The sequence below is a fragment of the Onychostoma macrolepis genome, chromosome 22 (genome assembly GCF_012432095.1).
Source record: "Onychostoma macrolepis isolate SWU-2019 chromosome 22, ASM1243209v1, whole genome shotgun sequence".
NCBI lineage: Eukaryota > Metazoa > Chordata > Actinopteri > Cypriniformes > Cyprinidae > Onychostoma > Onychostoma macrolepis.
Window position 1 is genome coordinate 6,546,318 of NC_081176.1, and position 60,948 is coordinate 6,607,265.

At 35.3% G+C, this 60,948-nt stretch overlaps 3 protein-coding genes across 13 annotated transcripts; all 3 read left to right on the forward strand.

Annotated features, from left to right (window-relative positions):
* The first annotated feature begins 18,357 nt into the window (after window positions 1–18,357).
* On the forward strand, window positions 18,358–23,163 carry LOC131530710 (SLAM family member 9-like). 2 transcript variants are annotated; one of them, XM_058761139.1, is made up of 5 exons: window positions 18,358–18,430; window positions 18,986–19,082; window positions 19,343–19,414; window positions 21,134–21,418; window positions 22,753–23,163. In XM_058761139.1, exons 3-5 carry the CDS (start codon window positions 19,366–19,368, stop codon window positions 23,076–23,078), a joined length of 660 nt encoding a protein of 219 aa, XP_058617122.1. In that variant the 5' UTR covers window positions 18,358–18,430; window positions 18,986–19,082; window positions 19,343–19,365; the 3' UTR covers window positions 23,079–23,163. The 2 variants fall into 2 exon arrangements, with proteins under 2 accessions (XP_058617122.1, XP_058617121.1); XM_058761138.1 differs by lacking the exon at window positions 18,358–18,430 and having other exon boundaries at window positions 18,625–19,086.
* A 3,298-nt stretch (window positions 23,164–26,461) lies between these two features.
* LOC131531221 (uncharacterized) lies at window positions 26,462–29,616 on the forward strand. The gene is made up of 8 exons (XM_058761848.1): window positions 26,462–26,968; window positions 27,603–27,929; window positions 28,124–28,407; window positions 28,526–28,645; window positions 28,758–28,796; window positions 28,927–28,971; window positions 29,061–29,102; window positions 29,445–29,616. The coding sequence occupies exons 1-5, from the start codon at window positions 26,881–26,883 to the stop codon at window positions 28,788–28,790; spliced, it is 852 nt and encodes a 283-aa protein (XP_058617831.1). The 5' UTR covers window positions 26,462–26,880; the 3' UTR covers window positions 28,791–28,796; window positions 28,927–28,971; window positions 29,061–29,102; window positions 29,445–29,616.
* Window positions 29,617–30,253: 637 nt separating this feature from the next.
* Window positions 30,254–60,541, forward strand: LOC131531219 (SLAM family member 5-like). 10 transcript variants are annotated; one of them, XR_009268604.1, is made up of 16 exons: window positions 30,254–30,866; window positions 30,991–31,771; window positions 32,163–32,504; window positions 32,602–32,895; window positions 32,974–33,096; window positions 33,217–33,252; window positions 33,891–33,935; window positions 34,018–34,059; window positions 34,144–34,176; window positions 36,468–36,506; window positions 38,669–39,015; window positions 39,266–39,344; window positions 53,135–53,175; window positions 54,400–54,726; window positions 60,074–60,239; window positions 60,372–60,541. XR_009268604.1 is itself a non-coding variant. In XM_058761846.1 (13 exons), exons 2-12 carry the CDS (start codon window positions 31,729–31,731, stop codon window positions 39,335–39,337), a joined length of 1,416 nt encoding a protein of 471 aa, XP_058617829.1. In that variant the 5' UTR covers window positions 30,254–30,866; window positions 30,991–31,728; the 3' UTR covers window positions 39,338–39,344; window positions 53,135–54,391. The 10 variants fall into 10 exon arrangements, 3 of the variants coding, with proteins under 3 accessions (XP_058617829.1, XP_058617828.1, XP_058617830.1); XR_009268603.1 differs by having other exon boundaries at window positions 60,074–60,541; XR_009268601.1 differs by lacking the exons at window positions 60,074–60,239; window positions 60,372–60,541 and adding an exon at window positions 54,855–55,140 and having other exon boundaries at window positions 53,135–54,156.
* The last annotated feature ends 407 nt before the right edge of the window (window positions 60,542–60,948 follow it).

Sequence of the window (60,948 nt, forward strand, 5' to 3'; positions counted from 1 at the left end):
TATTTTGTTTTGATAGCTTTTTTCAGATGCACTTTTACAAAATTTGAGTGAACTGTCAAATCGCCCCCTTGGAATTATAAGGTTCTATCTGAATTCTGAGCAGTTTTAAGAAAATTAGTTTCAAAGTTTTTGCATTCCATAGACGTCTGTAGATAGAACCCTTTTTGTTAAACAAAAAAAAAAAAGGCCCAAAATGTACACAGCTTACAAAAGAAACATCACATAATGTAAATAAGTTGTCACAGAATAAGAATATGTGAATAACTCCATTTTGACAAAAATGTCAGAGAGAACCTTATAATTCCAAGTCAACGAAATGTTTGTTCACTGAAAAAAATAAAATAATAATAATAATTATTATTATCTTAATGTTTTATATTTTATGAATGCCCTCTAATGGCATGCAGCCCATAATAATTTTGAGTCTTCTGCAATCATATTTTTTACTTAACATCAGTTTCTGCAATTAAAAAAAGTATTTTCTTTCACTCTGCTTACTACGGAGCCCGGGAAGTCACCTGTAGGAGAAAAAAAAAACAACAATCCGTGCCGACAGTTTTGCAATCCATTCCCTCAGTTTATAAACCGTACCACGATTTCTTAAACTGTTCCCTCGGTTTAACAAATCGTGCCCACGGATTAATAAACTGTACCCACGAATTTCCAATCCGTGCGCTCAGATTTTGTAAACCGTACCCTCGGTTTTTGAATCCGTGCGCACGCTTTCGCAAATCCATTCCCACGGGTTTGTAAACTGTACTCACGGATTTGTGGCCCCGCCCCCCAGTCTGGGCCGGCAGATTCAACCAGGCCACCTATTTAGGTGCGGGATGCATATTGTGTTTAAACTATATTTTACAAAATGGAGAATTTCCTGAACTTTCTAATAAACGATAGAGAGTTGGATGACGCCACTCTGTCAGTGTTTCGAGAGGAGAAGGTAAAAAGCAAAACAAAACAAATAATGTACAGGTTATGTTGTCATTATTTGCTCTCTGGCTGAATGCAATGTTATAATAGGCCTAGTTATTTCATAATAACATTAGCCAGTGAAGCCTTACCTGCATAAGCCAATCTGACAACATGAAACAAACTTAGGTTGTCACTTTTCCAGTGAGGAAACATAAACGTATGCAGTATATTTCTTAATGCCATTTGATTAAAGATCATCTCCATCTCAGTATAAGACAGTTCAACTTCACATATAGTAAATACATTAATAAAAATGTTTTGGTGGCAAAAAATATAGGAAGCTTGAAAAGCAGGAATCAAAGTGAAACTGCAGCATCTGTTGGTCATAAAATACAAATAAATAGGCTAATGAAAGGGGTAATAAAATTAATAATAATTCATAATTAGTCCAAAAAATTAAATTCTGTCACAATTTACTCAAGTGAACTATCCATTTAATGAAATAAAGAAAGCTTTTGCAGGCAGATTGTCTTTTACGTTTTTTCCTCTTTTATTTTAGATTGATTGCTATGCAGTCAATAGTATGTCAGATGAGCAACTACTGACATACGTCCCCAGATTTGGAAACCGGATAGCAATAAGGCAGTACTGCAGAAGAGAAGTAGCTGCATTAGAAGGAAATACAGTATCTAAAGCCACAGAAATACAGTATCTAAAGCCACAGAAAACCTCATGGCAAAATTGAAAGGAAAGCGGGACAGAAAGAGGAAGTATTGTGATAATCGTTCAGAAAAACTGAGTGGAAACACAAATGCCCAAAAAACTGAAAAAAAAAAAAAAAGAAAAACGAGGTGGTGGAACCAGACACTTAAAGGCTTTAAAGAGTGCTACCATGGCAGAACTTTTGGAGTGTGGCAAGGAGCTGTTCTTAATATCTGTCAATGACTGTCATGTAGAAACTGAAATGGTCCTACCTACACTGTCAGAAAAAGGGTACGGTTGGGGTCCGTTTTTGAACACTTAGGGTACAAATGGTGAAGTTGTACCCTCAATGGGTCACAGTTGCACCTTAGGGTACTCATATGTACCATTTAGGGGTAAAAAAGGTACAAATATGTTTCCAACTGTCAGAGGGTCCATGTTTGGACCATTTAATCCCAAAAATAAAGGTACAATCACTTGTGTGACAAAAGGAGTAAGCCAAAGTGTATGAAACGGTCACCCAAAATAGATTAAACATAGCAAGATAATCATTTTCATGAGTTGTTGGTTATTTGGAAGAGATGCACAACATAACCAAATATATTTAAGAGCCCACATACGTACATCTTTACTGACTAGTAATCAAGATAATAACTTTTAAACATAAAGCGAATGTATTAAAGTATGCCTGTCTTTTTAATTGTTATTTTAAACAATCCTGTGAAAAATGTGAGAATGTAATAGTTTTGAATGTTATGTTTTGAATAAATGTGATAAACAACATTCTGGGCTTTTTAAGGGCGGGGGTCTGATTAAACAACTCCACAAACAGCATCAACAGCTTCACTCATTACTAACCAGACTGACGTTATTTTATGTCTGCAGAGTCTCTTATTGAGAATTAACAGAGGTTTAGATGTTGATGTTTTATTGGTCAAGAAAAGAAAAATAAATAAATAGCACGATGCCACCATAATTGTGGTCAGTGTTTGCTTTAGTTTGTCTCTCGACCCCTTTGTTTTATTTTATTTTTTTAGTAATTTCAAATAATTTCTTTCTAAGCAGTTGCAATATTGTTTTACAGCAAACATTTGAGCATTGCTGAATCAAACCTAGAAGTACTAGATTTAACTTGTTTTCTGCTTATGACTTGTTTGAATGAACATCATGAAATGTCTGACATTCTGTCATCACCAAACTGAAAAAAAAAAAAAGTTATATTAAAGGGGTGGTTTACTGCGATTTCACTTTTGTCATTTTAAATAGTGTGTAATGTTGCTGTTGGTGCATGAACAGTATCTGCAAAGTTGCTGCGCTGAAAGTTCAACATAAGCGGAGATGTCTTTTAAAAATCAGGAAGTTTAATGCCTACAAAAACGACTCATACGGGACTACAATGAGATACTTCCTGGGTTGCATACGTAAAAAACCCATCAACCCCTCCCTCCGGAACATGCCAAAAAGGGGGCAAGGCCATGTTCTGCGGCTTTGTCAAAGAGGAAGAGTTATAGTGGAGAGTTGTAGCCATGCCGTCGAAACGGTGTTATTCTCACCCAGCTGTCAGGTCTTCTGTGTTCAGGCTTCCTACGGACGCTGTAGTTCGTCAACAATGGTTAAAATTTATGTTTGATTATGTTCCTGACAATTACAATCTTAATTTAGCTCTCTGTGCTGCGCATTTTACGGAAGACAGCTTCCAGAATCTACACGAGTTCAGAGCCGGATTCACACAGAAACTATTACTAAAACATGGAGCAGTTCCAACTTTAAAACCAGAGGCACTTTGTTGGGCCACAACCTGTAAGTAAGATTTCATAATTTTAAATGTATTTGCATGTATAATTTCAGACGTAATGTTTTAGTTTTATCAAGGTCGTAAACAAATGCCAACGCTGGCTTTAGTAGCCAGTTAGTTAAATACTATTTCGTGTGTCTATGACAAACGTGTACAAACATTTTTGACCCGAATTTGTAATTATGTACTAATTTTGTAAATGTATTTTCCATGTATACTTTATGACGTAATTTTTCGATTTGATCAAGAACGTAAACACAAGCCAACGCTGTTTGGTTATAGTAGCCAGTTAGTTCGATGCTATTTTGTGTGTATAAGACAAACGTGTACTAACTTCAAAAAATGATATGTAATCACAACAGCAAACTTCATTCAGAAACGTTTGTAAAAGCCGTGCTTGCGGAAGTTCTGCTTGACTCTCTTCATTACCGCTTTCTGGGTCTGATTCTGGCTCAAACTGATACGGCAATATTGACACCATTATTTACATTTGACCGCAGCACATGCAGCTGTCGCCCGTGAAGGTGATGGGCGTGAAGTTTCCTGACAATGTGCAGTACGCAGTTTAGCCAATCACAACACACCGGCCCAACTAACCAATCTGAGCTTATTGCCTGTTTCTGAGGGAGTGGTTTCATAGAATCAGGAAGTCAATCGGTCGTTCAAATGACAGAGGAGACAGCGGCTTACAATAAAGGTGAAATATATGAAAAACAAAGCATTTTTTAACAAACGAAACGCAAAGACATGCTATATTGCACCCCATAAACACAATCAAGCAAAGAAAAAAAACAGTAAACCACCCCTTTAAACAAATGTCACCATAATGTTTCAATATTTTAAACAAATAAATAATAATAAATTTAAAAAAAAACCTGCGTAGGCTCAAGCTTTTAGACATGAACACTTATCATACGATTCTCAACAGTGGTGAAAAAAAGAAGAAGTCATACTTCAGTGCTTGATGGGTTTTTTTTGGTGCTACCCAGCGTGCATTGCAGCATGAAGCATTTTGTTGATTGTCACCATTGTTGAGATTCATATGCTGGTTCTTGATGTCTCTCTGCATGTGTGTGTCTAGCTAGTACAAGAGTTCAAATATGTATATACATAACATAGGTTTAAAATTTATCCACCATTTATCCAGGTATTAGAGCAACTCTTTGCTTGCATGCTCTAGCTCTACAGGATTGGTAGTGCAAAACCTGAACATATAAACAACAACAGAGAAAAAAAAGTTATTTTGAATTTAATCAGGCCAGCTGACGATGAACATCTCATCATATAAAACAGCTAAAATCTCCCCACTGTACAGCATTGATTTCTCTGCTTTACAACACCACAATCATTGCTACAAAGAGAGATCTAATTTAGTTTTGTGGGTCACCATTGCGGTGGAGAGTAGAGCCTGTGCTTCAGTCAATGATGAGCCACAAACACTGATGTTCTGCTGCTTTATTTAAAGACAGTAACTGTAGAGTTGCTGATACAGTGATGATCTCTTTGTTAAGTGATTTACCACATGCATGTGTGTTATAGCTGATGATAAACTGCAACAATTTGAGTTAAAGTCATGTTTTTAGTAACTTTACTGTTACAAATTAAGTGTTTGCAGTTTTATATTAAGAAATGTTCCTTCTTAGTAGAATCAAATGAAATAAGTTTACCAAATGTTTACACACCATCATAACAATTTTACAGCATGCAAGAGTTTGCTGTATTTTTACAGTACACTTGTAATTATTGATTTGCAGTACTCTTGTAAATTTACAGTCTTACTGGCAACCAAAATTGCCAGTAAGTTACTGTAAATTTTACAGCAATTTTTTACAGTGTACACCTAAACCTACCCCTTACAGGAAACTTTGTGCTATTTCAGATTTTCAATACACTCCATTCTGTGTGATTTATAAGCGTTTTGAAAAGTCAGGACATGGGGTAATGTCCTGAAAAGTCACCTTCTCCTTGTAATACCTGTCATACCCTTGTCATTATACAAATTTATGTCCTCATTTGTCACAAAAACGTGCGCACACACACACACACACACACACACACACACACAAGCATAATCAAGGTATGTGTTACCTATAGCTAAATTTGCCAAAGAAAAATATGAGTTTTATTATGTAAAACAAAGTTTTAATGTAGTTCTATTCCATTCTTTAAATTAAGTGATTATCTTACAGGCCAATCTGATGGAGAAGAACATATTGGGCTAACTGGTGAGAGACTATTTAATATGACTCTTGTGCTTATATGTGTTTGATGTGGCTTTATTCTGTCCACTGGGACAACAAACATCTTTACAAAGAACTCTAAAGTTAAAACATTAAAGGGCTTCGTTGAATTATATTATTATTAAGGTGTAAATGGGAACGCTGGGGATGTCGATTGACCAAACAGTGGTAAGATAATGTATTACTGAATCTCTGTTTGTGTTCATATTAGTCTGCATACAAGACATTGTTATTGGTGGGGTTTTTTTGTTGTTGTTGTTGATGTTGTTTTACTTTTTTTTCAGCAGGTTCAGAAATACCTGATCAGGAGAAACATTCACAAAACAGTAAGTTACTGTACAACTAATCAATTTTAAGATTCCCAACTGGCTTAGTTCGGCTTAGGGATGCTGATTTACAATGCTATTGCAGCTCAAAAAACACAAAAACACAACAGCAGCAAAACCTGAGGTAAATCAATGGATAGTCAATGCAACTAGATAACTTAACCTCTTAACTGTCACCGTCCACCCTGTGGGACGCCTACCTTTACTTCACTATTTTACAATTAAATCCTAATCTAATCATGACAAACTATATATCGTTGGAAAGGTCTAAGACTCCTAAATAGGTATTTTACCACTTTTTCTGTTAAAAAATTATGTAGGAAAAGTAATAGATTAATTTATGACCAGAGGTGTCAAATCCAGGGTCAGAAAGTAAAAGTCCTGCCATGTGTTTATTCCACCCATGAACTCAGCATGTCATTACTTTATACAAGTCATTCCTTTCAAGTCACAAGCAAGTTTCGAGTCAAATCCCAAGACCTCAACGAGTTGAGGTAATTAAGAGATAATTGAGAGACTAATTAAATGTTGATTGTGCATTAGTGATGAACACCTGCTGTTACTGAGAATCACAGAGGATCAGATGTTGATGTTTTATTGGTTAAAATGATGCCACCATCATGGAGATCAGTGTTTGCTTTAGTTGGGCTCTTGACCCTTTTAGTAACTGAGAATGGATTGCTTTTAAGCAATTGCAATATTGCTTCACAACAAACATTTGCACATTGCTGGATTAAAAGCTTGAGGAAGCAGATGAGCTTACACTTTTGGCTTTTATGTCACTTGAATGAACATCATGAAGGTGTCTCTCTTTGGTTTATTTACTGATGTTCAGCTGTTACAGAACTGCAGGAATTTACTATTAAACAAATGCCATCGTAATATTAAATATTGGAAAAATTAAGAATTATGTTGCTCAGGCTTTTAGACATGAACACTTATCATACGATCCTCAACAGTGGTGACAATAATTATTCATACTGTGGTGTTACCCAGCATGCATTGCAGCATGAAGCATTTTGTTGATTGTCACCATTGTTGAGATTCATACGCTAGTTCTTGATGTCTGTGTGTGTCTGAGTAGGACTGGAGTTTAAATATTTAAATGCATTAGATTTAAAATTCTTTCTCTATAACTACTACAGCAGTAAATTCATTGCGTACTGTGGTTTCACAGAGTTGTTTATTCAAAAGCAGAACATAAATTAAAAAAATGAAAAGTGTTGTATGTGTATATATATACACACAGTATATTGGATGCAAACAGGTAAGCACCTGATGATTACCTCATCATATGAAAACAACAAACAGTTGCTCACTGAACAGCACTGATCTCTCCGCTTTACAACAGCACATGCATTGCTACAGAGAGATCTAACACAGGAGTCAAGGGTCAAGAGCCCAACTAAAGCAAACACTGATCTCCATGATGGTGGCATCATTTTAACCAATAAAACATCAACATCTGATCCTCTGTGATTCACAGTAACAGCAGGTGTTCATCACTAATGCACAATCATCATTTAATTAGTCTCTCAATTATCTCTTAATTACCTCAACTCGTTGAGGTCTTGGGATTTGACTCGAAACTTGCTTGTGACTTGAAAGGAATGAGTTGGTTCCTCCTCTGGTGAAATCAGCTGCTGAGTTCATGGGTGGAATAAACACATGGCAGGACTTTTACTTTCTGACCCTGGATTTGACACCTCTGTTTATGACAAGAGTGCACCTGAAAAAAATCTACATCATGACATGAATTCTGACCTTTGTCACAGAAAGTCTTCTTAGTTGCCTTTTTCTCTATCACGAATTAGAAATCATAAGAAATTATTTACCAGTAGAAAACTTAAAATTTCAAAATTCATCCTTTGAAACCCATTTTAAAATCAGACATTGCATTACCATGTAAATGGTACATTAAAATCATGTTACAAAATATTTTCATTCATGAATTATAAAAATTAAGTTTGGATAGTGCACTATAATGTCTCTGTTCAAAACTGTGGGTGACAGTTAAGGGGTTAAAGACCTTAAAATACTTTAACCCCTTAACTGTCACCCACAGTTTTGAACAGAGACATTATAGTGCACTATCCAAACTTAATTTTTTATAATTCATGAATGAAAATATTTTGTAACATGATTTTAATGTACCATTTACATGGTAATGCAATGTCTGATTTTAAAATGGGTTTCAAAGGATGAATTTTGAAATTTTAAGTTTTCTACTGATAAATAATTTCTTATGATTTCTAATTCGTGATAGAGAAAAAGGCAACTAAGAAGACTTTCTGTGACAAAGGTCAGAATTCATGTCATGATGTAGATTTTTTTCAGGTGCACTCTTGTCATAAACAGAGGTGTCAAATCCAGGGTCAGAAAGTAAAAGTCCTGCCATGTGTTTATTCCACCCATGAACTCAGCAGCTGATTTCACCAGAGGAGGAACCAACTCATTCCTTTCAAGTCACAAGCAAGTTTCGAGTCAAATCCCAAGACCTCAACGAGTTGAGGTAATTAAGAGATAATTGAGAGACTAATTAAATGATGATTGTGCATTAGTGATGAACACCTGCTGTTACTGTGAATCACAGAGGATCAGATGTTGATGTTTTATTGGTTAAAATGATGCCACCATCATGTAGATCAGTGTTTGCTTTAGTTGGGCTCTTGACCCTTGACTCCTGTGTTAGATCTCTCTGTAGCAATGCATGTGCTGTTGTAAAGCGGAGAGATCAGTGCTGTGCAGTGAGCAACTGTTAGTTGTTTTCATATGATGAGGTAATCATCAGGTGCTTACCTGTTTGCATCCAATATACTGTGTGTGTATATATATACACATACAACATTTTTTAAATTTATGTTCTGCTTTTGAATAAACAACTCTGTGAAACCACAGTACGCAATGAATTTACTGCTGTAGTAGTTATAGAGAAAGAATTTTAAATCTAATGCATTTAAATATTTAAACTCCAGTCCTACTCAGACACACACACAGACATCAAGAACCAGCGTATGAATCTCAACAATGGTGACAATCAACAAAATGCTTCATGCTGCAATGCATGCTGGGTAACACCACAGTATGAATAATTATTGTCACCACTGTTGAGGATCGTATGATAAGTGTTCATGTCTAAAAGCCTGAGCAATATAATTCTTAATTTTTTCCAATATTTAATATTACGATGGCATTTGTTTAATAGTAAATTCCTGCAGTTCTGTAACAGCTGAACGTCAGTAAATAAACCAAAGAGAGACACCTTCATGATGTTCATTCAAGTGACATAAAAGCCAAAAGTGTAAGCTCATCTGCTTCCTCAAGCTTTTAATTCAGCAATGTGCAAATGTTTGTTGTGAAACAATATTGCAATTGCTTAAAAGCAATCCATTCTCAGTTACTAAAAGGGTCAAGAGCCCAACTAAAGCAAACACTGATCTACATGATGGTGGCATCATTTTAACCAATAAAACATCAACATCTGATCCTCTGTAATTCTCAATAACAGCAGGTGTTCATCACTAATGCACAATCAACATTTAATTAGTCTCTCAATTATCTCTTAATTACCTCAACTCGTTGAGGTCTTGGGATTTGACTCGAAACTTGCTTGTGACTTGAAAGGAATGAGTTGGTTCCTCCTCTGGTGAAATCAGCTGCTGAGTTCATGGGTGGAATAAACACATGGCAGGACTTTTACTTTCTGACCCTGGATTTGACACCTCTGGTCATAAATTAATCTATTACTTTTCCTACATAATTTTTAACAGAAAAGTGGTAAAATACCTATTTAGGAGTCTTAGACCTTTCCAACGATATATAGTTTGTCATGATTAGATTAGGATTTAATTGTAAAATAGTGAAGTAAATGTAGGCGTCCCACAGGGTGGACGGTGACAGTTAAGAGGTTAAGAAGGTTGTGGAAGGTCTGTTGGAGGAAAAACAAATTATCAAAATTATCCAGAATTTTGAATTTCTGAAAAAAACTATTTTTTTTAATTCCCCTAAAACCAATGGTTGAAATTGTACAAAAATTAGCAAATGTATTGTTATTTTGTCAACTGTTTCTAAGCCGATGATTTTGGCCTACATTATTCAAGCTGCAGAGTTCAAACTATATCCAGGAGCATCCGCTGGATCTATCAAATTTAGTCGCAATGACCGAAATTGGGAAAATGAGTAGAAAAGAGGTTTGTTGAAAAAGACTTGATAAATTTAATCTCTGTCTTTTTTCCAGGTGATTTTATTGAGAAAGATGGTGGGAGAATCTGTCACATACACGCTGAGGTCACAAAAATCTAATTATATTTCAATCTTTTACGTTCGCATTTTCCCTGCATTGTGTCCCTTATGCAGAGTGAGAGAAAGGAGAAACTTCCCAGATAGCACACGTACGTCTGCAAGATGTCTGTTAAAGATCTGTTGATCTGGAAAGCATCTGCTGTCTATAAACGTCTGACAGACGTCTGTAAGATGTCAGTTTTACATACACTCCAAATCATAAACATCTTAAAGACATCTAATAGACGTCTATTTGACATCTAAAAGGAGACGTCCTATAGACGTATTGCAGATGAGCAAACAGCCTAAAAAATGCATCTTGCAGATGTAAATGCAGACATCAAATAGACGTCTCAGAGATGTACGTGTGCTATCAGGGTTCATTCTCGCCACAAAACACAAAATAACATAAACTAACGTGTTTATAATTAAGACAATTCATTAAAATAATATGGTAAGAAACACCAGTTTACAAAACCAAGCATGCAGCAAAACGAGCTGTTTTGTACAGTTAAAAATTGCTGAAAGCGGATGAGACATGATGGAAGCCAGACCCATTAAATTTACCGAATTTGGCTTCTGGATAATAGAGACATTGCTGCTGAACACTATTGAGAGACGCACAGAGGTAATTCTCTCTCTCTCTCTCTCTCTCTCTCTCTCTGTCATTACTTAGTTATTAACTGTATTCCCAGCTAACACACGACGTAACTGTTACGTAACGTACTGGTAATTTTTGGTAATTTCATGACTTACCAATAGGCAACGTAACCACGACGTCGTATGCACGTAATGCCATTACCATCTCATTACCAACTGGCAACGTCATCAGTATGTCCTTCTAACGTAACAGGATAACCGACGTCCCAGATAGGTCCTCTAATCGTAATATATTGGTAACTTCATGACTTACTGGCAACGTAACTGCAACGTCGTATGCACGTCATTTCATTACCATATTTTTTGTACATTCTTTATGCTCTCTGATTACCATAATGCTATTTAAAAAGTGTGATTAAACTTCAGACACAAGATAAAAATACATAAAACAAAGTTAAAAAATTGTTCCTCATGATACAATATGTGTACGAAAAAATATATTCCTATGCCTTAGTTTTTAATGAATGTTTTTTCAATGTTGTTTCTACACCACGTTTACCATTTCTAAAGCTATATTATATTATATTATATTATATTATATTATATTATATTATATTATATTATATTATATTATATTATATTATATTATTTACGTAAAATTCTGCATGACTTCTACGTGCTTTAATGGGCGGCGCTGAACTGGAGCGGAGGAAGTCACCATGGAAACGGGCGGCAACTCAACTGTCAATCAGCAACTTCGTCTTTCACTGTTGTTTTACTAATTTCAGGTACGTTTAGTCTCTAAAATTACACAAATAGTACATAAAAGCGTTCCTGACACTTTCTTTCACGTAAATGATACGCTTCCGTTGAATATTTACTTTACAGAAATGGTTTAGTGTCTTCGGAAAAAGTCCGTTAGCATCTCAACCGTAAGCTAACATTAACTATAAGAGGTAACTATAGACTTGAGCTCTTGTTTATGAAAGTTTGGGCTTTTAATGTAATCTTATGTGTAGATGAGCGTTTTTTATATAAAGTTTTTGCTGGCAGTTTGTCAACGGATGAATGGAAGTTAGCTAATTAATTCAACCTAAAAGTATGCACTGTACAGTTAATCGGATACATCACTTACATGGAGCGTGAAAATGTGCTGAAACTGAAAACAGGTTTTGATCTTTCATGGTAAACACATATTGATATCACTTGTTCTGTGATTTCAGAAGCGTCAGAAAAAACCCTCTATGACACAGGAGAAGTTCCTGATTTTAACATTTCTGAAGGGAGCTGCTGACAGAGAAATAGAAAACACAGGTGATCTGATATCGCCTATATCACATCTGTATATGCATCTGTAATTTTCTTTTGCAAAATTAAAATTATATATATATATATATATATATATATATATGTGTGTGTGTGTGTGTGTGTGTGTGTGTGTGCAGCGTGCGTGTGTTTGTTTGCTTGTTAGTTATTTTAAAAGGGCTTTGATGTCCAAACATAAGTAACACTGTAAGAGCATTACTAAATAAGTAAACCTAAAAATGTACATTCTGTTATTAAATTGTACATTCTGTAAATTATTATTTTTCTTTTCTGCATTTCACCTCTGCTATATTTTAAATAAACCTGGCATTGTGACAGATTGTTCATGTTCCTAGATTCTTCCATGCTGACGGCCGTGCACAAGAGTTAGAGCGTATCTCCTGTCGAAGAACATCTCTAGACATTATGAACCTTTTGTCTAGTAAGTAATACCTCAAATATACACTACCTAAAGTTTAAGGGTCAGATTTGTCATGTATTAGTATTTTTTGCTCACCACTGCTGCATTTATTTGATTAAAATACAGTAAAACAGTAATATTGTAAAATTACCATTTTTTAATAACAATTTCCTATCTCAGTATGTTTTAAAAAGTGATCAAAGCTGAATCTACAGTCTTCAGTGTCACATGATCCTTCAGAAATCATGCTTTGCGAAAACAAGAATAAATTACATTTTACAATATATTCATATAGAAAACAGTTATTTTAAATAATAATATTTCACAACATTACTGTTTTTATTTATTATCAAATAAATGCAGTTTTCTTGGTGAACATAAGAGACTTATTTCAAAAACATAAACTGAACACAAACTTTAATAACACAAGGATTTGAATATTAATTCATTTATTCTAATAAAATGCAAGAAGCTCTTAAAAATATTAACGTAAATAGTCATTTTTTCCTCTGGTGATTTGTATTGTATACCCATAATGCAATGCACAGTGCCGTAGATTCCCATTCTCTATCTCCAAGCTTTGCGCTCTCACACCGTGTCTACAATGGATGCGACAAAGTGACTGTTAAAAATCATTTGAACTTTTTGTCAGTACGTCATAAATAGAACGAGGCACCAGATTACTGTGAGGGATTTGTTGTGTTGCACCACACTGCATGCAGTGTAGACAACATCATATAATAATAGGTTCTATTGTATTTTGTTGCGCCGTCCGGTGTAGACACGGTGTTAGAAATCTTATTAAATATCGTTACATATGATGTATGTATGATGCCATCCATAATTGATAGAAAGTTTCTATTTCAGAGACTGAAAATCATTAATAAACCAAAAGGTAATTATAACTTATTTCAAGAATAAGAATAACAAGAATAAATAAAAATGCATCTGTGACTTAATATTGCTTCTTATTTTTCAGTGAAAGTTGAAAGTTCTCATTAAACACATTGTTTCTTCTCATCTTTGTGCATTTTCAGATGTTGTGCATATTTATGAATCAAAATTTTTAACTTTATCTTTGTTTAACTTTTTAACATCAAATTAACATATTAATTGGTTGTCTTCTTTCTCTTTTTTTAGTTTGGTTTAGCTCCAACCCCAGTTAAGCAGACCTGAACAGCTGATCAAGGAAACTCTGCAGAACGTTTGCTCAAACGAGTAGCGCGGTTTCACTAGCTTTTGTTTCGCTTGATGTTTCTCATATGCCACAGAAATAGCAGCGCTTATGAGGTGGGGCAACATAGTGGTCATGCTAGTGTGATTGCTCACAAAATTTAGTCGCACCGGCAGAAAAAAACGGTCACAAAATGCAACCATTTGGTTGCAGTCTAGAGCCCTGTATAGGAAGTGACCAAAAACTGTGTTGAAAATTCTAGAAAATTGTTCTTATCCTGTGAGTCTCCACTCTTTTGTGCCCTGAGGTGGAAATGCCCAAACAGTAGGGAAAACTCGTGTGTACTTTTACATTTTGGACAACCATTGTTTTTTTATTATTATTATTTTACATTTACATTTTGGTTATTGTTTTCTTTCTCACTTGAGATGCTGGTGAAAAACCCGCCAGGCTAAAGCATTCAAAGTGGAAACTTCTGTTGTGGCTCAGTAATCCAGGATTGTGACGGTGGAAAGAGCAGAAGAACCAGAAGATCAGAGATCAGGCAGAGATCTACTGGTGCGCCTGAGGGAACCGATTTACCTAATGTCTTAGTTAAACCAAAAATTCTCATCACTCACCTCCATGCCGTTCCAAACCTGTAAGACTTTTGTTCATCTTTGAAACATAAATGTATATCTGTTTAATGAAATCTGAGAAATTTCTGCCCCTCCATTTCACAGTTTATGCAACTACCACTTTCAAGCCTCAGAAAGGTAATAAATACATCATTAAAGTAAACCCATGTGACTCCAGTTGTTTAACCTCAATTTATGAAGTGATGTGAATGTTTTGTGTGCACAAAAACATTGCATTTTATTTACAAAATAACATGTTCACGAGAGCACCATGATGCATCATTGATGCGTTGGCGTGAGAGCTGGCCATCTCATGGTGCTTTTGTGAAAATGCTTTGGAGATACATAATTTGTGAATAAAGACATACTATTTTGTTATTGCTGTTTTTGCGTACACATGGCATCTGTTGTGTTCTGCACAAAAGGTTTTATGGGTTTGGAGCGAGATGAGGGTAAGTAATTAATGACAGAATTTACATTTTTGGGTGAAATATGTTCTAATGTGGTTATAATTGGTCATTGTTCTGTTTTATAAACATTTTCAATATTTTAAAGATTTATTGTTTTGAAAAATGATGTTTATACAGTCTACTTTAAGTACTTTTGTTGGTAACACTTTACAATAAGGTGTCATGTGTTAACATTAGTTAATGTATTAACTAACATGAACAAACAATGAACAATGCATTTATTACACTATTAATCTTTGTTAATGTTAGTTAATGAAACTACAGTTGTTCATTGTTTATTCATGTTAGTTCACAGTGCAGTAATGTTAACAAACACAACTTGTGATTTTAATAATGCATCAGTAAATGCTGAAATTAACATTAACTAAGATTAACAAATGCTGTAGAAGTAATGTTCATTCTTAGTTCATGTTTACTAATGTTGTTAAATAATGTTAACTAATGAACCTTGTTGTAAAGTGTTACCCTTTTGTTAATATCAATACCTCTGTGATTATGGTATCTTTCCTTAATTATCTGAAATGTCTGCTAGCAAATATTATGCTAGCATATCTGTTTATAATGATGCTGAGCACGGAACATCCTGAATGCTTTCATTCATATTTCGCTGTATATCCTATGTTTTTATTAATAATTTGGGTGTATTTTACTGTTCATATTTGTGTGTTTTCAAAATAAATGAACTGAATTCATTTTGAGTCTATTCATCATTCACAGCTGTTGAAAAGCCTTTAAATTAGTTTGGGCATATGAGGACTTGCTGGTGATGCTGGTCTACCAGCATGGTCTTGGTCAGCTGGTCACCAGCATCTCACCAGCATCCCATGCTGGTCACCAGCATACCAGCACCAAAACACAACATATGCTGGTCTATGCTGGTTTTTCCAGCAGGGTTGTAACTTTGTAGATCGTTTTATGCCCAAACATACACACTGACTAAAATTCAAAACGTGAAAAAGCATAATAGGACCCCTTTAACGCTGTTACATTAAGTATTAAAACAAGTCCAGGAACGCTTATAATAACTAGATCTGGCAACATGGCGGAGCGGAGGCTGCACTTGCGCCAAGCTTGTTCACTCCTGCATTTTGCAGCTGCAGCAGCCACATGAATTTATTCAGCGACATGATTTTAAATCATTTTTCAAATTTTACTTCTGAACATGAAACATTTACGGAGGTCTGGACCTCATAGCTGGTTATGGGCCTGGATATGTAAAGTGAATGAGTGTAAACCAGCCTATATGAAATGAGCGCAAATCAATAGCCTTGTTGGGGTCTATGCGCCTCTCTCAGAAATCAGAGCTTTTCGAAATCCAACTGTAAAAACGCATTACATTAGCCCTTTTTGTGAATGGCATTACATTTAATTACAAGACGAAGAAAAGCGATGTTTGATCGAAGGCTTTTGAAGGGTCCAAATGATTCGTTGCACTCTGTTGATAAAAAACACAGACTTAAATGTTCACAGACTCCCGCAACACATGATCTAAGTTACTTCAAGTTCAAGCGAGCTTTATTGTCATTCTGCTATGAGTATAGGCTACTGAACACTTTCTTTCTATTTCTATTATTTTTTTTTCTAGTGCTCTTCTTTCAGATCGTGGATGCTTTTCTCTCGTCAAATTTGTACACAAAGTTTCACTAGAAAATAAGAAAAGTTATTTTTTTATTTTTTGATACAATTTTTCATTGAAGATATTTACAAAGTTATAATTTTAATAAAAAATAATAATTTAGTTATACAAGGCGTTTTTGTTAAATGAATACTACAAATCGAACAGATTTGCATTTAAAATAGTATTTTCATGTAATTTGACGAACTTCCGGTTTAACCACGCCCACTTCCGGATCTATCCGATTACAGATAAAAATTATTTTGAGATTGTCACAGATACAGATACAAATAATGACTCCGCTGCACACCCCTACTATTTATACACTTATACATCTAGCACACATACTTAGCCTACATTTCAATTGCACATAATATACCTGTACATACAATTGTCAATTTGTATATTGTTATCCCTTATTTACTTGTGGTTTTTTTTTAACCCTACATCGCCCCTCGAGTAGGGTTTACGTTTAAGGTCCTTGGGGTCAGATAGACCCCAAACTTTTACAGTGCGATTGCATAAGGAAATATACATTTTTTTATATGACAAACTATATATCATTTTCTTTATTTACTTCTCAACTATACATTTATGCTGCATTTTTGTGGATATTTGATAGTTTTTTACCTATTTACGGCACAATTATTCAACTACGCCATAAATTGGCTTATGAAAAATTAATTTTTTATTAAAAAATCACTTAAATTATGACCTAAATTAAAAATAAATGGTTTCTAGATATTGGCCCATGTGTTAGGGATAGAATACTGCCATCTGCAGGTTAGAATAAAAACTTTAGGAATTACAGTTAAAGAAAGAGTGCAATGACCACATATATACAGCAGAGGTCCATAGGGACTCATTCATTTTCAGTTCGGTTTCAAGTCAATTTTTCTTCATGTTTCAGCTTCTCCTTGCAACTTTATGATATATATTTTGTGAAAATATATTTAAAAATTCTAAAATATATTAAAAAAATCCATATTTTTGTCAAAGGTTAGAATTTGTTGTTATTGTCTGGTGTCTTTTGAATGGTCTGCTTTTGCGAATTATGTTACATAAATTTGCAGAAATGTCTCTCTCTCTCTCTCTCTCTCTCTCTCTCTCTGTGTGTGTGTGTGTGTCACATTGTTATGCATTTATGTTCTGTGCATTTTATTTGCCAAAATCTAAAAAATGCACTGGACACCTATGTCACACCTGTGTGTCTCTCTCTGTGTGTGTGTGTGTGTGAGTGTGAGAGAGTGAGTGAACACGCTTGTTCCATGTTGCATTTGTGCTCTAGTACCAGTCCTTCATTTATGAGTGGAAATTTTCAGATTTATGCCAAATTTGTTGATTTTATATGCCAATTTCTATAAAAATGCACTCAATTGCAGTCACACACACGTGTGTGTTTGTGTGTGTGTGTGTGTGTTGCGTATGAGATAGAATGTTCGTTCCAATTTGCATTTGTGCTCTAGATCCAGGCCTTTATAAAAATGTAAAACTTTTCAGATTTATACTGGGTTTACTACTTTTTTTTTTTGACAAATGAAACAAAAAAAATATTTTTTTTCACTTTTACCATTCATTTTCAATGTGGGGTCAATCTGACCTCAAGGACCTTAAACGGTAAATTTCAAGTCCAGTTTTTTTGTGTGTGTTTAGATAGATTATTTAGGAAAAGTCACAGAGTCTCATGCCCCTGAGATGAAGGGAACATTTTTAAAAAATAAAGGAAAATTCCATTGGAGTCAGATAGACCCCAAGGACCGATTAAGGGTTAATTATCTTTTTGTTTTTGTTCTGTTACTGTCATTCTGTTGCACTTTGGAAGCTTCTGTCACGAAAACAAATTCCTCGTATGTGTAAACACCTGACAATAAAGCTCATTCTGATTCTGATTCTGGATATCTCACAATTAATGACATCAGAACCACAGACTTGAGTGGGAGAATTGTGATGTCCAAGTAATTTATTGTCTGAGGTGAGTAGTTCAAATCTGTTGGTGTAATAAATTGTACTTCAATCAGCACTATGTGAATATTTAAAGGCTATTATTCAGGGGTGCAAACTCGTCAGGGGTGAAAAAGGTGACAAACTAAATTAAGTTCTACAGTGAACTTAAAGGGTTAGTTCGCCCATTTAAGACATGAAGTTGTATGCAATCCTTACCAGCACTATAGTGCATACACACTGACCCACCCTTTAGTCACCTCCCTGGTCAGAGTTCTGGCCGCTGGAAGTTTTTCAAGATAGTACTCCCGGTTAGTTTCCGGGGCCTCAAAACTGTGCGTTTTTACGTGAAAAAATTATTTGCGTTTCAAAGCTTGATTAATTTACATCACAAAAAACACGCCTGACAAAATTCATACCTCAGTTTTAATCGGCACTATTTTCTTTCCATTTCTATCAATCCGCGCTGCTGTCAACGTCAACAGTGCGCACGTTCAGATCAGCTGTTCCATAGTGTTTACACAATCGAATGACAACGACATAAAAAGTAGAAAATGAACAATGGTGCGAACTTGTAAATTCCCAGGCTGTGACCACAAGAATGTGCCGGGATCACCATTCAGATTCCATCGTTTTCCAGTTTCGGATATAGCTACGAGACGGCTTGACTTCAAACCTGTTTGGTAGGTATGTGCCCTGTAATTCTGTTCGCTGTCTTCTAGAAAGTACGATGTACGATCCTATTTTTTGCTTTTTGGAAACACTATTTCTACCGAAATTATCAAAAATTAATAGTCAGTAGTAGTACACAGTTCTCTCTGTCTGTCTGTTTGTGTGTGTGTGTGTGTGTGTGTGTGTGTAAGCAATGTTCAAATCAAGGTGGGTGTAAATTCAGAAATAAATTCTGAGCTGTGACAGTACTTTTCTTTTTTTATTCACTCAGATTTGACTCAACTCTACAGCGATATGAAGATTCGTCTTTTCATTTTTTCATTATTATTGCTACACATACATGGTAAGTACTTTGTAGACTTGTTTATTGCACTTTCAGTTTTGTTTAGTCAATCAATTTCTAGTTTTGAACCTATACAGCTTTATTAAACTAATTAAAAGAAATCGTCCTGCACGTACATTAACAAAAACAGACAGTGTGTTTTAGTCATTATTTTCATTACAGAGAATTAACATATGTAAGAATTTGAATAGCACTCTTGACCATGAAGCATAGAGAAAAAAAGCAACTCTATAAAATGTTTTGTAGTGGATCAAATCTGTTAAAAGTGCTGTCATCTCTAGTTGTTGTTTTTTTTTTTGTATGTGTGTGTGTTTTTCTTAAACACATTTATTTGTGGTGACGAAAACTTCAGCCTACACAGCCTACTTTTTTGAGGTCATGGACCAAGCTTTGTCAGCTTTAAATGAAGCAGTGAATTGTAACAGCAACACAACTAACCACCTCTCAGAGATTTTATTTAGCAGTCTAATTTTTAATTAGTACTGCCCTTCAGAAGCTACGTATTTACAAGCTTTCCAGAAAACATAATAATAATTTACACCAATCTTTCTGTTCAAAAATGCATTGTGTCTCCTGTTTCTTGAGCATTAGTGAATATTTGCAGCTTTTGTGTTTGTAATTTTGTGTACGAGTTCTCATCCTCAATGCATAATATGTGACCCTGGAGCACAAAAGCTGGATTATATATGCAGCAATAGCCAAAACATACATTGTATGAGTCAAAATTATAATTAGAATATTAAGTAAAGATCATGTTCAATAAAGATATTTTGTAAATTTCCTACTGTAAATATATCAAAACTTAATTTTTTGATTAGTAATGTGCATTGAACTTCATTTGGACAACTTTAAAGGCGACTTTCTCAATATTTTGATTTCTTTGCACCCTCAGATTCCACATTTTCAAATAGTTGTATCTCAGCCAAATATTGTCCATCAATGGAAAGCTTCAGATTTCAGATGATGTATAAATCTCAATTTAAAAAAATGTACCCTTATTACTGGTTTTGTGCTCCAGGGTCATGTATCTCAAAATAGAACAAAATCATTTTTATGAAAAACAGTGGTCAGTTTAAATGCCCAGAGAGTCATGAACAACTATCACTAAACTTTCAAACAATCATCATCAATATAATGATGCACACTAAATATAACTGACACAGACTAAAGGCCAAGGCAGTTGCAAGTGTCCAGTACACAAATTCATGGCTCTTTATGGCATGAGCAGCAGATCATACAAATATTTGAGCTTTTCTGACATGGCAGCTGCAGTCATCTCTGTCTTGACTTGTTGAATGCAATCATGATGAATATGATACGCCATTTTATCATTACCTTCAATCCTGTTGTTCAGTGTCATTAGGCAGAGCCCAGGGCCAAATTTGAAACTTTTTTAATGCAAGTTCATGCATGTCAGTCATATGTGGGTTGGAGAAACCATGCATGCAGAGCACAAAACTACACTGTAAAAAAATAAATCCGTAAAATGATAGAAAAAGTACTGGCAGCTCATTACACACAACATTATCCATTAATTTTACAGACATTTCTGTTAACTCTAAAACACAACTGAATGAAGTGTACAATTCAAAATACTGGTAAAAATTCCTTCAAATTATACAGTGTGCCCTATTTTTACAGATGATTTTTAGAGTGTATGCTGCATTTGTTTATCTCTGGATCCTGATTTTATTTATTTATTTTACACCGTTTCTTCAGGTGGTGATCCAGATTCAGTGAAGTCAGTCTCAGTGTTTGAAGGAGATTCTGTCACTCTACATTCTGGTGAAACACAGAAAGAAGATCTGAAAGTGTGGACCTTTGGACCTGATGAAACTATCATAGTTAAGAACTCTGAAATTAAGATGTCTACAGACAGATTGCTGGTGGACCAATCAGTTGGATCTCTTACCATCAAGAACATCACAGCTAATTTTTCTGGAATATATAAGTTAGAGAGCGTCAAGAAGAACTTATACAAGACATTTAATGTTACCGTCTATGGTGAGTAGCTCAAGACTTTCAGTTTGCATTAAAATAAATGTTACTTTATTATTTAAAATTTGACATATGTAAAGGAAGTATACTTCTTGAAGGTCTATGATGTTACTCAAGTCGTTTGCCCCGGTGACCCACGGACTATTACAGTTTTTTTCAAAATGCTTACACAGTTTTTGAAATTATGGCTCCATTTCTCAAAACTCTACACACACAAGCACACAACACACACACAACATGCTAATCGTCACACACATCTTGCAAATCAAACACTTCTTTGAAAACTATTTGAACTCTTCTAAAAATTGTATTTTTGCATTGTAACTCTACACACAAACAAAATAATTAGCCACATACACGCCAAACTACACACAGATGTGACGAATGTAAAACACCGCTCTCAATGTATTCTCGTGATGATTAGGAATATGAGTGAATGGTTTTATTAAGTGGGCCTCAAGTAATACTGTTAGTGTCTATAAGCAATTTTAAAAAACCTCTTATAGTTTTCAGTCACGTGACTGGCTTGAAGACCTGGAGAGCAAAACATCCATAGAACTGCAGCACAAGCATCTGTTTCCAAGCCACAAATATTTAGATCATCTTTCAAAAGAATAAAACAAAGATATGTGAACAAAATGCAAGTTTTGGCAATTTGCAATCCATATGAAGCATTTCAATCACTAAAATCAGCAGCACATTCTAAAACCTTTAATGTTAAAAACACTTTTTTTTCTCCATTCACCTGAAACAATACTCCAAATTCAAAAAGATGATTTTAGACAGCTTTGCAATTCAAATAATGTATAATTCACTGAATAATTAATGTAGCTTTAACAATAATCTCCTCTAGTACACTGTAAAAAAAATGTGTAAAATTACATAAATTAAAAACACATAAATTACATTTACATTTATGCATTTAGCAGACGCTTTTATCCAAAGCGACTTACTTGACTTATGTTCAGGCTATACATTTTTTTTTATCAGTATTACATTAATTACATAAAACATCTCAGTTAAATGTTTTCCACAAATCTGTACATTTAACAGTATTTTACTGTAAAATTGTAAGTTGCTAAAAGCCTCTGCTAAATGAATAAATGTAAGTGTAATGTAAATGTAAAATATGTCCCAGTAGATCTATTACCGTTTTTCACTGCATAATAAGGGAACACACAATTACTGAGTCTTTTGCTGTTAAAGTGACAAACATTTTTACAGTGTACAGTTAGCTTTATAGTGCATTACTGCAAAGGTTTTAATAAACTGAAAAACTTTAATATTTTAACTTTACCAATCGATTTATGTTTTGCCTGTTTATTCTCTCATGTTTTCAGCTCCTCTGCCCGTTCCTGTCATTATCAGGGACTGTTCTTCTTCATCATCTTCATCACAGCAGAATTGTTCATTGTTGTGTTCAGCGGTGAATGTGGGTCATGTGACTCTCTCCTGGTACAAAGGAAACAGTTTATTGTCCAGCATCAGTGTGTCTGATCTCAGCATCAGTCTCTCTCTACCTCTGGAGGTGGAATATCAGGATAACAACACCTACAGCTGTGTGCTCAACAATCCCATCAGCAACCAGACGAGACACCTGGACATCAGTCAACTCTGTCACACATGTTCAGGTACAGCAGCGCTGATATGTGTGTTTAATTACTGAGCTGATCTGTTCAAGTTTATACTGATACACTCTCTTTTCATTATAGCACCAGGTTTGTCCTCATTTAATATCACGCTGGTTTGCGTTTGTGGTCTGGCTGTGGCTACAGTTTTGTGTGGTATTTACTGTTACTGTGAGCTCAAGATGCCTGAAGAAGCAGCTTATCAGGGTATGTGATACCTAGCTACATTCACAAAAGAAAAATATGTGCTTTTGGGCCAGCTTGCATCAGTGCAAACCCTTTTTTGGCATAATAGAAACTACTGCAAGGAATTACTAAAGACACACAGTGAAAAATTAGCAATGAAAAGCTGTGGACAGTGTTATTTTTGCGGCTGACCTTATTGCATGTGCATTTGTAGGAGTTTCACTTTCAGGCCGCTAAACTTCTAGGCGGAGAGTAGGCTGTTTAAATGTGATTTAGGTTTGCGGTAGTCTATTCAGTGGTATTTGTGTCACTATTTATCATCCAAAAAAGCATGCCTGCCCTGGACATAACATTGAATTAGTGTATTCTCAGGATTCCCTTGCAGAACTTTCCAATCCCATTGGCACTTTTATTAGATTGTGTAATTAGCTAAATCTGGCCCTTATTACAAAAAGTACATTTCTGAAAGAAATTTTTAGTGTACTTCTACTTCATTGTAAACTAAGTGATTATTTTTAAACAGGCCAACCTGTTGGAGAAGAACATATTAGGCTGATCAATGGTGAGAGACTATTTAACTATGACTCTTGTGTTTATGCACGTTTGATGTGGCTTTATTCTGTCCACTGGGACAAATAACTTTACAAAGAACACTAAAACATTAAAGCGCTTCATTGAATTAAGTCTTGTGATTACTGTTAAGGTGTAGTCCCTGTGGATGACGCTGGGGACGACGATCGGCCGAACAATGGTAAGATACCGTATTACTGAATCTCTCTGCATGTTTGTGTTCATATAAATCCACTCACAAGATATCATTATTGTTTTTTTGTTTTTTTTTAACAGGTGCAGAAACACCTGATCAGGAGAGACATTTACAAAACAGTAAGTTACTGTACAACTAATACATTTTAAGGTTCCCAACTTGCTGATACTCTTAGATGTCAAACGCTATTACAAAGAACAGTGGACAGTAGAAAGCCGAGTGAGGTTTGACTTTCACAGATCTCTGTCTGAAAAACTGTTTCTGTTTGTTCTCCAGATGCTTTTGAGAAAGATGAAGTGAAGTCTGTATTCATACCAGTGGGAGAATCTGTCGCACTAGAAACTGAAATCACTGAAATACATAAAAGTGAGCAAATAAAGTGGAAGTTTGCTAATTCAGAACTTCTCGTTAAAGATGAATTTGTTGTCATAGCTAAGTGGGATAAAACAAACGATGAGGAATACCTAAATAATGAAGAAAGATTCAAAGACAGGTTGCAACTGCATCACAATACTGGATCTCTGACCATCACAAACATCACACCTGAACACTATGGACATTATAAACTACAAATCACCAGCGAGAGACGGAAGATCTCAAAGATGTTCAATGTTGTTGCTCCTGTGAGTAGGTTGAGTCCTTTAATATAGTATATTTTGCTTTTATTATCTTTAACTGATATATTATTAGTTATGGCAAGAAGAAGTGACATGGTAACACTTTACAATAAGGTGCCATTATGTATTAACTAACATCAATGAACAATACATTTATTGCAGTATTTATTCATCTTTGTTAATGTTAGTTAATAAAAATACCATTGTTCATTGTTAGTTCATGTTAATTCACAGTGCATTGTTCAAGTAAGATTAATAAATGCTGTAAAAGTACTGTTCATTCTTAGTTCATGTTACCGAAAGCAGTTAACTAATGTAACTAATGAACCTTATTGTAAAGTAGGTAACACTTTACAATGTGTCAATTGTTATATGTGTTACAACTGTCTCTGTATACCATAACAACAATAAGATCTACTTTTATTTTACAGCTATCTAAAGTCCCAAATGTCCCTAAATAACAAAAGTAAAAATGTGTACGCAATACAATCTGACACACAACACAATGTATGTTTTGTCACACCTACGCATGATTTCAGATGGAAGATGGATTTCAGATGACTTTTTTTTAAATTGCATTTTCTTTTTTTATGGCCTATTTAATCATTATCACAGGTTTTGTATTTCTTTGGAACTGATTAGTCGTAGGTCTGATCTGAACTTATTCATCTCAGGTTTTTTTTTTTTTTTTTTTGTGAACATTGCCAAAATTATCCACAAATAATGTTTTTTTACTCAAAAACAGAGGTGCAAAAGCTCAGATCAGTAAGACCTATGATTAATCAGTTCCAAAGAGAAATTCAAAGTCTGTTCTAATTGAAAGAAAACAAGTTGACAAAAAGATTGGATCCAAGATTTGGATTTACAAGCAATTTTTAAAAGGCTGGTTATTTTTTTACCGGGAAAACCAAATTAGGTAAAAGATTCTCCGAGCACTGCACAGGGGTTAAGGACAAATGCTTACATCAGGTCCAAATTAGGTCCCGATTGTTACATTATTCTTATTTATATAAAACTCTACTTTTATGAGCCTTCAAAACTGGAAAATGTTTGAAATGAATGCTGCATATACTGTTACCCTGTGAAAAGTATCGTAACAATGGGTTTACATTGATTTTACACTAACTTTTTGTTTGTTTGTTTTTACTGTTGATTTTACTGTTGATGGAAGATTTTGCCAGTAACCCTGATCTTGCCTGTTGTGCAGATATTCCTGTTATGCACATTGCGTTTATGTTACATTGGTGTCATTTTTACAGTTTTGATCAGTGTTAAGAAACAAAGCAACATTTTTGAACATGTTCTGCCATCTAGTGGACAATCTATATTAAAGGATGTGTGTTTGTAAATAATTGTATAATGTGAATGCAATTTTGCTTTGAACATAATTTCAGTCTGATTAAGGGCAAAATCTGAATTTATTTTCTTATTATTTGATAATAATAAAAAATGGTTCTTTTAAACTAATTGTCCTATGCATTGTGGGAAAACCTCGGACCATTATATACAATGCAAACACAGATTTGCACTAAAGTTAGTAAATGTTAACTGTATCATGGTAAGGTTAGTTAACTTATTAATAGGACTTTACTGTTTTTGTTCATTTTCCGCTAAAATTATTACTTTTTTTTTTTTTTTTTTAAAGAACACTAGAAATTAGACAAAAAAAAAAAATTTGACCTTGAACTGTGAACTATGTGGTGGCACTTGCACACTTTCTAACACATGCCCTGCGTCCCAATGTGCATACTATCCACCCTATCTGCCCTAAATAGCATTGAAAATGACTAACATTGCATAGAATTTAGGATGGATAGTATGCACATTGGGACGCATGCAGGCAAGCATTTAATGTCTGGTCACACGACCTTCAATAAAACATTTTAACATTTAGTTTTGACACATTTGACATAGCCTACTGGAGTTTCTGACTGCTGAAGTGGCGGATTTGGCGGCTTTTCCTGATTTGTACTCATCAGATGGATCCGGATCTGAGATGTTTCATATACGACAGTTTCCATGAAATATGCGCATTCGGAAGTTCCAAAGAATTTACTTCCTTATTTTACGACAGCAAGATTAACTGTTTTACCACGGACTTTTTTTAGCGTTTCACTTGTAACCTGTATAACCGATACCTATTGATCTGAAGTGAAAAGTGAAATAATATGTTAATAATCGTCGCTATCAGCTTGTTTAGCTCGTTTTGAAACGACCCCGATTGGACGTCGAACGCTTTGAGACTCGACTGAACAATTTAACAACTAAAATATGGACAATTTAGTTCTCTCATCTTTTACTCCCATTTACAGAATTGTGCAAATGATTGTTATAATTTTCGTCCCGTTATTCCTGGGTGGTGAGTAGATATACATTTCGAGAATTAATTTTCACTTTCATTTTACAATTTTCAACGAAGTAGCATATCTAAAAAATATTTGAATATAGGCCTAATTTTATGCAATTTTGTATTACGTATAATTTTACAAATATTAGGCTACTATATATCAATTTACAATTCATTTACATACAATTCACATTTTGAGAGGCTTAAAGTCAGAAAATGTATTGGTGGTGTAACTGTCTGGAGACCATTAAAAAGAGGAAATGTTTCATTAAAAGCCTGAAATTCTTGTATTATAGGTCCAAATATTTAAAAATGTATGAAATCAACATGCATACAAAGATTGCATTCAAAGAGCATGGCTGAATCACAAATGATTTCTGAACTCATAAAATATCCTGCTGGACTTTAAATGTGGTTTTTAACCTGTAAAGACTTGAACAGGATTACTTTTAAAGGCATAGTTCACTCAAAAATGGAAATTTAGACACACTCACCTTGGTGTCCTTTCAAATACTTCAGTTCTTATGAAAAGATGTTATATAGATTATCCACATTTGTTCAGGTTGAATAAAGAAGAAAACAGCAAAGTCTACTATGAGATGTTCATCTCAAACCATCTGAGAAACTGTTTCTGTTTGTTCTTCAGGTGTGTTTGGTGTTGATGTGAAGTCAGTGATGGAGGGAGATTCTGTTACTCTACAGACTGGTGTTACTGAAATACAGAGAGTTGATCTGATAACATGGATATTTGGAGCTGAAAGCACTCGTATAGCGCAGATCAACAGACTGGTTAATAAGGTTTCGTATTATGATGGTCCTGATGGGAGATTCGAAGACAGACTGAAGGTGGATCATCAGACTGGATCTCTGACCATCAGGAATATCAGAACTGAACATGCTGGACTCTATGGATATTTACAGTTCATTGGTGGAAAAGAGGTCACACACAAGAAATTCAGTATTATTGTTTCTGGTGAGTAGTTTTATAGTTGTATGCCAATTTGATTGGTAACTTTTCTTCTGAATCCATGCTTCAGTCTCTTGAAGACAAAATCACAGACCAGAGGGACAGACATAATGCCCAACATTGTGAACATATCAAACTGCATCAGGGTGTTTTATTGTGACATTTACCTTAAGATTTATTATATTTTCTCATGTTTTCAGCTCTTCTGCCTGTTCCTGTCATCAGCAGTAACTCTTCACAATGTTCATCATCATCATATTGTTCATTGTTGTGTTCAGTGGTGAATGTGAGTCATGTGACTCTCTCCTGGTACAAAGGAAACAGTTTATTGTCCAGCATCAGTGTGTCTGATCTCAGCATCAGTCTCTCTCTACCTCTGGAGGTGGAATATCAGGATAAAACACCTACAGCTGTGTGCTCAACAATCCCATCAGCAACCAGACCAGACATCTCAACATCAGCAAACTCTGTCACACATGTTCAGGTACAGCAGAGCTGATATTAGTTGATTTTACAAAGAGCTGATCGCTGTTGGTCATGTTCAGGTACTTCAATAGCAATCTTACTGATTCAGTTAATGATACTTTCTCTTACCATTATAGCACCAGGTTGGTCTGCAGGTCAATCAGTGCTGGTTTGCTGTTTTGTTCTGGCTGCGGTTGTACTTTTCTGTGGTGTTCTCTATTATCACCACAGGACGTCTACACAAGCAGCTAATCAAGGTATGTGTTACACATTTTCAGAAGAAAAATATGAGTTTTATTGTGCAAAACACAGTTTTGTAAGAAAGTTATGTTACTTCATTCCTTAAATTAAGTGATCATTTTTATACAGCCCAACCTGATGAAGAGGAACATATTGGGCTGACTAATGGTGAGAGACAATTTAGTATGACTCTTGTGTTTATATGTGTTTGATGTGGCTTTATTCTGTTCACTGAGACAACAAACAACTTTACAAAGAACACTAAAACATTAAAGGGCTCCTTGTGATTATTGTTAAGGTGTAGTAAATGGGAACGCTGGGGACGTCAATCAACCAAACAGTGGTAAGATACCACATTACTAAATCTCTCTGCATGATTGTGTTCATCTTAATACACGCACAAGACATTATTATTGGTGCTTGTTTTTTCAGCATGTGCAGAAACACCTGATCAGGAGAGACATTCACAAAACAGTAAGTTACCGCACAACTAATACATTTGAAGTTTCCCAACTGGGTTTATTTGGCTGATACCATTACAAAGAACATTTACATTCATTCATTTTGCAAAGCAGCTTAAACTGTTCATGCTATTAAAGCTCAGAAAAGCACAACAATGGTGAAACCTAAGAGAACCCAATGGACAGTCAAAGCGACTAGATATCTTAAAGATGTTAAATACCTTTAAAAAAACAATAATAATAAAAATAAAACAGCAGCATCAGCATCAAATTTAGGGATAATGACTGAAATTAAGAAAATAAATAGAAAGAGGTTTGTTGAAAAAGACTTGATATGTTTGATCTCTTTTTCCAGGTGATTTTATCGAGACAGATGAAATGACTTTAATGTCAGCAGTGGTGGGAGAAACTGTCACACTACATGCTAATGTCACTGAAATACAGAAAAATGAACTGATACGGTGGAAGTTTGCTAAATCCAGAGAATACAACCAGGCTGCGTTTTCTGTCATAGCCAAGTGGGATAAAAAAAGCAATGAGGAAAACCTATATAATGAAGAAAGATTCAAAGACAGGTTGCAACTGCACCACAATACTGGATCTCTGACCATCACAAACATCACACCTAAACACTATGGACATTATAAATTACAGATTTTCAGTGAGGGACGGAAGATCACAAAGACATTCAGTGTTGCTTCTTACGTGAGTACAGCGAGTCCTTCAATTGTCTTAACAGGATCTGAACTATTAATTATGGCAAGCGTATGTGAAAGATCATATGAAAGCTTTTTTTTTTTTTTAAATCAAGAGAGACATGACAAGTACATTGTGAATGTATCGTAACTCACAGCAAATATGTTCATGCAAATCACACTGTATAATTCCTCAATGCATCCTATTACAAATCACTGTAGTCAGTGCAACTGGAACGTTCAATCACTTTCCTTGTTTTCACCTTTGCTTCTGTTTCCTTAAAGGACAAAAAGAAAAGACGGGAGGATCCTGAGGAGAAAAACTCTCCCTTGGTAAGAGAAGAGGACTATACTGTATATAACTAGAATATTATCCACATTTCATATGCATTGACAAAACAAACAAACAAAAAACATATTTCTAATCTCTTTTTCTTTTACAGCCATCTGAAATCCCAAATGTACATTAATGACAAAAGTGAAGTTGAATGTGCAACACACACACACACACACACACACTATTTTAGTGTCTATTTGTTTAAGCGTTTGTCTTATTCTTTGGCTAAAAATATCAAATTGACTGAAGTGGTGGAAAAATACATTATGGTTAAACAGGTTCTGAAAATCTAATCAGCTGTGATTGTTGAATATTTTCATGCTATTTATATGCATTGTAAAAAAAAAAAGGAATATTTAATATTTAACTTTAATTTTTTTTTTTTTAAGTATGCATAGCTATCAAAACATTTTTATTGCACGAATTTGTAAATCTTTGGCTTGGACAGATGAACTGAAGATAGTGGAAGATGGTGTTTTCAATGCTATACAAAGATTTGATATGATTCAACTTTGGAGAATTGAATACAGATGGAACAAAACCCATTTATCATCATAGCCAGAATGAATGAACCAAACTATTTTGATTGTACTGGTCATGATGAGACATTCAGACACAGAGTACAGCTGGATCAAAAAAAAAAAAAAAAAACCCTGGATATATCACAATCAATAACATCAGACCCACAGACTAAATATCATCAGGAATTGACAAAATATGATCTCTAGGACATTTATCGTCTGAGGTTAGTAGCTCAAATCTTTTCACAGAATAAAAATCCATCAACACTGAACAAGTTGTTAGATGATCTGAAACGACCAATTAATTCATGCAAAATTAACCAAATCTGATTTTTTTTTTTTTTACAGATTCCTTAGAAAACAGATAGAGACAAAGGAAGAGAAGAGACTAAATCACAGATGAATGGAGAGGTTACTGAAAACACTTGTCATTATCCTTATTTAAAATGCAATTTTTTGCATTTAGGAGCCTTTAAAACAGGCGAAAATGTGATGTTTGAACGTTTTCTGCTCTCTAGTGGACAATCTAAAGGTTGCACTGTTTCAAACAGTAATGTGAAGAAGAGATTTTGCTCTGACAGTTCAATTTCAGCGTTTTTTTAATATATATTTTAATAATAATACATTTTGTCTCATGAAATTAATTATGTTGTATCTATCAAGTGCAATAAACCTATGACTGACTGTCTTGGTAGGCCTAACACTTGAATAATATCTTGAACTTTGGCTAACACACCCATTCACTGTCTCAAATCGCTTGCTAGTCGGCGGTGTGAACTCTAGCCTACTACCGGAGTGAGTTTCTGCCCTGTTCTCCGTGACGGACCCCGTTGGGAAGCTCCATTTACTTCCTTCTTTTGATCGGATTTAGCGCAATGAGTTCTCAGCATTTAAATCAACAACATTTCGCGTTTCGCTCGTATAAACGCGACCTGCTGATCTGAAGTCGGTGAAATATGACAAAATAACGTATAAAAGTGAAATGATGTCGCTGAAACTGATTGGACGAACTGATGGGACGCTTTGAGACTCGACGGAACGGTTTGACGACTACAATGGACAACTTTTACTGATCTTTACAGAAATATGGAGACGTTTGTTTTATTTTGTGTTACTTTACTCGTGGATGGTGAGTAGGTTTAAATGGTTTTCGAGACTTAAATATCTGAAAATGATTTGAATATAATAGAATATTAATGTATTCAATTTCTGAAGTAATATTTTGATCTGTTTTGTGGAGCTTAAACTCAAAAAAATGCTTGTGCTGTTGTTTGTCTGTTCAATATCCACTAACTAGTGATCTTAGTCACTTTTTTCTTATGGTCACTTTTAATTGTGTTGAGGGACTTGAAATGTGGCCTATACCTGTGAAGATTTGATATCCACACACCACTCTTCTCCATACTATAAGGCTGAATAGAGAAGAAATGACAAAAGCACCATAGATTTTGACTATATTAATCCTTAAACAAGACTGGATTTGTTCAGCTTAAATCTCTAAAATGGTCTCTGTTCTGCAGGTGTGTTTGGTTATACGGATGAAGTGAAGTCAGTGTCAGTGATGGAGGGAGATTCTGTCACTTTATTTACTGATCTTACTGAAATACAGAAAGCTGATCTGATACTGTGGGCGTTTGGATCTGACAGCACTCGAATAGTTCAGATCAACAGAATGGCCAATAAGATCTCATTATATGAGGATGTTCTTGATGGGAGATTCAGAGACAGACTGAAGGTGGATCATCAGACTGGATCTCTGATCATCACAAACATCACAACTCAACATACTGGACTTTACAGATTTTTACAGATTATTGACAGAAAAGAGGTCCTGCCCAAGAAATTCAGTATTATTGTTTCTGGTGGGTAGTTTTTGAGATGCATTCAGTTTGATTTTTATTTGATTTTTTAGCATCACATTATGTATCCATTATAGACTTTTTTCTCTCTTATTTCCAGCTCGTCTGTCTGTTCCTGTCATCAGCAGCAACCATTCACAGTGTTCATCATCATCATCATCATCATATTGTTCACTGCTGTGTTCAGTGGTGAATGTGGGTCATGTGACTCTCTCCTGGTACAAAGGAAACAGTTTATTGTCCAGCATCAGTGTGTCTGATCTCAGCATCAGTCTCTCTCTACCTCTGGAGGTGGAATATCAGGATAAAAACACCTACAGCTGTGTGCTCAACAATCCCATCAGCAACCAGACCAGACATCTGGACATCAGCAAACTCTGTCAACCATGCTCAGGTACAGCAGCGTTTTTTAACAGAGCTGGTCATATTCATGTATGTCAATGCTGATATAGTATCTCTCTTTCCATTATAGCACCGGGTTTGTCTGCAGTTCATATAGCACTGGTTTGTGTTTGTGCTCTGGCTGTGGCTGCAGTTTTGTGTGGTATTTATTATTACTGTCAGCGCAAGACACGTAAACAGGCAGATAAAGGCGGTATGTGTTACTTGTAGCTAATTTAAAAGAAAAAATAAGAGTGCAAAATATTCTTTTGTAAGAAAGTTTGCATTTACTTCTCCATAATTGTTTAAATTAAGCCATTATTTTTTTATACAGATGAACTTGACGGAGAGGAACTCAAGAACATAAAAAGTGAGATACAATTTAACTATGTGTACTGATTCTTGTGTGTGTGTGTGGGGGTTGTAGCTTCATTCTTTCCATTTAGACAATAAACATCATTACAAAAAACTCTAAAGTTGTAATATTATAGTCAGTGCTGGGGAAAGTTGCTTTTAAAAGTAATGCATTACAATATTGTGGTACTCCATAAAAAATTAACTAACTGCGGTACTTAATTACTGTTTATAAGTAATGCACTGTATTTATTTGGCCTTGCTTTTTGTCGCTGGGCATTTGTTTTTTAATAACAAAAAAGCCAAAAGTAATATTTTTGGGAACTGTAAAGGCTCTTTCGCACCAAAAGTAAAATGAATAATCCTTTGACTGAAGGATGTGCCTCTGCATTTATTCCCAATTTCTCTCAACATGGGGACAGGAGAGCTGTCAGTCGATAAATGTGAAAAAAGTAACTTGCATTACTTATTTGATAAAGTAACTCAGATATTTCATTGTACATATTTAAAAGTAATGCGTTACTTTAGTAGTTACTTGAAAACAGTAATCTCATTACATAATGCGTATTTCTTGTAATGCGTTACCCCAAAACTGATCATAGTTAGGGATGACAAAATATTTAATTGAATCAAGTTATGTAATTTTTATTAAAGGTGTAGTTCCTGGAAACAATGGGGACATGCATCAGCCAAACCATGGTACGATACTGCATTACTAAATCTCTCTAGGTGTTTGTGTTCATTTAAATCAGCATCGAGATTGATATTGATGTGTTTTCAGCAGATGGGGAAACGTCTAATGAGGGCAGACATTTAAAAAACGGTAAGTTACTGTACAGCATTGTGTATCTTGCATGAGAGTTACAGTGGTGTCATATAATTAAGGCTATGATTTTGGTTAAAACAGATGCAGTTCCTTTGTTAGCTGTGGAGGTAGACGGTAAGATATCATATGGTAATATGTTGTTAATATTGAAGATTATTGTTGTGAAGCAAATTAGCTCAGAAACAGTTAAAAATTAGAAACTGGCAAGGTTTATCCCAACTAAAATATTTAAACCATCTTTTTTTTTTTTTTTTAATCAATTTGTTTAAAATCATTTTTTTTTTTTTTTTTATGTTTTGTTTTTTTAAATGTATTTTCTTGCTTAAGCAAATGTTAAAGCAAACATTTATGGAATAGTCCATGCAACCATGAAACTAGCAAGTAGTTATTTCTGAATGTTCTCTGGACTTTTAAAACATCCAGTTTGTTAAATGTTTAAAATATGTTTCTTTCTCTTGTTTATGAGATCATTAGAGAAAACATTGAATGAACATTCTATTAACGTTACTGAAAAAATACTGGAAACTGGATGATCTGGTTTATATATTCTCAGATGAAGGGTGTGTCTGAGACGCAGCATGGGTTGTAGCAAACACACTCTAGCATCAGCGCACTGTTTTTTGCGAATAATTCTTTACTATGTAAAGATATGCCATATTTTCCAATATATATGTCCATTAAATACGTTTAAGGGTGATTCTTGACTATGGGCACTTTTATGTTCTTTGGTCATATTTTTAAAAATACATATAATTTTGGACAAATTCCTCTTTCTTTGTCAAACTAACAATAAAACCACCTTAAAAACTTTTTACTACCTTTCTATTACGATTTTTTTTCATACTTTTCAACCTCCTTATAGGTATCAAAATCACGGTTTTCTCCTTGTCACACACCCAGACTTTTAAACTTCAACAGTGAAAATACAGTTTAAAAATATGACTTATCTGGTAACTATCAATGTACCTGAATTAAGCACTAGTAAAATAATTAAAATACATTATAGTATTTAATGTGAGACCACTCTCAATATTACTTTTTATACAAAATATAGCTGTCGCACAGTATTGGTGTCATTTCCACCACAACACTGTAATGTCCCTTTAAAAAGTTTGTGTGAAAGATTGTTTAGGTGGTTTCTATGGAGATGTTCAGTGACATCAGAGCACATGTTGGACATGGAGGGAATTAAAATTTTCATCAACAACATGTGAAGAAAAATCTAGGTAAATATTGCTTGATCAGTTAATATATTTATTCTACGTCATTTCCAAACGTGCTGTACCTTCAAGGGTGTTTTTAAAAAGCTAATTATTTTAAGTTAAATAAGAGTATTTTGCATACATGAAATGCTAAGTATTAATTCAAAGCTAATCAGTGAAGCTGTCTTCCATTTTTTCCCAAAAAACTACAGAAATGTCATTTCCACCACACTGCCTCTGTGGTGGAAATGACATTTATGGTTACAAAGTACAATTGATATGTGTTATGGCTTAATGAGTGTGACGAGTTTAATAATTTTTCTAATTAATATCTCTACTGTTTCTCTACGTTCACGTTAATTCATTGTCATTTCCACAACACCCTGTCATTTCCATCACCACACATTTTAAAAAATATATTTTAAAAGATCTCATCACGCATTAAAAATGTATCCACAATTTATGAGATCATGCTCTACTTAATATAAAAATCAAGTTATTTATTTTCTAATAAGCTCTTACCCAAACCAATATTAAATTTCAGAGTGTGACAGGTGTACAGTTCAGCATTTGGTCCTTACGGCAGTTAATTTATCTAATTGACAAATGTATAATTATTGTACATTGTGGAAAAACTGGTAAAACTAGTGCTAAAAAATTATCTTCGACAATTCGTGAGTAGCATAAATGATACTATTTTTAAATAACAGCCGTATATTGAGATGTGGTGGAAATGACATTTGTTCATTGCAGGTCGGAAAAAATGTAAAATATTAACAATTTCTCTTGTAATCTAAGTTTGTCCTCTTACAGACCTTAAAACTAGACAAATTATTTAAACTTATGAGACTGTGTTACGTGACTTTTGAACAAGTTTTTTTATTCAAATTCACAAGGCTAAAAGTGCCCCTAGTTGAAGAGAAACAATATTTCACAATACTACTACTTATATATATTTTGTATTTTTTCATATAAATGCAGCCTTGGTGAGCAAAAGAGACATTTTTCAAAAAACACTTTTAAAAAATCCTAATTAATCATAATTGTTCCCAACTCTGTTTTTTTTTCTTTCTCAACAATGCAATTTTGACCTGGTGTGACTTAATTTCCAGAAAATACAGTAGTACAACTGTGCATGCAGGATCTGTGTTTGTGCAAATCAGCATTTACAGCAGATTAATATTTGTGTTTTGTTTTCAACAGGTGGAAACGCATCTGTTCAGGAGGGAGATTTAGAAACTAGTAAGTTGCATTGGATTTGTCCATTTATTGATGCTTTTACCTAAAGCTATTCATCCTAAGTAGGGAGTAACTTGATGAAATGCTTCAATGCACAGTTATCAAATTGTTTAAAAAATGTACAACCTAATGAAAATACCTGGAGAGATTCATCTGTGTGGTTCAGGATGGAGTTTGATAGTGTTGAAGGCTGCATGAAGATGGATAAACGGGGCTTCGTCGGTGGATAGTGAGGTTGTTCTATGAGAGAAAATGGTAAACTTGAGTGTTTAGTGTTGGTTTTTAGCAATCGGGTTACCTGAATGTGGCAGTGAGGACAAGATGTGTCAAAATGTAGAATAAATCCAGTGTAGAAGACAAGGAAAACAGACGAGAGACAATAGACCAGGGGTTTTCAATCCTATCAATATGATGATTATAAAAATCCTTTCCTAAAATTGAAAAGGCAGTTACAATTACAGTCTCTACAGTGGCACGCATGTTATAAAGGTCCTAAATCATGTCATTTTCACAACCCAGATCTTTCAAAACTGTTTTATGGAGGTTTTTGTCTCTTGAAAGTTTCTTTAGAAAGGCGTTTTGTCAGCTGAACAATCGGTTAGTAAACAACAGTACTTCTATCTCTCACAGCCTCGTTTCATGACCCACAACTACAACACAGATTTGTGCAGGAAGTTATCACACAGAGAGGTGAGCAGTGTATTAGGTATCACAAATAATCAAACCTGTTTGGCAGGAGTTGTGGGAGAAGGAGGGTGTTGCTCTGTCCTCTGGGCGAAACCAGGTCTCGAGCCCAGGATGTTGAGCTTTACTGACAACTGATACATTGTTCAAGAGTCCCATAGACGAAGAGAGATGGAAAGAAACTATAGGCTTGTTGGATCATGTTGTACAATGTACAGCACAATGCGTCATCTGTGACATTTGTCTGCTATTTTTTTAACTCCTCTTATGGCCAAAGTATACAAATTTCGTCATAAGACTAGTACACGCAAACTGTACGTGCACCACCCGATTTTTTGTAATTGTGCATACTTTGTATGCGCAGGTCGCATGTGCACAAATCAATTGTTCCACAAGGTGGCAACACTGGCCCGCGCCGTTGTTTTACAGTAGAAAACGAAACGAATGTGCAAAGACATTTTTATGATGTCGTGATGTTATTTTGTACATTCTGAGAAACTTTAGGGTTTTTTGTAACCTTTAAATAACATTCTAATCACAACAAAAATTGGACATTTTAACATTTTTAGAATATCATAAAAATAAACATTCAAAAAATGTCATGTTTTTGGTAAAAAATAAAGTTAGTAGAATGCTGTAAGAAACGTTTTTGTAACCTTTAAATCATATTATAATCACAACGTTTTAGAAACATTTCATGTTACCTGGGATATGTCCGAACTGCCATGTGTGTTTAGACACTGAAATTAGCAAGATTTATTTTCATCCAAAATTGTGAATTCAATTGGAATATTGCATTAAATATTTGCGAATAAAACCCGGTTTCCATCCCAATGTTTTTTCATTGTCACTTCCTGAGCAGCAAAAATTACGTCATCGCGTGCTCGAAGTCCTGGCTCCGCTTCAGAAGATGCATGATTTCAAGACGACTGAAGACACTCTTTCTTCCTGCATCCTTTCTGCAAAAAACAAAACAAAACACACACACAATATCAAACGCCAGATGCCCAAAACAATCGTGTGAGAAAGTTATGCGAGAAATTAGGATAAATCATTTTGATGACAGACTTCAGCTTGGCCATTTCAGAAAGACTAAAACAAACAGTTGATCTGGTAAGTCCAGTTATTCAGTCATAAGATCTGTTGAGGCAAAGTCACGCGACTTTTTTGTGACTCATTAAATATGTGTTAGACATATTTAACACATTCTCACTCCCAACCGTAGTTCATGCGCATGTCTTCGCAGCCCCATAAGTTTTCTTTTTTTGTTGAAAATTGTACATAACAAAACAGGGAACATCCAACAACATAAGGCACAACCTCATAAGTTTTCTTGCATGTTTAGATGTTTTCTGTTAATTTTTGACGTTTCTTTCCAGCGTTTTTAATGCGATAGGCCTACCCTAAACTTTGCATACAAATACGTGGATGGAAACAGCTAATTCGATCTCCATCTGAAAAATTGTTTGTTTGTTCTCCAGGTGTGCTTCTTAAGGAAGATAAAATCACGTCAAAGCCTGTGACTGAGGGACAATCTGTCACGCTACACACTGATCTTACCGAAATACGGGAAAGTGACATGATATGGTGGAAGTTTGCAGATTACAAAGAATGCAGTTGTGCTAAATTTGTTTTAATAGCTACACTGAATAAAACAAACAATGAGGTCTACCTATATGATGAAACAATTCAACAATTCAAAGACTTGAAACTGAACCACGATACCGGATCTCTCACCATCACAAGCATCACACCTGAACTCTATGGATATTATAAACTACACATCACCAGGAAAGAAGAAAGGGTCGTTCATACATTCAGTGTTGGTGTAGGTCAAGTCTTTTAAAGTAATATTTGTCTTACTAATAACGAGAGATCGTAAAAGAAAGGAATACAGTTTTATGCATCTTTTTTGAATTGTGAAGTTTTTCTGTCTTTGTCAGCATGTCATAATTCATTGTGAATAGTTATTAATCGCTGTAGTGGTGGGACTAATTTAATTATTAGATTGATAGGAACACTTCCACTATTTTTACCTTCTATTCTCTTCTATTTCTCTTCTCTTTTTTTTCTTACAGGACCCAATGAGAAGAGAGCGGACCCGAAACCTTCTACAGAGGAGACAAACCTACCCAAGCCTGAACAGATGACCTTAAAGTATAGAAAGACTGGAATATTATACAAATTTCAATTCCACTGACAAAAACAATAATTTTTTTCTACTTTTCTCAACCATCCAACAATTAATCTTTTCTGCATGTTGAATTTAGTTTTTCCTGCATTCTCAAGAGACCTTGGAAGGGAAACAATGCACACTTTTCATTATTTAATTGGCATATAGTGTCATGTTTTTCTGACAACACTATTTTGGAATAATTTGGGGGGGGGTTATATACATATATTAATATAAATTTTATATATATTGTAGGCATTTGTAAATAATACAGTGCCTATAAAAAGTCTTCATATCCCTTCATTTTTTTCACATTCTGTAAAGTTGCTGCCTTATGTTAAACTGTTTTAAATTACTTTTTTCCACATCAATCTACACTCTATACACCATAATGGCAAAGCAAAAACAGGTTTTTAACATAATAATGCAAATTTATTAAAAATAAAAAACTTAAATGATTCCATTGCATAAGTATTCAAACCCTTATCTGGGACAGTTGAAATTAAGCTCTGGAGCATTCATATTGCTTGTAGATGTTACTGCACTTCGAGTGAAGTTATCCTGTGGCAAATTCAATTGAATGGGTATGATTTGGAAAGGCACACACGTCTTAATAAAAGGTTTAAGCTTTTTTAGAGCTCAGAGACAGGATTGCATCAAACCACACTTCTGGGGAAGAGTTCAGAAAAAAAATTATACTGCATTGAAGTTTCACAGAAGCATGTAGTCTCTGTTACCCTTAATGGAAGAAGTTTGGAACAACCAGGACTCTTTCTAGATCTAGCCTCCTGGCCAAACTGAGCAACTGATGGAGAAGGGCTTTGGTTAGTGTGGTTACCAAGAAGCTGATGGTCACTCTAGTTGAGCTCCATGATCATATGTGGAGATAGGAGAAACCTAAAGAAGGACAAACATCACTGCAACACTCCACTGATCTGGGCTTTATGCTGGTGTGGCCAAACTCAGTCCTCTTCTCAGTGAAGACACACAAAAGCCCACTTGGAATTTGCAAAAAAGCACCTAAAGGACCCTCAGACTGTGAGAAACAAGATTCTCTGGTCTGATGAACCTCAATTCTAAACATCATGTTTGAAGGACACCAGCTCTGATCATCAGCTGCAGAGTACCATGCCAAAAGTAAAGTGTGGTGGTAGCAGTCTCATGCTGTGGGGCTGTTTTTCAGCGGCAGGGACTGGGGGACTCATCAGAGTAGAAGAAAAGCTCAATGCACCAAAATATTGAGATAGCCTTAATGAAAACCCAGTCCAGAGCATTCAGAACCTCAGACTGGGCAGAAGGATCACCTTCCAACAGGACAATGACCCTAAGCACACAGCAAGAGTGGCTTATAGATAACTCTGTGAATGTCCTTGAGTGGCCCAGCAGAGCCTGGGCTTGAATGCAATCAAATATTTCTGGAGAAACCTGAAAATGTGCATCTGCCCCCATCCAACCTGACAGAGCTTGAGACGTGAAGAGATGAGGAGAAGAATGGCAGATAATTGCCAAATGCTGATGTGCAAAACTTGTCGCATCATACCCAAAAAGACTTGAGGCTGTAAAGGTGCTTCAGCTAAGTACTGAGTTAAGGGTATGAAGACTTATGCAATGTACTTATTTCAGTTTTTTTTTTTTTTTTTTAATTAATTTACAAAGTTGTGACAATTCTGTTTTTGCTTTTTCATTATGGTGTATGGGGTGTAGATTAATGTGGAAAAATAATAATTCAAAGCAGTTTAACATAAGGCTGCAACATAAAAAAACATGAAAAAAATGAAGGGGTATGAAGACTTTTTATAGGCACTGTAAAAAAAAAAAAATATATATATATATATATATATGTATGTATGTATATATGTGTGTGTGTTTTGTCCTTGTTCAAAGGATCATACATTTTTAAAGAAATGCATGCTGGTGGTTTGTAGATTATGTGCTTGAACTTCAGTCGAATTGAACTGTCCATTAAAAATTTATGAATTAGGCTACATATCATGCATTGATATCACAAAAAAAAAAAAAAAGATGAATTTAAGAAAATAATGAGTAAAATAAACATACAATAACAACACCAGTCCTCTCAACATAAATTTTCACATGCTGTGTGAAGAAATTGATCAGCTTCTTTCAGCTCAACTTAAACGCATTGTCGTCAAAGCTATTTAATGCAAATAGAGATTATAATATTAGTATATTCGAATGCATGTTAGTTGATGATTCGCATGTAGCAGTAGCTATTACTTTATCGCTCCTCCTACGAGAGGCGTGAAATACAAGACTTTCACTTCGCAGAGAATCAACCCGTTTGTCTAAGCAGAGATTCGTTGTTTTTGACGGCTTATTTTGAGAGTAACTCTCACACACGAACCGAACTGCACGATAGAGTTAACAATAGAGTTATATAGCCTAACAGACCACCAGTCTTGCATTAAAACTGCATTATACAATGTACTCGTGAGTCGTGAGATTTCGAAGGGTTTTGAGACGCGTGGCATTAAATTGATGTTTCAGTAATGTTGATCTGTCTCCTGGGCATTTCTAACTTAAGAAGATGTTTATGGCCAAAATCAACTTATGATGGTGGTGTCACATTCGAGAAGTAGGGGCGGTTCTAGGATTTCATCTTTAGGGGGGCTTAGCCCTCAGAGAGACCATTAGATACAACAATACAAATTACCTAAATAAACAGTATTTTACGGTGCTTATGAAAACTGTCTTACAATTACCTATTAAAGAAGTTACTGAGTGATTCTCGAGTGATTCTCAAGTTTTTCTTTTGTTGTTTGATTAGCATTATTAGCCTAATAATAAGAAATGCATGGATCCGTTATACTGACACACATCCAATATTTTCTTAACTGTTTATGTTTATTTAAGACGTAACTGCGTTTACTTGAATACTCGTCAAGACAGCCATTGTGACATAATATTTTGTGTATTTGCTTATTTGCTCGAGAAGACGTGAAAGTGAATGACCCGAACTCATGAAAGTGTTTTCAATGGCACGATTTTCTGTTTCTATTTGGTGTGCTATTTATACGAAGAAACTGACTTTGGCGTGCATATGAGACGCAATGGTTAGGTTTAGGGGTGTGGAGAAGATGCGTATCATTGCATCTTATTGGTTGAAAGTGACTTATATTCAACGATGGAAGATGGATCCACCACGTTCTAAGGTAACAATTTTATTATATTTGATGCAACATTATTAATCAAATGTATATTAAATGTACATATTGTATGGAAGTTGAGTTTAATGCTCAGAACTTCTGGAACACTTACAGTGTCTGTAAATGCATTAAATGCATAACTAAATAGGTCTAGAATATTATATATTTCCAAATGCGATATAACAGGTCACAATAAAATAAATGTGAAATTCACTATATTTGTATTGGACTCTACATTTTAAATAATTGTGGAATTTGCCTTGAGACCCATATCCTAATAATTGCTATTAAATATTTTTAACCACTATAAGAAATACCATTTGTAATATTACTACATAAGATGACAACTAATTTAGAATATGTAACTGTATGAGTGTCTGTTCTGTTTTTGTTTCTACAGATCCTGCTTAGACGACTAGTTTTGGACATGTTCTTAAATAAACTGCAGTATGTTGTTAGCCACTCTGCCTCAGGCCTTGACCTGGATTATCTCCAGTTCATTTGCACACATGAACTAATACTTATTGATGCACTAGAAGAACAAAATGTTATCCCTGATTGTATTGTAAATGCTCTCCGAGAGCTCTGTACATTGGTGAGAGGACAGGTTGAAAATGAAACACTTCAAACTGAGCTGGAGGCAGCTGCAGGAGTTATGGGACAACCTAAATTTATAATAGAAAAAGAGAAGCTCAGGTCTTTACTAGACATTCATCTGCCCATTCTTTGCATTGCTCAACTCTTAGGAGTTAGTGAAAGAATGTTTTTTCGCAGGATGAGGGAGTTTGAGTTTTCTGTGTCAGACTCAGTACACTGAGTGACCAGGAGCTTGATATGTTAGTGTCCAATATCAAGTCTGAAATGCCTCATGCGGGATATAGATTGATGATGGGAAGGCTGTGGAAGCCACAGAGGAGCAGATTGAGGGCCTCGATGCACAGAGTAGATGCAGTTGGGTTTTTTTCCTGTATGACACAGCTAGGCTGTATAGTAAGGAGAAAATACTCTTTTAGGGCACCTCTCAGTCTAGTGCATGTGGATACCAACCACAAACTGATAAGGTTGGTTTCTAACAATTTTTGAAAATTGCACATTACCAAAATTGCAAAATAAATCATTAAAAAAAAAAGTTTTCTTTCAATTAGATACAACCTTGTCATTTTTGGGGGCATTGATGGCTTTTCCAGAAAGGTAATTAGATGTGTTTATATATTTTTAATGGTACAGTCATTACATGTTTTGTTATATCTGCTGTTCATTGTAAGTAGATATTATGCTTCATGGGTTATGTTAATATGTTAATGTTAATCTAAATAATTTTTTTCTTACCCTGAACAAGATTTCTTAACAGATTACTTAGTAAGAATATTTTTAAAAATTATTTTTGTCTCCATTCACTCACCGTCATGATGTTTCAAACCATTCAATTTCATTGTGTGACTTAGACTATTATACTGTTTAACACAGTGGTTCTTAAACTTTTTATACCAAGTACCATCTCAGAAAATATTTGGCTCTCCAAGTACCACCATAATGACCAACATTAAAATACAGTAGCGTAGTAGGCCTAACTATTCAGCTACAGCTCTGCACAGTTCAAAAACGAGGCAGTTTTATTCCTAATAAGAATATTTATTGTTGTCAGCCACTTTAATATTGTAAATACACAGTTTGAACATTAACACTGCACTGTGCTTACAAACAGGTAAATAAAAAACTGAATTAAATTAAAATGTGTTGTACCTAAAAGTTAAATAAAAACTGTACTGTACTTAAATGTAAAAAAAAAATAATAATAATAATAATAAAGATTAAATTAAAATGTACTATGTTTTAACATTAATTTATATTTAATTTAGTAATTCCTCTGCGTACCACTAGTCATACCACACTTTGAGAACCACTGGTCTAATAAATCCTTTTGTGTTCTGTAGAAGAATGTAAGTCATACAGATTTAGAACAAAAAAATAAATAAAATACTTGTCCTTTAAACTGATTTATCTTTTACATTCATGGAAAAGGTTAGGGGTGATCAAACCTCGACATTGCACGCTTCATGTTCACTGTAAGGGGAACAGATCGAGCAAGTTTCATCTCTGGAAAAAGTGTACACAATCAAAGGTAAGTTGAGAAAACGCTGGTTGAAGGTATAATATTTCCTTATATTTGTTCAGTTTTTTTTCATCCACACCATGCATGTAGAATAGATTATTACATTTGAAGATAATGTTAAGCACCATATATGTCCATAAGCATCACACACATACTGTTAAGCGTTTTTTTTCATATTACAGGATTGAGAGGCTCTGGCGTGTCCTGCATAGTCTTGAAGAAGATGGCCTGCTGGACATCTCAAACACACTATGTTTTTTTAACTAAGACTTGCAGACATTTGCTGAGGGCTGGAACCATCACCCCCTCCGCACTGAGGGTAATATGAGCCCCCAGCAGTTGTGGGAGGTGGGACTTCTACAGAACAGCATTCACGAGCCTGAGAATGTAGAGGCAGGCATTATTTTCATTTCTCTCATTTATAACAGGGCACAGAGAGTGTGCAAATGTGATTTGGATATTTTTAATGATTACATCTTAGGATGTAGAGGACTTTGACATAGACTGGGAGAGTGCCATCTGCCATGAGGAATATTTTCCACTTTATTGAACACAAGTAATAACTGTGTTTTATTGCTGTGCAGCTATTGTAAGATTAAATACGACTTTCTTTTTAGCTTATTTCACAGCAACCTCAACTGTAGTGACATTGAGAGAAGCATGTCTTGCTGAAATTTTCTAACAGGATGCTTCCAATATGAACATGTTCTTTTTCAGCATGTTTTACAGGAACTCAAACCTAAAATGTTAAGTAATTAATAAATTCCTGGCCAAGAAGTAACGTGTCCACATTTTCTCCACGTTTTACAGGAACTTGAACCTGAAATAATAAGCAATTAATAAATTCCAAGCCAAGAAATAACCTGCAATTTCTCAGAATATAGCAACACAAGCTTGTCTAACTGAAACCTTACGTTGAACAGTTAGACAGTTCTGGGGCACCATTCACTTTTGTAGGAATTATTTTGCTACTGTGGAAGTCAATCGTGCCCCATAGCAGAAATTAATACAGGTATGGAACAACCTGAGGGTGCATAAATGACAAAAATTTAATTTTTTGGTGAACTATTCCTTTAAAGCTGGGTAATTTCTGTCACTAGTAGCAGAGTCAGTTGTGGCATGCAGGTGACAAAAACAGAACAATGTTTTAAATTGTAATTTACAATCTTAAGGAAATTAAATTACAAATGTCTTTTCCATAGATACCAGGACGTTTGGATGGACAGATAGATAGATAGATAGACAGATAGATAGATAGATAGATAGATAGATAGATAGATAGATAGATAGATAGATAGATATCTCTCCAACAGTCCTAAAGATATACCGCTTTTTCTTTACTGTTTTCCTCATTTCAAACATACTTAATAAAAAAGTCACATACAGCAATGTACCGTAACTTAGGGTACCGTAAATGTATACCACACATAAAATGTTACTATTTTTGGATGCATTTGACCAAACACAGGTGTTGTGGAAATGGTTTCAACCACATTGTTCTCTGTCCATCACTGTTTTGAGATTGTAGCAGAAATCAAAACAGGAGAGATTGCTTACAGCAGTTTTAAATATATGGATAACTGATGTGATAACATTTATGGAGATATGTTAAATGCAAATATCAGAAAAAAAATATTATGTAAAAAGTTATCCAAATCAGTGAGTGAATACTTTGGCCTTCCGCCCTCAAAGAAACGCTTTTCGATGGCTCCAACCATTTCTTCAAACCAAAAATTATCATTACAGTTCTGCACATTTATCACAATATGCACATCTACAGCAGGGTTTTTAAACCCTTCCTGTTTGAAACCCAGCTCGTGTCATAGAGAAACTAATAATCAGCTAATTCAGCTGTTTTTAAAAAGAGGGGACATCCAAAATGTGCACAGCTGGGAAGGCTCAAGAACAGGTTGAAAATCCCTGGTCTACTGAACAAGGCCCCTCTCCAACATGTTGTGCCTTGATCTCAAATTTGTTGCTTCAGTAACTACTCCGGCACTGATTTTTTTGAGAACATCATCAAGGCTAGACAAAGATAAACAAGACAAGTTACAGTTTAACTATTTAATACGTCTAACTACTGTAATAAACGAAAACAAATAAATGAGGGCTATTAAGTTAAAACAAACAAAAAAAATATGGTCACACCATTCAATTTTACAGTCTAGTCCTTCAAAAACATCATCCACATCGGAGAGAGGTGTTCTGGAATCCTCAAAAATGCTGTAACACACATGCACAACAGCTTACATTACAGAATTAGTCCTCCGGTTTCACAAACAAGGCTTAGCCTAAGCCTAGTCCCAGGCTAAATTGCATGTCTGGGTTGTTTTAACTGAAAGAAACTTGCACTGACTTCACTTAAAATATGTCAGTTCCATTGTTTTGTCTCAAGATTACACATTAGCAGTGTTTTTCATTTTATATTAATTAAATATATATACTGTATATAACATACTGACTTGCTAAAAGATTTATTTTTCATTTGATACCTCAGGTCTTGATTTATAAGCAGTACTGCTGGTTCTGCTGTGGCTGATGATTCAATGAAAACCGGAGGGGAATATAAGATATTTATTCATCTTTATAAAAATACTTCTGTCATGAAATATTACAGACAATGTGAAGTTAAATGTTTCCTAAAATTTGCATTACCCTTACAGAACTATCTGCAGCATCCTCAGTATAAGGTTAATATGTTCAGCATGACTTAACATGCACTGCCAAGACTTGCAGTGGCACAGCCATCCCACAGATTTGACAGGCTGCTTTTGACATTTTTTGGAACTCATGTGCATCTGGAGGAAGAGGTGATGTGTCTAGTTCCTCCTGGAGAGGAACTATGTACGTTGTTATCTTTCCACCTCCACTGACAGATCGCAAATACTGAGTATTGTAACCGTCAGCCTCCGGTGGGACAACTATTCATTTCCTCTGTCCTGATCCACCTTTGAAGACAACAAATTTGATGAATGACAACTGGTAATGCTGTAACAAAATACATCTGAGGTTCTGAAATGTCACAATCTCACCATATTCAGAATATTTACACATTTCTGCAGTTTGCTCATTAAATAAAATTAGGCGATTCAGAAGGCTGATAACAAGAAGACTAACAGACAAGAATTGTTGTCAAGATTTCACTAAATAAAACTTATTTATACACTATCTTAACTGACCAAGTACTACATTAACTTCACTAAATCTATAAGCTTGTTTCCTCATGGGGACTTAAAAAATGTCCCCAAAAGGTCAAAATTCACTGGTATTACAATACTTGTGCGGACATTTGTTCCCAATAACTTAGGGAATACCAGTGTGTACACACACACACACACACACACACACAATGTTTTGGACAGTTCTGTGGTTATTCATTTATTTGGACATTTACATATGTAACCATGTCTCTGGAAATTTAACATGGTACTTTTTAAAGTAATTTGGAGGAACATGTAAATACCAGAGTGCATATATTTTATTATTTGTTACTATATTTGAAAGTAAAATGGTTAAATTATCTAAAATCGTCACCATCATAGTTTCCAATACTTATTTGCAGGATAATTAAGTGAATAAGCCACTCATTTCATTAAGGCAATTAGTTTTATAAGGGACAAGTTGTAAATGGTTTAAATGAAGTATTTGCCTTAAAAATATGTCCCTAAAATCAGTTCCAGAGAGTAAATATTACTTCAGAATAAATCTTAAGACACCAATCTAAATTGTTCTGTAATAAATTTAGATACAATAGGCCTACTATTTTTAGTGCACGAGTTGCTTGAGGACCACATGAACTTGGTGGATGTTGGCCTGTTCAGTCTGAATAATGTGATAGCGTAATTAAACTGACTAGGATGTTTATATGTAGCATACAAAGCATACAAACTTCCCCGACATTTCTAATATACATTTGATCAATAATGTTGCATCAAATGTAATAAAATTGTTACCTGAGAACGTGGTGGATCCATCTTCCATCGATGAATAAGTGTACTCAACTGTGCTATTTTGAGACACCATGAATATGAACTAAAATGCACTTTTAACATACTATCTTTGTATTTAAAAAATGTATTTAGTTGCCACTTGTAGTACACTTGAGTGTACTAGTGTATGAAAGATGGGTTCAAGTGTACTACAAGTGGTAACTAAATACATTTTTAAATACAAAGATAGTATGTTAAAAGTGCATTTTAGTTCATATTCATGGAGCACAAAACTCATGCTCTCGATTATACGCTGCTTTCTTATGAATTGCAGAGGAGAGAGCAGAGTATAATTGAGAGCATGAGTTTGATTATGTAAAGTAGACATTTGTAAATAATAAAGAATATATATTTTTAAATCAAAAATATGAGTTTGGTCTTTTGTATGTTCAAAATAAATTTTTAAGGAAATGCATGCTGGTGGTTTGTAGATTATGTGCTGAACTGTCCATTAAAATGATTTAAACATTGCATATTAGGCTATGTAGGCCTATTGATATTAAAAACGACGAATGTAAGAAAATAATGAGTAAAATGAACATTACCAATCCTCTTAACGTAAATTTTCACATGCTGTGCGAACGAATGGTTCTTTCAACTCAACGTAAACACATTGTCCTCGGCATTTCAAACTTCAGAAACTTGTCTGAGAAGAGTAAAGTAATTTAATGCAAATAGAAAGTATAATAGTAGTATTAGGATTCATGCTATTTAGTTCGGTAGCTATTACTTTATCGCTCCTCCTACGAGAGGCGGTGAAACATGCAAGACTTTCACTTTGCAGAGAAGGCTCCATTTTTATAACCCGTCTGTTTAACGTTGTTTTTGAGGCTTATTCTGAGAGGAACTCTGACATACGCGTACCGACGGTAAGACGACTTTCTCGATTCAACCTGCACGATGTAGAACAGACCAGTCTTGAATTAATCCTGTATTATACAGTGTACTCGTGACTGAGATTTCGAAGGGTTTTTATATGCGACATTGAATACATTTTTTTCGTACGTAGCCTAATGAGTGTCTTCTGGGCATTTCTAACTTCAGAAGATGTTTATTGAGATGGTCGAATTCAACTTGCAGGGAAGTTCATTCTGAGAAGTTATTTAATGCAAATAGTGGTAATTATCAATCTGATTTACGACGCATGTTATTTGGTCGATGAAGTTCGCTTTTATTTATTTTGTACAGTCAACTTGAGAAGTACTCACTCCGCTTTGAGACATATAAAATGACCTCGTGCTTTCATTCGCCCTGTTGAACCTGACATTAACACAGGCTACAACATGTAGCTACCGACGGTAATACTTTCAGTTATACTCCACGTTGTAGAGATTATTACGGTCTCTCGGAATTAATATTCAGTGTACAATGTAGGCTACTCGTGATTTTTCGGCTTGTGACATTGAGTGCACGTGTCAACTTAATACTGAATAAAGTGGTAGGATGAACCACTTTTTGACATGAAGTCAGCTAAAATGGGCCATGTTTTGGTAAATTACTTATCAGGGCTGGAAATGGGGGAGCTCAACAAACACATTTACGTTGTGGCAACGTCGCTGCCACGTTCCATTTTTACTGTGGCTGTCTACGTGCTCGCGACATTGTAGCATTGTAGTGTGTATGTATATACAGTGAGGAAAATAAGTATTTGAACACCCTGCTATTTTGCAAGTTCTCCCACTTAGAAATCATGGAGGGGTCTGAAATTGTCATCGAGGTGCATGTCCACTGTGAGAGACATAATCTAAAAAAAAATCCAGAAATCACAATGTATGATTTTTAACTATTTATTTGTATGATACAGCTGCAAATAAGTATTTGAACACCTGAGAAAATCAATGTTAATATTTGGTACAGTAGCCTTTGTTTGCAATTACAGAGGTCAAACGTTTCCTGTAGTTTTTCACCAGGTTTGCACACACTGCAGGAGGGATTTTGGCCCACCTCCACACAGATCTTCTCTAGATCAGTCAGGTTTCTGGCCTGTCGCTGAGAAACACGGAGTTTGAGCTCCTCCAAAGATTCTCTATTGGGTTTAGGTCTGAGACTGGCTAGGCCACGCCAGAACCTTGATATGCTTCTTACAGAGCCACTCCTTGGTTATCCTGGCTGTGTGCTTCGGGTCATTGTCATGTTGGAAGACCCAGCCTCGACCCATCTTCAATGCTCTAACTGAGGGAAGGAGGTTGTTCCCCAAAATCTCGCAATACATGGCCCCGGTCATCCTCTCCTTAATACAGTGCAGTCGCCCTGTCCCATGTGCAGAAAAACACCCCCAAAGATGATGCTACCACCCCATGCTTCACAGTAGGGATGGTGTTCTTGGATGGTACTCATCATTCTTCTTCCTCCAAACACGCTTAGTGGAATTATGACCAAAAGTTATATTTTGGTCTCATCTGACCACATGACTTTCTCCCATGACTCCTCTGGATCATCCAAATGGTCATTGGCAAACTTAAGTCGGGCCTGGACATGTGCTGGTTTAAGCAGGGGAACCTTCCGTGCCATGCATGATTTCAAACCATGACGCCTTAGTGTATTACCAACAGTAACCTTGGAAACGGTGGTCCCAGCTCTTTTCAGGTCATTGACCAGCTCCTCCCGTGTAGTTCTGGGCTGATTTCTCACCTTTCTTAGGATCATTGAGACCCCACGAGGTGAGATCTTGCATGGAGCCCCAGTCCGAGGGAGATTGACAGTCATGTTTAGCTTCTTCCATTTTCTAATGATTGCTCCAACAGTGGACCTTTTTCACCAAGCTGCTTGGCAATTTCCCGTAGCCCTTTCCAGCCTTGTGGAGGTGTACAATTTTGTCTCTAGTGTCTTTGGACAGCTCTTTGGTCTTGGCCATGTTAGTAGTTGGATTCTTACTGATTGTATGGGGTGGACAGGTGTCTTTATGCAGCTAACGACCTCAAACAGGTGCATCTAATTTAGGATAATAAATGGAGTGGAGGTGGACATTTTAAAGGCAGACTAACAGGTCTTTGAGGGTCAGAATTCTAGCTGATAGACAGGTGTTCAAATACTTATTTGCAGCTGTATCATACAAATAAATAGTTAAAAATCATACATTGTGATTTCTGGATTTTTTTTTAGATTATGTCTCTCACAGTGGACATGCACCTACGATGACCATTTCAGACCCCTCCATGATTTCTAAGTGGGAGAACTTGCAAAATAGCAGGGTGTTCAAATACTTATTTTCCTCACTGTATATATACAATCAGTGACACATAGTGTATATATACACATAGTGTGCCAATTTTAATCGGCATGTCAGACTCACTCTCTGCGTGTGTGTGGGTGAGAGAAACACAGAGCGCTTTCCTCAGCCAATAATGCACTCACTGCTCCAGACAGAGTGAAACTTAATCGTTCAGTCAGAGTGTTCAAATGTTGGCAAGTGAAAATGTATCTGTGCTGAAATCATTTACACGTTTAACAAAAACACTGGCAAGTTAAATTTAACAATTTATTGGCCAATGGCTAATGATATTAGTCATCTAGATTGAACATTAACTTGCGAGTACGAGTTTAGGTCGCTTTCTGTTGTGGTGAAATGTCAATCCTTTTTCATAGCTTCATTATGGCTTATAACTTTTGGCATAATGTTAAAACACTTTATCACATGACAAGAATATGTTTTACGCCGTTTCCTAAATAACAATATCTGAATAGGCCTTCTGAAAGAAATATAGTTAACCTAGCATTAACGTTACACCAAACCCGATCGCAAACTACTCTGTATGTGAATTATCAGCTATTCTGTCCATTCAGTTTATTAACAGAACAAATAAATCTCACATTGGACACGAAAATTTTAGGTTTTGTTTGGATATTTACATATCTTATTTATCTAAAAGAGAAATCATAAGCAATACTCACGTATCCTGGCTTGAAGAAGAATAACGGCCCAACGGTCTGTTAAAATTTAAAATGCGCTTCGGAACAGTGACAAGTACATGTCGTACAGTGGTTGTCCAGACAGCTCTAAGCACAACCTTCAGCAATGGTCCTGAACCGTAGTTGAATGGCAACATTGTGACAACACAGTAACAACCTTAATGACACAATGTAGAACCAACAACCTTTTAGCCATGTTGTTACAAAGTTGCTAAAAGGTTGGCTACGTTGAGGCAACGTTCTGTGTTTGTTGGGAGGACGCGGGGGGGCGGAGTACGGGGAGTGAATTTCGAGGGGGGACAGCGTTTCATTTCCAACTGGTTAGGTTTATTTGGAAATTAAAGTGATTTCTATATTTTATTCATTCAAAAGACTACGAAAGCGATCCCAGTTCTGCATATAAACTTAGCGCTGTGTTTATGGTTCGCTGCGCAATGCCGTCTTTTGCCATTTAATACCTGCAGACTACAGCCAATAGAAATGCTTCTTTATCGCTGCGCGTGCTGCTATAAATGTAAGCTTCACTTTTGCTGTATGTTGACAGGATAATAAGACATTTTATTTTAATTTTAATATTTTTTCTTCTTGGTTTACAGATTCTGTTTCATTTATGTGTTCGTACTGTTAACAGGTTCAGGTAAGAACAGAGCAAAGACAGTCCAAATGTTTGAGACCATTTTTTACATTGTAATTTATGCTTTATTACATTTTTTTAATTGCAAACTCTCAGCAAAACAGTTTTTGTTCAAATTTAAGTAGAAACATGAAACAGAGCATCTTCGATGATTGTCCGACTCTGTACAAAGAGTCACATAATCAACAGCACTCAGTTTCTTAGATTTGAATTAACTAAATTTAGAAATAGCATAATAATCTAGAATGTTTTTTTTTTAAACTCTGAATTGCAATGCTGTCTCAAACTTTTGGACACCACTATTATAGTAAATAGTCAATAATTAAAGTTATGTAACCAGGGCGTAAATTTCATCTGACAGTAGGGGGGGGACAATAAACATAAAATTTCTCAAGAGCAATTTTTGAAGGGGACACAAATAATACAGACAAAATTGTACTTGTAAGGATAGATATGTGTACACAGCATGTGTACATAGCATGGAGACCATGTTTAAATATGATGGTTCACCACGCGGTCATATTAATTATTATTTTGCGTCATCCATAGTATTTTAGGTTTTGTCTGAAACCTAGTAACGTTACGTCTCTTTCGCATTAATTCAACCGCATTAAACCCACTGATCTGCCACTTAACATCATATTGAACGAAACCCAACCGGTAGGTCTACAATATTAGCCTAATATCAGTTCACACACAGGCTTATCGCCGTGTTAGTTGTAGTGGGTGACAAGCTACGGTATTACACTTGTTAACCTTATAATCGCTCATAGAAAAAACATCGGATGTCATAATTTTTTTATCATGACTAATTTATTAATGATCCAGCATCATCTGTATTAAAGAGAAAGAATCATTTCACCCGATGTTTAAAGAGAATAAAACAGCCTTGACAGCCTACTTACACATAACTAACTTGCTCTCTCTCACTGGACTCGTGTGTGTATCGGTAAAGAAGGAAAGCAGGCCGTGGACCAAACCACTGTGAGGAAAGGGAGGGGGGAATCAAAACATTTCTCAACTTAAAACGTTTTTTTGCGTTTATTTTGTTTTACCACTCACACAGTTATTTTAAGTATATGTCCATTATATTATTTTCAATACACAGAGTCGCTTGTAGTGATATTTTTAGGGGGGACAAGCCTCAGATAAGGGGGTCCTGTCCCCCCCGTCCCCCCCGGGATTTACGCCTATGTATGTAACTCTATGAAATGTTGTGTTTTCTAGCCTCTCTGCATCAGGTAGTTGAAAGCACTGAAGGAAGCTCCGTCATCTTGAAGTGCAGTCACAGAAGTATTGAACTTGAAGAAAAACATCTGACAGTACACTGGAGACACAACGACACCAGGAACATATTCAATATCATCAATGGAAAAGTTTCTGTAAAGGAACAGGACCCAGCGTACAAAAGCAGAGCAGAAGTTTCACCTGAGGAGCTGAAGAAGGGCCGTGTCTTTCTCAAACTCACCGATCTTCAGCTCTCTGATGGAGGAACGTATGTCTGTTTTGTCCCAGCTTTGGGAATTGATCACAGCACACAACTGGTCATCAAAGGTGTGTAATCTACTTTTAGTGATCAGTTTTCGCTTCTGTATTAAGTTATTTTGGTCAAAGCATATAACTGGTTTCATGAGTTTACAGTTTGATTTTACTCCTAATTGTTTGTGGGTTTGTCTTAACAGAAAGATCATTCATAACATGCACAACTGCTGAAATAAGAAACCATGGTACAGAAGCAAGCCTGGGAAGGACTCTGTACCTGCTAATTCCTTCATCTGGATTTATTGTACTTTATTTGATTGCATAGTGAAGCAGTGAGTGAACCAAATTATTGTTCAATGATTGCTGCTAAACATGGCTCCATTCAGCCTGGATCTGCACTGATATACAAATTCGAAAATTTTAGATTATAGTTAAAACCTGATTTGTAGATAATAATCTATGACTGTTTTATATTAAAAAAAACTGATTCCAGCTGTTCTTGCATACTCGTATTCTATGTTTTTCACACTACACACTGCGACTGAAAAGTGCATTGAAATTAGACCTGAAGATCAATACAGTGGAGATCAAAATTAGAGAACAATCTATACTTGATTTTGATTGTTAATCTTCATCGCTCAAAATTTGAAGGAATATTAGCTGCAGATATACGACTGTTTACAACATGTTTGACAAAAGGCATTAAAAATATATATATATATTTTGTGGAAAACACAGTGATCAAAATTAGAGAACAGTAACCACTGTAGTACAAAAGAAGGTTATGACAAACATTTCGGAGGGTTGCAGCTGTCAGAAATTAGTTGGAAGTGTAGAGGCCCCTGCTTTGAATGACTTCAGCACATCTGTGGCCGCAGGACATCACTAGTTTCTCAGACTGCTCTGGTGCGATCTTGGTCCACTCTACTTTCACTCTCTTCTATAGTTTGGTAACTGTAGTGGGTTTCTTAGCCATAACATTCTTGCCACAGATTTTTCAGAGATTTTAAATCAGGTTTAGATCAGCACTCTGGGTCCGGCATTTCATTATTTCAGTGTTCTTAGCTTCAAGGAACTGCTTTACCAGTTTTGTTGTGTGACAGGGGGCATTGTCTTGCAGGCTGATTGGAAGATGCTTGCAGGGAAGTAACTGCAGGAGGTTGTGATAAACATTTGCATTCACCCTGCCACACCATGACACTTCCTCCTCCATCTTTCACTGACTTCTTTACACTCTTGGGCTTCAGTCTTTCCCCAGTTTGTCGCCGAACGTAATGTTTCCCATTAGACCCAAATAAATTTAACTTGCTTTCATCACTAAAGTGAACTTTGTACCAGTTCTCCTCTCTCAACACAACATGCTCCTCAGCAAAGGTGAGTCTAGCCTTTTGATTCTCTCTGCTGAAGAGAGGTTTGATCAATGTAGAGTCTGACTTTTCTTAAACATGCTGGGACAGATCCTTACCCTGTTCAGCGCTGAACTGGCAAGCAATTCCAGCTGCAGTGCTGAACCCATTCCCAATTGAGACTCTCTGCATTATCTTATCTTCTCGTGCATTTGTCTTATGTTGACAACCAGCCTTTTTGGGGGACTTGAATGAATTAGTGTCATTGTAAACCTGCAATATTTTAAAAATGACAGATCTGGAACGACCAACTTCTATTGAAGTGGCTAAAAGGGTCACCCCTTTGGCCTTCATCTGGACAACCTCCTGTCGCAGGGTTTCGGTCACCTTAGAGCGGCCTGCCAACTTGCAATCTCAGTGAAAATTGGAGGAATGCTGCCAATTAAATAGGGTTTGTCATATAATTAAGGAAATTGGCAGCAGGTGCCAGATTAACACCAATAAAAGGTATCTGTAAGTGTTCTCTAATTTTGACCAGAGTTCTTTTCAAATATCTCATTTAAGTTATTTACACTGTGCTTCAGAATATAATTAATTTATGAAATATGCTTAAAAAACTGCCCTTCTACTCCTGTTAGGATTACTTCAAACAGGACGAAGCAGTGACCTTGAAATTGAGGAAATTGTAGGTTGTTCACTAATTTTGATCTCCACTGTACATACATATACACACAAATACATACATACACATTAATAAAATATTTAAACAATTAAAAGGATTCCAAGCATCTTCAAAAGCCTTACATCTGCCTTTAATAATATATGTTATTTTCTCCAATGACATATTCATTGCCATTTCCATAAGCCAACTTCCTATACTTTGTGCCTCCAACTTTTTCCAGTGAAGCGCTATGAGATGTTTAGCTTGTAAAATACATATATCTATAAATAATATACTAGAATATAGATGTAATATATATATATATATATATATATATTGGTTCAAGAGGGATAGTGTGGCATTGATTATTTTATGTATCATACTCTGCACTCCTTTCCAGAATTTCAGGATCTCTTCACACTCCCATACACAATGAAAGAAAGTATCTTAACATGATTTGCATTTAGGACAGATGTCTGTAATATTTTCATTCAATTTATTTAGGAATACTGGAGTTATATAAACGTGCATTAGCCAGTTATACTGTAGTAATTGTGTAAACAGTTTGTGTCTGAACATCTCTACAGGCATCTCTCCAACCATTCGTTGAATCTTTCTTATTGAGGGCGTTCCTCCATGTTTCTAATCGAGAGTTTGCAGACTCCTGAGATCCTTCTACAAACATGTTACATAAAAGTGAAATCAGACCATTAGTATACCTGTAAACTCCTTATATGCAAATATCTATAAAATGGTTTCTGTCAAATTTAGTAATCAATTCTTGAAAGGACATTAGTCTATCTTCCAAATACAAATCCTTTATATTTCTAATTCCCCTCTTTGCCCATTATTTGACAGAATAAATTTGAGTGTTGTCTTGACTCTTGCAGATGAAACATGGTGTTCGCTGAATATGCCAGTTTAAGACTTGAGACAAGTATGTTTCCAAAATTAGAGACATTTTAGTTGTTGTTCATTTCTCTCTTTGTCCTGCTTTCATCTACTTTATTTTATTCTTTCAAGCATCTTTTATTCTTTTCATTCATGTCTCGATAGAAAAACAGACTGCCTAGTTTCTTGAGATATGTTTCTTTTTGGCCAAAATGTAACATGGATGTTTAAAGTGATTTGTGGGAAATACAAGCGTACTCAATACTTTATAACTGAACAAAGACCCTGTACAGTGATGTTCAAATGTCATTAAATAGCACAACTCTTTTTATATCAACTTAAAGCATCCTTGATGAAAAGAAGCATTGATATCTTTAAAAACGGCATTTTTGAATGGTGGTGTAAAATATCCTTTTATTGTTACCAGTATCAGTTGTCGAGCATATCTCTGGTGTGGAAAAATGCACATTTTTTACAAAATGTCTTTCCCTTAATAATTAAGACAGAACACTCAACAGGTTTGTTACTGTCTTTTAAGCTACCTGGTCTCATGGCATTTACGTACCTGGGTGCACTTTTTAGCGTGACATGAAATACGTACCAATAAGTACATATCACATATAACACTTTCACACAAATTTACAGAGTTGCGATTAATAAAGCGTAATTTTCGCACAATTATTTGAAGAATATCATGCTATGACTTCAAAACAATATTAATATGCTGGGAGATTTGAAAACTGATGCTTTTGAACATTAGCATCGCACACATCCAGCTTCATATCTATGGGTTTTCATAGATGATAAGTTTGTTCGGTAGCTCACGGAGTGCAGAGACAGACTTCAGAAGTAAGAAGCACCGATTCGAATCCCTTGTAACTACGGTTCGACAAAGCAGTTAAAATCTGCGTAAAAGGAAGTTCAAATTGCACAGTTGCTTCAGCTGATACGTTTTTATATCAGTTTTGCATTTGTTAACACTATCGGGTAGGTTTAGGGCTGGATTTGGTGTAGGGCATATTTCCAACACGGTAGATCATTAACATTTAGCGACGGTCCGCAATACGTATCTGAAGCAACGTAATAAAAAAACAGCAATACGTACCAATATCTACATAATAAAAACGTGCCAGGGTTCACATATTGAACCTGTGTTTTAGCGCCACTCAGTGGACATTTCTATTTGAAACTGCGGCGAAACGTGCAGCAAGGTACGTAAAACAGTGTCGCACAAAAAGTGCGCAGAGGTACGTATTTTTGACAAATAGCCTATATGCTCCTGATGAATCGGACAGTAAACCTCACATACAGTAGACTACAACATGTACGGACGGTAATACTTTCTCAATTATACTGCACGTTGTTGAGTTTAATAGCTATATTACGGTATCTCACCTCAGTGTTAATTGTCAGTGTGCAATGTAGCCTAGGATTCGGCTTGTGACAGATAATACTGAATCGCAACGTGGTTGGATGACACTGATTTATGTGTCTTTCCAATGGAAATCCGCCAATAAACCCAAACAGGACACATAGAAAACAAGACGTGCATATGAAGTTTCACGTCCAGATGCGTTCATTAGTTGAACTAAGACTGTCAGATTGTATTATTTAGGCTATACAAGGAGATGGCACGTGGCATATAGGTGCCTAGTATTTTAAATTAAAATTAACACTAAAAAACGGAGATACTTAAGCCAGAAATTTACTTTACTATTCAAAAGATTTTAGATTTTTTTTTTCTGTATATTATTTTGAGTTGGCACTAGTAAATACCGTAAATTTTGTTATACTAGGATGTGTTGAAATATTTAAACCACGTGTGCGTTAGTTTGTGCACCGCGCACCCCTACCTCCTATTAGCTTAGGCCTACCTATAATTGTTGATCAGTTAGGAAGTAACATGTAATTGTTCAAAAGATCAAATCATAAAAAATGTGGTGTTTGTTACTTTTACAAATCTAAATTAACATAGGCTATTTCAAACTGACAGTATTGTATTAGTTTTTTTTATTTATTTTTTTTATTTTATTTAGGTTTTAAGATTTTTTTCCTTCATGGTTTACAGATGCTGCTTCATTTATGTGTTTGTACTGTTAACAGGTTCAGGTAAGAACAGAGCAAAGGCCGTCCAAAGGTTTGAAACCATTTTTTACTTTGTAATTTATGCTTTGTTACATTTTTTTTTTAATTGCAAACTATCAGCAAAACAGTTTAAATTTAGTTCAAATTGAGCATCTTCAGAAATAGTGTAATAATCTAAAAAAAAAATCTGAATTTCAATGCTGTCTCAAACTTTTGGACCTCACTCTAATAGTTAAGTAAAGTTATGCAATTCTAAGAAAAGTCATGTTTTCTAGCCTCTCTCCATCAGGTAGTTGAAGGCATTAAAGGAAGCTCTGTCCTCTTGAAGTGCAGTCAAAAAAGTATTGAACTTGAAGAAAAACAACTGACAGTACACTGGAGACACAACGACATCAGAAATGTATTCGATATTATCCATGGAAACGTTTCTATAAAGGAACAGGACTCAGCGTACAAGAACAGAGCAGAAGTTTTACCTGAGGAGCTGAAGAAGGGCCGTGTCTTTCTCAAACTCAATGATCTTCAGCTCTCTGATGGAGGAACATATCTTTGTTTTGTCCCAGCTTTGGGAATTGATCACAGCACACAACTGGTGGTCAAAGGTGTGTAATAACTCAGTTTTAGTTTCTGTTTGTTAAGTTGAATGTATTTTGGTCAAAGCATAGTAGCCTAACTGGTTTTATAAGTGTACACTTTGTTTTTAGTCTTAATTGTTTGTGGGTTTGTCTTAACAGAAAGATCATTCATAACATGCACAGCTGCTCAAGTAAGAAGCCATGGTACAAAGCTGGGAAGGACTAATCCCTCCATCTGGATTTATTGTACTTTATTTGATTGTATAGTGAAGCAGTGAGTGAACCAAATTATTGTACCATGATTGCTGCTAAATATGGCTCCATTCAGACTGGATCTGCACTGATATGGTTACTATTAAAAAAAAAAAAAATCTGTTTCCAGCTGTGTTCTTGTATCCTATGTAGCCTGTACTGCACTAATGTTTTTCACTTTACGCACTGCGACTGAATAGTGCATTGAAATGAGACCTGAAGATTAATATATTATAACTTTTACTGAAGTATTTCTTAGTAAAACATTATTTAAATGAAGTCAGTAACGAATGGAGGAATTTATGTTTATTAATTTGAGGTTCTGGAGTATTGTAAATAAATAATAGCTACCTAAGGGGCGACGGAAAATTAACCTCAACAGTTTAACATGCACTTCCACTTCTTTCAGCTTGTCTTTTGGACATTTATGACTTCAGAAGCTGTGTACGGAGAAGATGGCCATGTAAATCGGCTTGCAAACACA

Coding starts and splice junctions, on each gene's coding strand:
- LOC131531219 (XM_058761846.1), top strand. CDS start 31,729: ATGGAGACGTTTGTTTTATTTTGTGTTACTTTACTCGTGGATG. Junction 33,097..33,216: donor TAAACAGGCAGATAAAGGCG/GTATGTGTTACT, acceptor TTTTTTATACAG/ATGAACTTGACGGAGAGGAA. Junction 34,177..36,467: donor GTTAGCTGTGGAGGTAGACG/GTAAGATATCAT, acceptor TGTTTTCAACAG/GTGGAAACGCATCTGTTCAG.
- LOC131530710 (XM_058761139.1), top strand. CDS start 19,366: ATGAAGATTCGTCTTTTCATTTTTTCATTATTATTGCTACACATACAT. Junction 19,415..21,133: donor ATTATTGCTACACATACATG/GTAAGTACTTTG, acceptor CCGTTTCTTCAG/GTGGTGATCCAGATTCAGTG. Junction 21,419..22,752: donor ATTTAATGTTACCGTCTATG/GTGAGTAGCTCA, acceptor TCATGTTTTCAG/CTCCTCTGCCCGTTCCTGTC.
- LOC131531221 (XM_058761848.1), top strand. CDS start 26,881: ATGGACAATTTAGTTCTCTCATCTTTTACTCCCATTTACAGAATTGTG. Junction 28,408..28,525: donor ACTCTGTCACACATGTTCAG/GTACAGCAGAGC, acceptor TTACCATTATAG/CACCAGGTTGGTCTGCAGGT. Junction 28,646..28,757: donor TACACAAGCAGCTAATCAAG/GTATGTGTTACA, acceptor ATTTTTATACAG/CCCAACCTGATGAAGAGGAA.